The sequence below is a fragment of the Arvicanthis niloticus genome, chromosome 17 (genome assembly GCF_011762505.2).
Source record: "Arvicanthis niloticus isolate mArvNil1 chromosome 17, mArvNil1.pat.X, whole genome shotgun sequence".
NCBI classification, from domain to species: domain Eukaryota; kingdom Metazoa; phylum Chordata; class Mammalia; order Rodentia; family Muridae; genus Arvicanthis; species Arvicanthis niloticus.
Window position 1 is genome coordinate 56158558 of NC_047674.1, and position 71620 is coordinate 56230177.

The following is a 71620-nucleotide window of genomic DNA, read 5'->3' on the forward strand; positions in this document are numbered from 1 at the left end:
GAAGTGCTTTCTACCTTGAAGAGTCCCCAGATTTACTTCCTTGTTTCCCCAAGCACAGGGCAGTGCCACCAGGCTATCCTGGGCTTTCCACCATGAAGACTCTTGGAAGCAGCTCTAGACCAAGAGTCTGGCTGGGAGCTAACCTGGGCTCCCCAGGAAAAGTCTCTGGATTGCAGATCACCTGGACCCTGTTCTGGAGGATTCCCTCCATATCTGGTGGTACTCTCAGCATACACTGCAGACAGAAAAGGAAGAAAGACAGTGGCAAAGCTGGGATGGAAAAGGGGATAAGGAATCAAAACACAAAGGGGAGAGGGAGCGAGAGATGGAGAGAAGGAATGAAGGCTTGGATTCAGGGTGCCAAAATACACTGAATCGCAAGAGGGACAGGAAGCAATTAAGGGAGTTGGGACCTTGGGGACTTACTACCTGTTGGTGACTGCATAGGATAATCACTGGCATCAGAAAAGCCAAGGTGGTTGACACCTCCCCCCCCATATAATCCCAAAAACTAGGGCTGACACAGCTCTATCTTCAGATGGACACCAGCCCAGGCAATATAGTGAGCCTCCATTGAAAGAGAGAGGAGCTAAGGTGAGGTGCTTAGTGTCCCGATCTTGATTTTGGTGGCGAGGAGGGCTGGTGCCCTCTATGGTACATACATACATACATACATACATACATACATACATACACACACACACACACACACACACACACACACACACACACACACACACTTAATGTCATTATAAAAGGTAGGCTTGAGGTAGGACAGAGAGTTCCAGGCCAGCTTGGATGATACAAAAATGCTATCTTTGTACAAAGAAAAAAACCAAACCAAAGCAACCATCAGCCACTGTGTGCTGAGAGAAGCCACCAGCAGCCAGAGCTAGAGTGAAGCTGGCATGGGGTAGGGTAAGGTGGTACTGCCTAGTCTGTTCTACCAAGAGGACATCTTCATTAGATTATGTCGACTGTTCCTAGAGGTCAGGAATGCTGAGTTCTGCCGAGTTCAGTTTCTACTTTGACCTGTGAGCTAGCCAGATACCCTTAGGTGGAGAACTGTCTCTGTGTCTCAATCTCTCTAATATGCTGAGAATCTGAGCAGGGTGCTTCTGACGTCCTGTTAAGAGACTGTGACCTCTGTTAAGCACTAGCCCTGAGGTTGCATCTTGGTCACTCTGAGAGTTTTCTTTACCCTGGTATAATTAGACTCAACAACACCAGAAAGGACAGTTTGGGGGAGGAGTGATGGGGTGGGCTTGTCTACAGCTGGATAGTCTCATGGCTCCTGGGTGAAGGAAGTCTGGTAGGCAGGCAGAGATTTGGACAGGGGTGGCCTCTGAGGCAGTCTGTACCCAGCATGCTCTTTCCAGGCCAATAAGGTATCTAATGTATTAGATATCTCAAAGGGGCCATTTTTAACAGTCCACCATGGTAAAATGAAAATATATAACAGCTTATTAATACTGGTAGCCAGGAAGAAAATGCTAGTTGTCTCTACAGTTGTATTAGTAAGCATTTAAGAAAGCATTAAAGGATACAATAAACAAGGGAGATGTGGGCCAGGAGTGGTGGTGCACACTCTTAATCTCAGCACTTGGGAGGCGGAGGCTGCAGGGTCTCTGTGAGTTCAAGGCCAGCCAACTTTACATAGGGAGTTCCAGGACACCATGGGCTACATAGTGAGACCCTGTCTCAAAACAAACAAACAAACAAACAAACAAGGAAAAAAAGAGAGTAATTGGTGTCAGAATATCATTATATTGTTATATCAGTATATCATTCTGGAGGTGGGGTAGGGCAGAGACCCCCGGAAGGAACTCTAAACAGTAATTTTAGAGGTTGAAAAGTGCAGAGACTGGCTTAGAGACTTGATCTGTTACTTTGACTCTGCTGATGTATCATTGTATATTTTTGAGTCTGCTGTTTGCAGCCTCTGCAGTCACAGAAGTTGACACAAGCTAACTAAGGCAGCTCCAAGCGCTGTGATCAGTTTTCTCCAAAAGCCTGGCTGGAGTCTGTCTGTTCTGGGATGAGGCATACAGGAGAATCTTTCAAATGGATTGGGGGAGTCATGCAGGGTACAGTCTTTAACATGGATATGTAGCTCACGTGTGCATACTGCTTCTTGGAACCCAATTGCAACTGCAGTAATGGCTTAGAACATAGCATAAAAGAAGTTTTTTTGTTTGTTTTTTTTTTTTGTTTTTTTTTTTTTTTGTTTGTTTTTTGTAAAGCTGTGGCTGGAAAGATGGCTCAGCAGTCCTAGGTCCAGTTTCTAGCATCCACAGGGTGACTCACAACTGTCCATAACTCCACACATACATAAATTACATATATCTGAGTGAAACACTTATAGAATAAAAATAAAAAAATAAAAAAATTTAAAATGTAAAGTTGTTATTTATTTTTCAGGGATCAAATTTTGTCACTGATCTAAAACTGCTGGTGGATGATATTAATAAAAAAAGCAGCATTTATTTATTTTATTATTTATGACAAATTCTCACTTTGTAGCATTGTACTTGCTATGTAGACCAGGCTGGCCTCAAACTCACAGAGATTAACCTGCCTCTATCTCCCCAGTGCTGAGATTAAAGGTGTAAACCACTAAGCACAGCTGGCTGACTTATTTTTTTTTATTAAAAATATATTAATATATTAAAAATATATTAAAATATATTTTAAATGAGGGGCATGCGTGTCTTTGTATGGGTATGTGAATGTGAGCCCAGAGGGCACTGGGCATCCTAAAACCTGAGTTACAGGAGGTTGTGAGCTGCCTTGTGTTGGATGCTGGGAACTATGGTCATTCACAGGAACAGCAAGCACTCTTGGTTGCTGAGCCATCCCTCCAGCCCTCACATTTCTTATTTTTGCTTGGAGCATCTGTGCTGCCAGGCTCAGTGGCTCTTACAGGAGTCCCTTTGAGCCAGTAGCTCTCAGCTGTGTGCTTGAGGACATTTGGCAGTTCCTGGAGGCACTTCCGAATTTGCACCCGGGAAAGGGATGAATGCAGGGCACATTAGCAGCTGCTAGGTAAAAGTCAGGGTGCTATTAAATGTCCCCTGAGTCACAGGACCACCCTGTAGCAAAGACTCTGCCAGCCCTGCTCTAGACACCTGGAGTCACTGCTCTGTCTCTAAAGCTTTATGACCTGATGGCATGCGTGGCTATCCCCAAACGACCCACCTCCAAGGTGGTGGTTAGTCCATTAGACGACCAACTCCCACCTGCTGCAGGCTCAAGGGAACCAGGTTGTAGCTTTCCTATCTGGCTGTCTCTCACCAGATACTAGATAGAATTGCACTCCACCCCCAAACTCATTTTTTTTTTAAAAAAAATATTATCTGTAAAAGAAGGATTTAATAATACGGACTTTACCGGCTGCAGCGAAGATCAGCTGTGATAAGGCCCGAGAAGGTAATTGCGACCGTGAGTCTAATTATGGGGGAGATACGCGGGACATGAGTGAAGCCCACAAGCCGGAGCCTGCCAGGTTTTTTCCCAAGATGGGGGAAGGGCCTTCTGAGTCTTCAGATCCTCCCTTTTTTAGAGGGAAAGGAATGGAGGAGCAGGGAGTCTATGGCTTAGAAGGCCCCCAAGGAAGACCTACAGGATCCATTTTACCAGGCCTGGATGCCACTTCCCAAGACACTAGCAATTACAGTATTCAAATGGTTGACACCAATTAGTCTTGAGAGACCTACTGTGGCTGTGCTGGTGTTTTGCATGTCTTAAGGGACTGACAGCTGACCCTCAGGGCCACTGGCTTTGCTGGTTCTCAGCTCTTCATGTGGCACCAATTTCTAGAGCCAAATTACTGCCATGGCCCAGCTGGTTTGCACGACAGAACTGTGTTCACTAGATAGAGCTACTTGCGGCTTTTGGGCCCTGCACAGTTCTGCAGGGCAGAACGCACAGAGGGTAAGGCTGCACTTCACAGTGTGTGTGTATGTGTGTGTGCTCTATCTAGGCTCTCCTATCTGCTGCAGGCAACCTCTGTGCACTGCAGACCGATCAGTTCATTCTATCTGACTGAAGTGGGATGGTGTCACCAGTCACTTCCCACACCTCCCCACGGGAGACGTGATTAACAATGGATCTTTCTCGAGTGTGTTGGCATGCTGGCCACAGCAATGATCCTGGCCAGAGAAAGCTCCTGGAGATATGGAGCCTGCATAGTGTATGTCTACACAGTTGTCAAGGGACCCAGTAGGTTGGGGACACATGGAACCTTGTTTTCCTGTCCTGTTTAGTTTCCTTCCTTCCTTCCTTCCTTCCTTCCTTCCTTCCTTCCTTCCTTCCTTCCTTCCTTCCTTTTTTTCTAGGCAGGGTTTCTCTGTGTAGCCCTGGCTGTCCTGGAACTTGTTTTGTAGACCAGGCTGGCTTCAAACTCAGAGATCCAACAGCCTCTGCCTCCCAAGTGCTGGAGTTAAAGGCGTCGCCGCCACCACCCGGCTAGCTCTTCCACAAGTTAGCTATTGGTCCTGTAAGGCCAGTTTGTTTGTTCTCCTGCCCAGAGCTTTCTAGCAGCTGGCTTTCATGTCTTCTCTTTGCCTCTGCTCCTTCTCTGATCCTTGTACCATCCTGCCTATGAGCTGTGGAGGACTGGGATGGGTGCCATAAGCAGCATAAGCACGGTAGCCCTGCTGTCCCCATCCCGGCCAGGGAAAGCAAACAGTCACTTTGAAAGAAGCTTTCTCAGACTCTGTTTTCTTTTCTCACTTTCTTTTTAATTCATGTAGTTAATTAATTACTGAGACGGAGTCTTACTATGTAGATCAGGATAGCCTTAAATCCACAAGAGTTTCACCTGCCTCTGCCTCCCAAGCACTAGAGGTAAAGGCATTTGGCCAGCAGATCATACTTTCTTAAAGTGACTCTGTCCTTCTCACCCAGAGCACGTCTTCTGAGAGCCATCCATCCCCTCCAGCCTGTCAACCTGACATCACTTCTTAGTTGCTTCTCCATCCTATTTTCCAATATTGTGGTAAATAACTGGGAAGCTGCATGCTCCTTCCCCCCGCCCCATATGTGTAGCCCTCCTTGCTGTACAAACAGACTGAGTAGGCACAGGGCTTCACAGAAAAGCTGGGACTGCAGCTGGGACTGGGTGGGTGAAGTCCTCTTGGCATCACCCCAAACTCACATTTTCTGGACACCCACTGCTTCTCGGGGATGCCCATCCTCTGACTACAAGAAGTGCAAAGACAACTGTCCTACTTTTTAGACTTGGCCCATTTAAGTCCAGGCCTGGGTGTCTCCTCGGAAAGCCTAGCTTCTGCTGGGATTCCCAGCAGCCACTCTGACTGTGCCTCTTGTTAGCACTGATGCAGACATCATGCCTCGAGAACCCGGATTCCCAGCTTCCTCCTTCAAGACTCCAGATGTTGCTGCTGTGTGGTCAGGGGCTTAGTCTTGACAGGATCAGCAGTGCAGGCACCAAGTGCTCCAGGCAGAGGCATGGCAGGAACCCCTTGGCCTGTAGCCTCTTCTCTGTATCCCCTGGGGCCCAGGTTGGTCAAATTAGTCACTGTCTGTGCCTATGCAGACACTCAACTTGGGTGTGAGGTATAAGTGCTTGAGATTGTGCTGTCATGGTTGTGCAGTGAGTGTGGACACAGGGCGTGGGACCCTGCACAGGCCCGCCAGCCCCTGTCCTGTGCACCCTCCTCCCTCAAGGCAGGAGTACTGAGTTCCCTATTGGCTCCCTGGACATTTCCAAAGCAGACAGTACAGAATGTCAGCAAGTGCACCAGCCCTAAAAGGTCAGAGTCGGGTTTCTTGGAACTAAGCACCAGGCACTGGGAGCCCTGCCCTCTCCTCTGCAGTCTCCCCCAGCCCAGGAACAAGAAGTAAGGGAATCTGTTGTAAATGCATCTCCCTGCCGCCCACCCCTCCCCTTCTGCTGCTTTTACTGACTTAAAAGAAAAATAAAATACGTTCCAGGAACCAGAACGGCTGCAGAACAAACTCAAACCAGAAATGCTTAAAGATGTTTTAATGACTTAAACACAGGGGCTGGCTTGTGTCTAAAACTTTCCACATTAAGAGAGAGAGAGAGAGAGAGAGAGAGAGAGAGAGAGAGAGAGAGAGAGAGAGAGAGAGGTTGATTCAATATTAAATATCCTCCTGGCCCCCCTTCCTGAGTGCCCCCATCCCTGGAACTGCAGCCTTCTGGGCCCCATTGCTTTCCGTTTTTCTTGGTACCTCTGCTTTCAGCTGTGGGTTATTAGCACCCGGTGTGAACAGAGACCAGGCCCCTCTATAAAGTTTATATTCACATTCCAAAAACAGAAAAAACAAGGAAGAGGGAGAAAGACAACACCCTGGGTACAGGCCCAACAGCTTCTGCAGAGCGGAGGTCCCTCTCCCCAGCCCCCAAACTCAGGCTGCAGGAACTGTTAACTGGCAGCTGACAGATGGTTACAGCAGGAATTAGGCCCTCATTTGGGTCAGGATTAGTCCAAATCTTCCATCTCATTATTGCCTAGCCTTGTGGGACACGCCTCCCCCTTCTAGGAACTGGAGAACTGTGTAGGTGTTTGGGGGGTAAGCATCCTTCACTCTCACTGGGAATGAGTCGAGCAAAGACAGAACAGCCACGGGGAGCTGCTGACACAGGGGTCTTGGACAGGATTAGGAGAGGCTGGTGGGAGCCCAGCAGGGATTTCTCTTACTTTTGACTTTGGGATGGACTCTCAGGTAGCCGAGGATGTCCTTGGCTTCTGTTGCCTTCACAGCTCCATTCTCCTGGCTCCACCTCCTAGGGGAATGCACGCTTGCAGCAGCACACTTGGTTGTGTGCAGCTCTTGGGGATGGAACCCAGCCCTTCACGTGTTCTAGAAAAATGATCGACAAAATGAGCTACATTCTCCATGTTATGTCCAAAGACCACTGAGGAGCCAGTTCTGATGTGAACACATCTTTATTCTGAGCTTGGAAGGTCTCTCACTGTCCCAGTCACAGTGGGTCAGAGTGAGAGTCTAGGGGGTGCAGGGTTTTTATTGTGGTTACAGCAAGCTTGGGGAATTTCCATATGGGTCAGCAAGTTAATATTTTAAAAACTCCATTTCTGGAGTAATCTGCAGGAACAGACATGGGTGCAAAACCACCTGACACACAGGCTGGCTAAGTTATTTAGTCTCTGCAGGGTGTCTTAGGCTATCTCTATGTACCTTGACCCTGCCGTTGGGATGTTTGGTCAAGTGGACTTTGTGGTTTTCTCTCTGGAATTGGAGTTTAGACCCATGTCTCACACAAAATGGAGTTTCTTCAAAAAGGCAGTTCATTGGGGCTTACACCGGTATCAGAGTGAACTGGTGACACGTCTCAGTGATGCTGGTGATCACATGCTGAGTGGGAAGCATGGGCTCAGAGACTGGTCCAAGGAAGTCCTCATTCTGGAATCTTGGAACTACCGTCCCCATGACGTTTGCCAAGCACTTAGTCTGTGCATCCCCTGTTTCGTGTCCTTGTGGAAACAAGGAGTGGAACCCTAGAGTTCTCCTCACACCGTTTTACAGACAGGATTCTAAGGCTGAGAGAAGACAGGTAACTTACCTAAGGACATAGCTGGCAGGTAGGAAAAGCAGGGTTTGAACACTAGACGGAAGCTGGGTGTGTGGTGAAGCTCACCTGGAACTCTAGTACTTGGGAGGTAGAGACAGATGGATTTCTGTGAGTCTGAGGCTAGCTTGCTTTCACAGCAAGTTCCAGGCCAGCCAGGACTACATACTATCTCTTAAAAAAAAAGTAGAAAAAACAAATAGAAGATTAAGATAACCTAGGACTTTGTGCCTATACACAATACTGTCTCTTTAAAAAAATCATTCATTCATTCATACATACATACATTCATTCATTATTTCTTCCTCTTCTTCTTTTCCTCCTCCTCCTTCTTCTCTTCTTCTCTTCTTCTTCTTCTTTTCTTCTTCTTCTTCTTCTTCTTCTTCTTCTTCTTCTTCTTCTTCTTCTTCTTCTTCTTCTTCTTCTTCTTCTCTCTCTCTCTCTCTCTCTCTCTCTCTCTCTCTCTCTCTCTCTCTTTCTCTCTTTCTCTCTCTGTTCAGTATGCCCATGCCATGGTAAGATTGTGGAGGTCAGAGAACCATTTTCTAGAGTTGTGTTCTACTTTCTACCCCACTGAGGCAGGGTCTCTGTTGTTTCTGCCATTGTGCTGGATACTGCAGGCTAGCTGGCCTGTGAGCTTCCAGATGCTTCTGCCTCTGCCTCCCACCTCTCCATCATAGCTGTACAACCTTCATCTGGGTTTTGTTGTTTGTTTTGAGACAAAGTCTCACTTGGTAGCCCTGGCTGTCCTGGAACTTACTAAGAAGACCAGGCCAGTTTCAAACTCAGAGAGATCCTCTTGCCTCTGCCTCCTGAGTTCTGGGATTAAAGGTAAATGCCACCATGCCAGGCTCACATGTGGCTTTCTAGATGGCTTCCTGAGATCCAATTTGAGCCTTGCATCTGAGCCACCTCCCCAGACTGCAGTGGGTTCCCACGCTATAAATGTCTATCCCTGGGCTCATGGGACTTAGCTCATCAGATGCTGTGGTCTAAAATCAGCCAGCATCTTGTCGTCCCCTATCAACTCTGTGTAAGACCCCAATCCTCCAAGTGATTGACTTTAGGAGATGATTAGATCCTGGGCATAGAGCTCTCGGGGGGAACTTTGTGCTTCCAAGGAATTCCAGGGGGCCCTTCGGCTCCTCCAGCCATGTGAGGATCCAGAAGCAAGGATCCATCTTTGAAGCAGGAAGGAGCTCTCCCCAGGTTCTGACTCTGTTGTCAACCTTGACCCTGGACTTTCTATAGAATCGCAAGCAATGAACCATTTATAAGTTGTCAACCAAAAGCTTTCTGTTGTATCAGTATGAATGGATTAAGACTCCTAGTAGGTGGCTGACAGGAATCTTAAACCCAGATTGCTGATTCTAACCAGTCCCCAGGATCTATTCTAAAATGAAGACCAGCGCTTTGCTCTCTCATGAGTTTGGTACGGCTCTGGATTCAAGGGTGCTCCAGTGGACCCCTGTGGGATTCTTTCTTCACTTCTTTCTGTGCATTCTTGAGCCACTGACACCGTCTCCAGGTGGTGATCCCCTGAGAAGTCGAATGAGGATTTGCTAAGAGGTATTTAGAGATTGAATCCCATTCTAGAGTGGAGAAAGCTGGACCCTGAAGCTGCCCAGACAGTTGTTTCCTAGAAACTTGATTCTGCAGAGATGTTTCCAGCTGCTTTTGCCCCTTCCCCCAATCCATGTACACACGAATGTGCACTTGTGTCTCTATGTGAATTCCAAAAAAGACAGAGGACAGTCTTAGGTGTTTTGTCCCAGGAGACATCTACTTTGATTTTTGAGATGGTATCTTACTAGCCTGGAGTTCACCAATTTGGTTAGGCTGGCTGGCCAGTGAGTGAGCTTCAGGGAACTTTCTGTCCCTGCCTCCCTCATGTACAGTGTGTGTGTGTGTGTGTGTGTGTGTGTGTGTGTGTGTGCGCGCGCACACATATATGTGCAAATACCCAGAGAGACCAGAAGGGTCAGAGCTACCTCAAGCTGGTGTTACAGGAGCTTTTGGGCCCCACAATGTGGGTTCTGGGGACCAAATTCAGGCCCTCTGAAAGAGTAGTTTGCATTCTTAACAGCTAAGCCACCTCTCACCCCTTATGCTCAGCTTTTACCTGCGTTCTGGTAAAGGAAAACAGGCTTACCACATCAGTGCCTTCCCAATTGACCTATCTCTTTATGTCCTGGGCCTCTTGTCTCTTTAAGGTCAGCAGAGGTGAGTGTGTTGGAGGTCACGGTGGTTCGACACAAGGACACACAACTTCCTTTTCAGTTCCAAGGCTCTGTTCATGGACAGCATCATCCTGTGGACATGACTAAACTTTTGAAGGTCAACCTAGGGCAGGAAAGCATTAGCGAATTCTGGAGTGCTTCAAAATTCTTTTTTCTTTAAGTAGATATTTGAAGACATTTTTGAAGCACTCAGAATACTCAGGCTTTAAGTGCCCATTGCAAAGTTAAATCCCATTGTCAGTTTAAGGGTGTAAGTGGGTTTTTTTTTTTTTTTTTTTTTTCCGGTACAACTTGCTTTTCTGGGATAAGCTTCATTTGTACATATTCAGGAATCTGAGGCCAGGGATGGGGAGCAGGTATTTGAGAGAGAAGCCCCAACCACCGTGGTTGGCAGCAAGAAGCCATAGTGCTTAATTAGCTAGTTTCGTTTTCTGTGCTTTCTTTCCCCTGTGGTTACATTTGTGTGTGGCTCTGGAAGGAGTGTGTCAGACGCTGCCCCATCTCAGAAAGGAGTACCTTGGGGACGAAGCAAAGGGAAGAGACACCAAGACAGGCAGAGCCAGGGAGGGCTGAGGTGAGGTTTCCTAGGGGTTTGGAGGGAGGAGGGGCATGGCTTTGTGCAGAGGTCAGCCATGATCCATGGCTGCCACCCCTCAGCAGGGAGACTCTAGTAGCAGCATCTCCGTGTTCCATCATTCCAAACTCCCGCTCTGGCTCCTCCCACTCCCGGGAGCACAGTCTCTCTGAAAGTCTCCAAGCTTTCCTAAGCTCAGATCATTTCAGCCACCACTGCTTAGAGCCTTCAGGAAGATGAGCGTATTAGACCCAGGCTTTGCCTCTAGGGAGCCTGATGTAGGCCACATTAGGAGATGCCAACTCCTGCTTGTTAGGTATTTTCTCTCAGGCGGCCTTTATGCTATCTTGTATTATAGTGTGATAGTTGAATTTTTTTAGAAGTCATTTTAGTGTGTGTGTGTGTGCATGTGTTTGAATGTGTGTCTGTGTGAGTGTGTGTGTGGTAGGTAGGTGGTATGTATATATGTGTGTACACATGTGCGCGTTCATGTGTGTGTGTGTATTGTGGTGCGTGTGTGCACATTTGTTTTTGTATGTGTGTGCATGTGTGTATGTAGTGTGTGTGTGGTGTGTGGAGGTGGTGTGTATGCATGTGTTCATGCGTGTGTGCCTGTGTGTGTGTGCATGTGCATGTGTGTGGTGTGTGTGCATGTGCATGGTGTGTGTATGCATGACTGTGTGTATGTGAATGTATGCACATGTTTGTGCATGTGTGAGTGTGACTGTGTGTATGTGTGTGCGTGTGATGTGGTGTGTACTTGAATGCAGGTGCCCACAGACCCAGAAGAGAGCATTTAACACTATGAAGCTGAAGTTGCAGGCACCATCCAAACTCAGGCCTCCTGCAGGAGCAGTATATGCTCTTAACTCCCCAGCTATCTCTTCAGCCCCTCAATGTGCATTCTTGTTAGAACTGCATAGAGGAGGCTATCACTGGGTGATAGCTTGGTTACTAACTTACTTTCCCAGTAAGCATGAGGGCCTGAGTGTGTTTCCCAGAATTCACATTAAAAAAGCATACTTATAAACTTAGCAGTACTCACAGACTTATAATTGCAGCACCAGGAATGCAGAGACATGAAGATCCCTGGGGCTCGTGGTCAGCCAGCCTAGCCTAACCAGTGAGTTCCACACCGGTGAGAGCCCTGACTCAAACATAAGTGGATGGCTACTGATGAATGATGCCCGAGGCTGTCCTCTGACTTCTACATGCATGTACATACATACGCATTTGTACACAGACACACAGACTCAGACATACACAAAGACACAGACACACAGACACACAAACACATACAGAGACACACAAGCACAGACAGACACATGCATACACAGATGCCACATGCACATGCACACAGACACACACATACACAGACACACATATACACAGACACACAGATGCAAAAATACACACACAACTATATACATACACACATACATGCACACATACAGACACACACAGATACCACATACACATGTATACACACACATATATGCATACACACATGCACACACACAGACATACAGATACCACATGCACATAGACAAAACACATACAAAGACACACAGATACCACATACACACAGACAAAACACACATACAAACACACATAGACACACACAGACACATAAGACACAAACACATGCACATATAACCACATACAAGCATGCACACATGCACACACACAGACACAGACATACACCACACAGACATACATACACACACAGACACACACAGACACATACAGACACATGCATATATGCCACATATGCACACACACACACACACAGATAACACATGCACATAGACACACAGACTCAGACACAACACACATACATACACAGACATATACACAACCACATACAGACATGCACACACACAGGCACACTCACACATGCACAACACATATACATACACAGACACACAACCACATAAGATATGCACACATGCACACACACAGGCACACTCACACATGCACCCATAGAGACACACACAGACAGAACACACACAGAGGCAGACAGGAGAGACAGACAGACAGACAGACAGACAGACAGACACACACACACATACACACACACACACACACACACACACACACACACACTTCTTGTGAGAAGAGACAGTGGTGGTAGTATGACCAGCTGGAGGTGAGGGTGGAGGCCTGTGTCCTGGCTGGGGTTAGTGTGAGAACTGACAAAGCTGTTAGACAGTGGGGATGAGTAATGATCTGAGCTGGGAGGGGCACACACCCTTTATCCCATCTCTCAGGGAGACCAGGCTGGTCTACATAGTCGCATCCAGGGCACCCAGAGTTACATAGTGAGACCCTGTCTAAGAAAGAGAAAGAGAAAGAAATTAACAAAGGAAAGAAAGAAAGAAAAAGGAAGGAAGGAAAGAAGGAAAAATTCGAGCTAGAAGAGGAAAATATTTTTCCTTTCTTTCTTATTTTATAGGTCTGCTTGTAGTCTACCTTGTTCCACTGCAGACTTTCTTCTAGATCACTGACTTGCCAAATTCTTCCCAGAGTGTTTATCTGCCCCCTAACACTGGACTGTGTGATCCAGTTTACACAAGCTGGTTCCTTCTCTGAAAATTGGCATAATTTCTATGTTCCACCCCCTGCCCAAGTCAGGGTTTCTCTATGTTCCCTTGAGTGTCCTAGAACTTGCTTTATGGGCCCTGCTGGCCTCCAGCTCACAGATTCTCCTGCCTCTGCCTCCCGAATGTTGGGATTAAAAGCATGTGTCAAGAGGCCCAGCTGCATAATTTCTATCTTAACTGGCCATGCCAGCTGGATTTGAGGCTCAGCCCTGATGTCACCTGATGTATCACCTATAATAGCACAGGCTTCTCCTCTTCCAAGTCCTGGCCTGAATTATGATTGGAATGAACACAGGAGTCAGAGCTCTCACATCAAAAACCCTGGTCAAGGCTGCTGAGGTGGCCAAGTGGAGAGAGGTGCTTGCTGTCAACCCAGCTTAGTGATCTGAGTTCAGTCCCCAGAACCCGTGATAGAAGCAGCGAACTGATTCCCACAAGCTGTATAGTCTGATCTCCAAATGCATGTGATACCCACACACTTCCAAAATAAAGTGATAGGAGTCCCAGGCTCCAGAAAAGAACTCTGCTCACACAATGTGAATCTAGATGCTGTTGACTTATGAGAAGTTCTGCAGGGCTCTACCTAGAGCCGTGTACGTGCGCCATGCTTTACTGACACCAGAAGCTTCTGTGACCCCACAGACTCCTTTCCCGCTTTGTGACCACAGATGCTCTGTTTCCCCTCCCACTCGCAGGTGGACACCAATGTCTTCCCTTGAGCCTGGATTGGTCCTGATGAGAGTGTGTGCCCAGAAGTTCCGAGACTAAGATACACCAAGCCGAGGAGCTTCCATCTTTGTCTTGATTGACACATCATAACGCGGCAGCTTAATGAAGCACATTAGGGTACTTCCGTATATGCATTGTGTACTGATCAAATAGGGGAAATTATTTATGGGGTAATGTGTGTGTGTGTGCGTGTGTGTTGGTAATTGTGCATTGACATGCACGTGGAGGCCAGTGGGCAACCTTGGATGTCACTTCCTAGGATGCCTTTCCTTTTTGAGACACTGTCTCTTACTGATCATAATTCTCCAAACTCAGCTATCTGCTCAGAAAGTCTCAGGGATCCATCCATCTCTACCCATGCTGGGAATAAAAGCCCACAGCACTACACCTGGCTGCCTTAGTTAGGGTTTTACTGCTATGAACAGACACCATGACCAAGGCAACTCTTGTAAGGATAACATTTAATTGAGGCTGGTGTACAGGTTCACAGATTCAGTCCATTATCATCAAGGCGGGAACGCGACAGCATCCAGGCAGTCATGGTACAGAGGAGCTGAGAGTTCTACATCTTCGTCTGAAGGCTGCTAGGAGAAGACTGGCTCCCAGGGATCTAGGATGAGGGTCTTAAAGCTCATGCCCACAGTGACACACCTACTCCAACAAGGCCACACCTCCTAATAGCGCCTCTCCCTGGGCCAAGCATCTCAAAGCATTACACCACCCGACTCCCTAAGTGGGGTTTGAACTCATGCCTGCACAGCAGGCACTGTACCAAACAAACTCCTTTTCCAGTTTGAAATACTGCTGTATAGGACACTACTCTCTGCTTCCATCACTTTTGGAGGTCACCAGAACTTACTTTTCTATTTAACTGTGACCTTAGACCCATCAGCCCATCTCTCCCTCCTGCTCCCCTCAGCCTCTGATAACCAACAGTTGCTCTGAACTCATAATAGGTCAGCCTTTAAAAGCATGTTTAAAAATTAAAATCATCTGTGTGTGCCTGTGCGTATGCATGTGCACATGTGTGCCAGAAGAGGGTGCTAGATCTCCTAGAGCTGGAGTCATATGTGGTTGTGAGACACCCAAAGGACATGCTGGGAACGGAACACTGGTCCTCTGGAAGAGCAACTGCTCTTAACTGCTGAACCATCTCCTCGATCTGCAAACACCAAATACAAGTCAATAGCAGTGGCTCAATCTGGAAGAAACTGTGAAGCTCCCGTGGAAGTGGAAAGAAGCAGCTGGAATACCCTAAGAAGTTCTTTAGCTTGACTCTCTATGAGTTCACGACAACCACAGATCAGTGAAGAGCAGCAAGGCATTGCAAGGCGAACCGATGCCAGTCATTTACTGTCTGTTGGGTTCTACTTACACTCTTTCCAAACACCACACATCCTCTCAAGGGTCTGCCTCAGCAAAACATCCTCTCATGAGGCAGCTTCCAGAAAAACATCATATGTCAAACTGAGTCTCCAAAGATACCAGAAATTTCCACTTCCATTGTGAGCTGCCATGTTGGATCTGTGGATGGAACCTGGGTCCTCTGCAAGAGCAGCAGGTGCCCTTAACTGATAAGCCACCTCCCTGGCCTCATCTATGGGTCTTTTTAATTTATAGGCTTTTATACAGACAAAGGTCTCACTCAGAGGCAGGAAAGGATCCCAAGCAAGCTGACAATAAGCCCTGCCCTACTCCTAGGTCTGTCTCTCTGCCCTCGAGGCTCCTGAGTATTGGGTTAATGATCAGGTATGATCTGGTAGAGTGATATTCCAAAAGGGAAGATAGTTCAAAAAGTCAGTGCAAAGCAACAGAACGAAAGGTGTGTGTGTGTGTGTGTGTGTGTGTCCCTGTTGTGGCCCTGTCCTCCAAACCTTATTTTGGTAGTGTAGACTGTCAAAAACCAGACTTATAGCTCTGCCATTGGCTTTCATCTGAGACTCTGGGACAGGGTAACTAATGCCTTACTTTGTAAAACAAAAGAAAGTGCTGGGGCCAGCAAGCAGTCTCAGTGGGTAAAGGTGCTTGCTGCCAAGTCTGATGACTGAGTTCACTCCCCAAGACACACAAGGCAGAAGGAGAGAACCAACTCTATAAGTTGTTCTCTGATGTCTACATGTGCACTGTGACACCCATGCACCACCCTCGTTCATGATAAAGAAACAAAAATGGAATAAAAAAATTAAGGGGGCAGCAGAGATTGCTCAGCGGTTAAGAACAGTGGCTGCTCTTCCAGGTCTGATTCCAAGCATCCACATCTTGGCTCCCTGAAACTCCACCTCCAGGGGATCAGACACCCTCTTCTGACCTCTGAGGGCACCAGGAATGTACATGGTACACAGACCTACACGCAGGCGACACATCCATGCACGTAAAATAAAATAAATAAAAGTGTTTCAATTGAGGAAGGATGAAAAGACAGGTAAAGTTTCGGGAACACAAGATGGGGGAACACAAGATCGGGGTGGGGGTGGGGGGTGAGGGTGGGGGGGTCCTCACTCCAGATTCCACTTCCACCTTCTCACTGGAGAAGCAAGGATTCCAGCACAGTTAGCACTTCCTCGTGGCCTTCCTCCCTCCCCAGCTCCCAACCTGGCAAACAGTAGGGTAAGATCACATCTTAAAACTCTTCTCAGCCCCAGTGGCTTCCGGTTTCACCTTATCAGATCATAATTCCTTTCCCAGTAGCTCTACAGCCACCTTATAATCTCGCTTATCAAAGAGAGAGAGGGGAGAGAGAGAGAGAGAGAGAGAGAGAGAGAGAGAGAGAGAGAGAGAGAGAGAATGGGGGGGACGGCGTTGCTTAGCAACCCTTTGAGTTGTAACTTGAGCCACTAACATGGTATACATGCCTAATGTTGAGATAATTATGAATCTCCCCTGGGAAGTCCCCACACACACGCTCTTGGAACGTTTTTTTGTTTTATTTTATTTTCTCGAGTCTTTCTAACTGCAATGAAATCTCAGCTCTGCTTCAGGCTGTCCTGAGATCCTTGAGTCCTGAGTAAGTTTGGAGTCTAAGTTCCTAAAGATATATGTCAGGTATCTTCCTCTGGTCACTCTCCACCTTAGTGAGACGGGGTCTGTATGGGTTGGAATGAGAATGCCACCCCCCCCCCCCATCCCCAGGATCACATAACTGTTCCCTGTTGCTGGAACTGTTAGGGAGAGAGTGGGAGGTGTGGCCTGTGGAGGGGGTGTGTCACTGGGTGAGGGCTTTCAGGTTTCAAAAGCCCAAACCATTCCCAGTTAGCTCCCTCTGCCTTGGATTGTGGATCAAGATGTAAAGTTCTCAGCTACCGTTCCAGCACCTTGGCTGCCTGCCTGCTGCTGTGCTGCCCACCATGATGGTCATGGATGCTATCTCTCTGAAATTATGAAGTTTTGTTAAGTTGTTAGGTACAGTCTTTGTTTCCTGAAGAGAACCAAATTGATCTTGGTCTTGGGAGTGCGGGTGGGATGGGGCATAGCTCATAGTCTTGGACTGTGAGGATTCTTGTGCATTCAGAGAGACACCACCCCCTAAAAGTCCTAGACTTGGAGCTGAGAATAGAGGTTAAAAAATGGCTTTGCTTTGACTCTGAAGAGTGACACTGGCCACAATCTACTCACTGTGGAAGCGACATCTTGTTGGGCACTGTGTCTGTTCCTTCCCCACAGGCAACGGACAAGCTGATAACTGTTACTCTCCCCTTTCCTAAGAGTGTAGCCACGAGGCTAGCCTCCTCGGTGAAGTCCAAGTGGAACTGAGGTGCTGAGCTGGCATGTGTGAAGCCAGCCAGGAAAAGGGGTGCCGTGTGGTGCTGTGGGGTGAAGTCAGGCAGGGCTAAAGCACAAGGACTTTCTGCCCTTCTCAAACCTTGTTGAGATGTAGTCTCTTGGGAAGGGAAACATTTCATCCTGGAGGGATCTGATAAGACTCAAGGAATAAAGCAACGTACAGACTTAATAAGTAAATAAGTCGAAAATCTCAAAAAAAAAAAAAATCCTGAAAATTAGAAGATTCTCGAAGCTTCTCACCAAGGTTATATGAGCTTGAGAAACTGATGGGGAGAAGAGATCCAGCCTGACCAGCCATGCCTGACCGGCCTCACTGCCTCAGGGGGCTACAGGGACCCAGCTTTCATGAGTAGTGCGTTTGCCCTTGCCCTTGTCTGTGCTCCTGGGAGTAAATTCAGTTAACCCACTGCTGTGCTAAAGCAGACTGGAGTAGACTTACCTCTCTGATCTGGCAGTACCGTACCCTGGGCAAACAGGTATGTGTTCACGTCTCATCAGGAAATGTCATACTACGCAGGTCTCCTGGTTGGTTCCACACGCACCAAGGCTTTGGAACAAATGTCCCAAACTGAGTTGACACACTCTCAGCTGGAGAGACTATGGAATTGACTGGCAGAAATATAGCCTTGTTTTCCTGGGCCTGGACCGGGAATCCAACATTTCTTTCTGCGTGGAATGTGGACAACCAGCTGCAGAGACATTAGCGGGGTGGGAGACATTGTTGGCGGTGGAAATCCTGTGTATTTCCGTATCACGTTCCGTTGTCGCAGATATCTCAAAATATCATTACATTCATCACGACTTGGAAATTACAGCAGTTATTAGACCTGCCACTAGATCGCACATAATTGTAGTCTTCCTGTTGACAGACAGCCACGGCATGCAACTGGCCCAGGCTGAGCCCAGGAGGCATACAGCTAGGAGAGTGGAGTCACACGGGCTGACATGAGTGAGCCAGACATCCACGTTGCTCTCCTGTAGGCCTGGCCTTGATTACTGACCAATGAGTACGATTGACTTTTGACTTCCACATCATGTCCAGGCTTCCAGTGGGTGACTCCTTTCCATTAGGACTGGCAGAATTTCTTTGAAACACTATGAACTGGAACCTTAATGTGCGCACATGTATGTATGCGTGCGCGTGTGCGCGCGCACACACACACACACACACACACACACACACACACACACACACACGTCTACCCACCATGCAAGACAGCCATGCAGATTGTCAGACAGAGGCAATCCCTGGACCATTGCTATTCAGGGGCACTACTGGGTAAGTGTCGGGAAGACCCTTTATCTTGCCAATGGAGGTTCCTTCATTAGGCCCAGGGTTTTTGACTAGGAAAGCCCCACTCATCTTCCGTGGCCCCTGCTTGGCCTTCTGGGAAATGTTCTCAGTTAGGTTTCTTCTCTGTTAAAAGTTTATTTTGTAGCACACTCATTCTGTAGCACACTCATTTTGTAGCACACTCATTCTGTAGCACACTCATTTTGTAGCACACTCATTCTGTAGCACACTCATTAGCACACTGCACTTTTAAAGCTTTGCAAAATTGTGATTCCAAGATATTTTTTTTTGGATTCGTTACTTCGTGTAGCCCAGGCTGGCCTCCAGTTTGATATGCAGTCAACGATGGCCTTGAACTACTGATGCTTCTGCCTCTACTTCTCAAGTGCTAAGATTATAGGTGCTACCCACTATACCCAGCAAGAATTCTTAATTTTCCTTAATATCAAGAGGTACACAGGCCCAAAGTACAGTAGTGTACTCAGTCTTGACACTGGTATGTCTTCAAAATTTAATGTAACTTTAATTCACTTTTATTTATTTATTTTAATTTATTTTGTGGGTATGGGTACCCACATGGCCCAGAAGAGGTGTTGAATCCCTTGAAATAAAGTTACAGGTAGTTGTGGGCCAACATATGGGCCTAGGAATTGAACCCAGGTCCTTTGTAAGAGCAGCCAGTGCTCTTAACTGCTGAGGAATCACCCCAGGCCCTTGTTTGTGTGTTTATTGGTTTTTTGAAATAAAGTTGCACTGTAGAAATCTTGACTATCCTGGAACTCACTCTGTAGACCAGGCTGGGCTCAAACTCAAGAGATCCACCTGCCTTTGCCTCCCAAGTGCTGGGATTAAAGGCGTGTGTGCCACCACTGCCTGACCCTTAATTTATTTTTGAAAAACATTTATTGACTGACTGACTGACTGACTGACTGTGTTCATGTATGCATGCATGTGCGTGCGTTTGTGCGTGCGTGCGTGCGTGTGTGTGTGTGTGCGTGTGTGTGATGGATAGATATTAAGGGACAAACTTGTGAGAGATGGTTCTCTCTGTCCACTTTAAGGATCCCAGGGATTGAACTCAGATCATCAAGCTTACCAGCAATACCTTTTACCACCCCACTGGCCCTGCCTTCTCCCATCAAATGCTGTGAACACAACCATAGAAACCTTCGAAGATTCAAGATAAGAGAAATAGACGCCATCTCTTTTGCTTGTTTACTTGGTTTTGTTTGTCGTTTGTTTTTGAAGCAGGGTTTCTCTGTGTCATCTTGGCTATCCTAGAACTTACTCTGTACACCCGGCTGGCCTTGAACACACAGAGATCTGCTTGCCTTTGCTTCCTGAGTGCTGGGATTAAAGGCCTGTGCCACCACCACCTGGCTTAAGTTATTTATTTTGTGGTGGGCAGGGCACACTGCCACAGCACACTTGTGGAGATCAGGAGGGCAGCTTATGGGAGTTGGTTCTCTTCTTATCATATGGATCCAGGAGACTGAACTCAGGTCATCAGGTTTAGTGGCATGTACTTTTACCTGTGGGTCACCTCACTGCAGATGCTACCTCTTAATGAGGAAATGACTGAATTCTAGATCAGTAGGTGTCTTAGGACACCGTGTGTTTCTCTGGTCCCTGCAGAAGCAAGAAGAGGGTGCTGGAATCCTGTGGGTGCTGGGAATTGAACTCAGGACCTCTGGAACAGCAGCCAGTTCTCTTAATTACTGAGCCATCTCTCGAGCCCATTATGCTTCTTCTGAAGAATGGGAAGGACCATAAGACTGAGAGTCTGCAGAACACAGACACTCTGAGCATGAGTTGAGGTGTGGAGAAGCAGGACAGAGGAGGACTTTAGAGTCAGGGATGTCTAGATGGGTTTTGAAGCCACAAGGCCCAATGACATCACTGTTTTGGATTGAGAAGTGATGTCTCCTCCAGAACTCCGGCTTGCCAGGAACCTGTGAATGTGAGTTGATTGGGAAGTAGGGGTTGTCTCAGATGTAATCAAGTTGAAATCATAGATTAGAAAGTGCCCTAATCCCATAGTTGACATCTTTATAAGAAGAAAGAAAGAAGGCTCAAACGATGGCTCAGTGCTTGAGTCATTGTTGCTCTTTCAGAGGACCAGAAAATGACTAACAGTTCTCACACGGAGAAGCTCAGAACCCCTGTGCTGCCAGCTTGAGGGGATCTGGCACCTTCTTCTGACCTCTGTATGGGCCTGTGCCCAAGTGCCTATACTCATACACAGACACACAGACACACAGACATACAGGCACACACACACACACACACACACACAAACATAAGATAAAGCTTATTATATTATAATAACCTAAATATTATGTATTGTTTATTTATAAATAAAGATATGGTGGCCCAGCACTTGGGAAGCAGACATAGGCATATCTCTGAGTTCCTGGCCAGCTTGGTCTAGTCTACATAAGGAATTTCAGGACAGCCAGGGTTAATAGATTTTGTTTCAAAGCAAAACAAAAATAGAGGAGATGGGAAGGAAGAGAAATGAACGAATGAATGAATGAATGAATGGATGTGGACACAGAGGAAAGAGAGCCATGTAGACAGAGGCAGGAGGAGGACCAAGCTGACACAGACTACAGAGCAGCAAGTGCAGTTGGCAGCTACCAGCAGCTAGAAGAGTAAGTCAGGAAGCCTCCCTAAGGTCCCTCAAGGGATGTGGAACTATGATGTTCTGACTCCTGGCCTCCAGATGTGTGAGGGAAGAAGTAAATAAATCATTATAAATAAAATAAATCTCTTCTTTTCAGCCGCTGGATCTGTAGCTGCAGAAAACAAACAGGCTCACTGAAGGTGTCCTGTGAAGAGGCAGCAGAGGGACACCAAGGACACAGCCCTGGGGGAGGCCATCCTTCAGAGATCAGGAAGGAGAGGAAGCTTTACAGGCTGGAAGGTCCCGCTGAGGAGGCAGGATGAGGCTGGAGGAGCTGGATGCTCAGCAGCCAGGGGGAACCAAGGGTGTCAAGGAAAAAACAACCTTTGATGCTTGGGAGGTTGGAATGGGCTTCTGGCCCTGGCCCTGTGCAGGGGCTGGCCTTGATTAGGCCAGCTTTGGAGGAACAACTGGCAGAAGTTAGAGTGAGTGGCTGAGAGGCGACTCAGAGGTTAGGAACACTGGCTACTACTGGCTGCTCTTGCAGAGGATTGAAAGGCTGGTCCCAACACCCACCTGGCAACACACAGACATCAGTAACTCCAGATCCTGGTAATCTGGATACATGCAAGGAAAAAAATATATATATGTATATTAAATATTAGGGGCTAGAGAGATGGTTTAGTGGTTAAGAGCACTGGCTTCTCTTCCAGAGGTCCTGAGTTCAATTCCCAGAAACCACATGTTGGCTCACAACCATCTGTAATGGGATCTGATGCCCTCTTCTGGTGTCTCTGAAGACAGCTATGGTGTACTCATACAAATAAAATAAATAAATAAATAATTTGTTAAAAATAAAAAATATTAAAAGTTAAAGAGTGAGAAAAACTGGACATGAGAGTATATAATCTGGTTGGTAATTTAGCACTCAGGACTTGGAGTCAGGAGAATCATGAGTTCAAGTTCAGCCCTGACCATGAAGTGAGCTATAGACCAGTCTGCACTATATGACACCCTGTCTCGATAAAAATAAATAAAAGTGGAAAAGGAGCCGGGCAGTGGTGGCACACACCTTTATTCCCAGCATTTGGGAGGCTGAGGCAGGTGGATCTCTGTGAGTTTGAGGCCAGCCTGGTCTACAGAGCTAGTTTTAGGACATCCAGAGCTATACAGTAAAATACTGTCTTGAAAAAAACAGTCAAACAAAAAAGTAAGAAGAAGGAAAGAGATGAGAGTGTTCGACAAACGCCATGATCAGTGTTGATATTTACGTGTAATCCTAGAGCTTGGGAAGTGGAGACAGGAGGATCCAGAATTCAGGTCATCCTGGGCTACATAGGAAGTTCCAGGCTATCCCAGGCTACATGAGATCCTGTTACAAAAAGAAACAAAACCAAAACATGAAATCTGTGTTCTCTCCAGGATTCCAAATGGCAAATAATTTGAATAAATGTTTGGTTTTAAATAAAGTTACTCTTGCCAGGATGTCCAGGCAAGTCTACTTAATAAAGCCTTTTCCTAGGCCTGGTTCATTGATTCATGGCTGCTCCAGTCTCCTGGAAACTGCTAGTGTCGGCAGGCTGTCAGTGTCAGGGTGGGGTGGGGAAAGGATAGTGGATTATGTGAGAATTTATTGTACTTTTGATCAACATTGTAAAACCCAAAACAACTCTTCACAAAAAAGTTGACTAGGAGTGGGGGGGGGATGGCTCGTGGGTAAAGGGCTTGCCGTGCAAGCTGAGGACTAGAGTTTGGATCGGAAGCATCCGTGTACAGTCAGATGCAGCATCTACCTTCCTTTGGGAATGTGGGAGGGGGAGACAGGAGGATCCCCAGAAGCTTAGGGGTTAGCCAGCCTGGGGTACATAGTGGCAACTAATAAAAGACTCCGTCTCAAACACAGAGGAAGGGGAAGGGGCACATCTGAGTCTCTGTGACCTCCACATGTGCACTGTGGCATGTGTGCACCCATATTCACACACACAAACGTGTGTAGCATGCACATGCATGCAGGCATGCATAAAACCACCTCAGGCACAGATGAAAAAAAGATAAGCTGATGAAATTAAAAAAAAAAACCTTCAAAGTTGGTTATCTGACAGCAAACATGACTATGGCGCTGTATGGTTGGGGTCAGTGTGTGGACTTAAATGTGTTTGGACCCCATCATGCCTCCTTTCCCAGGAGATGGGTCCATTGTTCTGAAAGGCCAAATCTTTTAAGTTCAGACTCCATTTTAGAGAACCTGACCTAAGTTTGAACTCAGGTAAACTAACAGCCTGGTACCTAGCATTAGTCTCCAAGTTGCCTCTGCAACAAAACCTGAGCCTAGCTCCAGTCTCTAGGCAAATCTCCAACAAGACTAGTGTCTCCAGGTAATTCCACCAACAAACCTGCACCCCCAGGTTACAAGGCCACCCCCTGCCTAATGCCCACCAATGCAGAGGGGAGCAGACGTTAAGTTTGTGATGTGACTCCCAGCACCAGCCAATTATGTTAAAGGCCACAGTAGCTTTCCAATTAGATGCTTGCACATTCACCCCCTGCTTGCTGTTTACAATAAAGTCTTGCCCTGATATTTGGGGCTCCCCCACCACCAAAACTGTCTTGCATGATGGTGGTGCTCTGGGGGTGCCCCAGCTAGCTCCAATAGAATAAAGACCCTGCTGTGAGTTGCATCAGATAGGTTCCTGTCTGATTATTGGGAATCACTAACATTTCCCTGGTACTACAGTTTACCTACGGGGTCCCAACACAGAGAGATGTCTGGAGTTACCCCACATATAGGAAGCCACTCATCCTTTTCATGGTCTTTGCTTGTGTCCTACCCATTTCAGTCTGCTCTCAGGACATATAGCTGCCAGTATTCTGATGACATTTTCACTGTATTGTGTTTCTGTCACCTTGGGAGGTGGCCTACAAGAACCACATTCAATGGCTTCTATGGCCTTGGCCAAAGATCTGAGGAGGCGGGGGATGGTGGCATGGCTCACTTTTTTTTTTCCTCTACGTGGTTGATCACAGCTCTCTCCATATAAACAACTTTACGTAGTTATCCTTCCTGTTTCTGTGGTGGATTCTTCTCCGTGCTGTGAAGGTCTGGGACTGTGTTCAGCTCCCTAGGTCTGCAATCTCTCCAGGTTTGCCTGTTCATATCTTCGGAAATAATTCCCTTCCCCTAAATTTATGTCACTCAGAATCTCAGAGTGAAAACTTGGGGGAGAGTCTTGACAGATGTCATTACCCGAGTACAGACAAGGCCGTATTGCTTTACGCTAGTCCTAATTCAAATGGCGGGGCATAAAGCCTGGTGGAAGAGCATCCAAGCACCACGTGGTTGTGGGGGCAGAGGCTCTCTTAGATTCTTTTCCCATTGCTGTGATAAAATATCCTGACCACACTCAAGGGAGAAGGGGTTTACTTGGCTCACAGTCCTGAATTTCCATTCATCATGGTGGGGACGTCAAAAACGTGGGTACCTGAAGCAGCTGGTACGTTACATCCGGAGTTAAGAGCGGAGTGCAGTGAATTAATGCATACATCATAGGACTAAGTTGGCTTTTCCTGTCTTATATACTTCAGAAATCCCTTCCTAAGGAATGGCGCCACCCACAGTAGGTGGGTCTTCCCATCCCAATAAACAGAGTTCAGAAAACGCTCACTGACACGGCCTGCCTCCAAGGCAGTTCTGGATTGTGTCACATTAGTAATGAAAATTAACAGCCACCTCCGTGTTTAAGTGTGCTTGATGAAAACCATCATGAGCGAGAGAGACGGCTCAGTGGTTAAGTGTGCTCGTTACGTCAGACAGGCCTATAACTCCAGCTCCGGGACCCAATGCCCTCTTCTAGCCGGTGCCCTGGGCACCTACACATATGTGGGATACATTCGCACAAGCACACACGTGTGAGATAAAATAAAAACAAAATTAATCATTACATAGCACCAGCCAGAGAGTCCAGGGTCCCTGGTCACCACCAGCAACTGGAGTACAGAGGTAGAAAAGGCTTCTCTCAGAGACTCGGGAGGCAGCCAGTCCTGCCGATAACCTCCACCATCGGCCTCTGGCTTCCTGAGCTGTGAGAGGAACAGACTATTTAGGGTTAAAGCCATCTGTTTGTGGTGATTCTGGGGTTACTTCAGCCCTGTGCAATGAATGCAACCCTTACCAATCTACATTCTGTACTTCCTGCCAAATGTTGTTACTATACTACCAGGAGAAGCAGGACCTGTGGACTCCAGAGAGAAGTTAGGGAATTCAGCCATGTAAGGCAGAGGCCCTATGAACACACCCATCTGTGACATCACCCGTGACATCACAGCAGGGGGAGGAGCCCTTCATAACATGTCCTCCTGCGTGGACTTCCAAGGACTCAGAAAGCTAATGCTAGAGGTAGGGAACTTAAAATGTTCAGTCTGTTTCTCATGCCACCTCTCCTCACTTGCCCTCAGTCACATGTCAGTTCCCATCAGAGACTCTATGTACCGGTGAGTCTGACCAGCCCTCCCACGTGAGGTGTTTGGAAGACACGCTGGAGGTACTCTGTCCTCTAGCTGAGGGAATAGGATGTCCCTGTCCCAGCATCCTTCCTTCCTTCTCAGGAAACCCATTAGGACCGCTTGCTGTTGTAAATCACCCACTCTCTTCTCCAAGTCTCCAACTTCTCTCGGTAGAGGAAACCAAGCCGTATACCTTGTTGTAGAATCCACCCCTCTGTTTTCATTGCAGAAAGAAGAGCATGTCCTTGGGAAAGATGGACAATGAGTTCGAAGTCAGGTTGGAATGTTCCATTTGGGGGAATATTTTTGTCTTTCTTTTAGACCTTTTTAAAAAAAAACTATTCTGGATTATCTATCTATCTATCTATCTATCTATCATTAATCTATTCATTCCTTTGTTCATTCATTTTAAAAGGAAAGCCCGGCTCTACAAGGGATTGAGGTGGAAGACCCAGACCCAGGGCGTCCAGCACTCCCACTCACCTGGGAATGAGCTCTGCCCCTCCACGGAACACGCTTCAAAGGTCTGCCTGTGTGGGTGCAGCTTGCGGACAAAAGCTGTCCTCCATCCCAGGCCGGATCCAGTCCCACTTCTGACCTCTCGGGTGATGCCCAGCTTGCCATCAGAGAGGAAGACACTGGTTTCCAAGGAGACAGTCTTTCCAGCTCAGCTCTCCCACCACTCTCCGAAGGAAAAAGCTGAGGTCAAGTCCCAGCTGTTATCTTGGCGTGATCCGGTACCTCTGCGCCAGCTGGTGCCCATGAGCGTGTGGCCCAAGGGCTTTATTGATCCGATCCCCAAACCTTTGCCAGAGCAAGCTTTGACTGCCTTTATCCACATTGAGGGGGTTCACATCCCCAGGGCAGTATCTCCAGTGATATCACTGGGGGAAGATACCAAGTCCTCTTTGCCACCTTCACTGAAGTGAATCTGTCTACTCAATTAATTACTATTTTTCTATGTCTACTGTAAACACATAAAGCTGTCTATTTTAACTGAGAATATATTTATATCCTCATTGTGAGCCCAGTTGGGACTTTCAGAATACTGTATCCCAGTGTATCTTTCAAAATACATTTTTTGTTTTGTGTGTGTGTGTGTGTGTGTGTGTGTGTACCTGATTGTAAGTGTACTCCAAGGGTGATGGTACCAGTGGAGGCCGGAGAGGGTTCCAGTTCCCCTTGCACTGGAGTTCAAGGCCACTGTGAGGTGTCAGGAATTGAACCGGACTCCTTTGTAAGAGCATCAAGCACTCCTAATCACAGAGTTACCTTTCCAGCCCCTGTGTCCTTGAGTTAGGGCCTCGTGTAGCCCAGGCTGACCTGGCATTTGCTATGTAGCTGAGGCTGGACATGATCTTTTGGACCTTCTGCTCTCACCTCATAATTGCTGGGATCACAGGCATGGCTCAGTGCTCCTGGGAGTGACCTTCAGCCTGATTCTTCACGTGGCTGCCCAGTCTGTACACAGTGGGTGATTTTTCTGGTGTTTCAATAGGACATCGACTCAGGGGCACTCCAGGTCACTTTTCACAAACTTAGTGGGATTTTGCTGGGAATTGTATTGAGTCTGTGGCTGCATACAGAGAATTGACATTACAGTATGAGTTGTCCTATCTCTAGCTTAGTGTGACGACTGCCTTTACCGAGGATGCCTACCTGAGAGGATGCCACGGGTAACAACTAACAGAAATTGCAATTGATGTAGGTGGATCCTTCAATTTTCTTCCTGTTTTTACCATTTAAGCGTGAACGTTTTAAGTGTTCATTTCCCCATCTTCCTTTCCCCTCTCTTCCTTCCTCCTCCCTTCCTTCCCTCTTTCCTTTCCTCCCCCTCTTACTCTTCCTTCGTTTTGAGGCAGGGCTTAATGTAGCCCAGGCAGGCCTTAAACTTGCTATGTAGCTGGGGATGACCCAATACTCTTCACACACACACACACACACACACACACACACACACACACACACACACACAGAGAGAGAGAGAGAGAGAGAGAGAGAGAGAGAGAGAGAGAGAGAGAGAGAATTGATTCTGCATATAAGAGACAACACAGCATATTTGTCTTGTGAGTTTGTTTTTTCCAGTACAATTGTAAAAGTGCAGTTTCATTGGCTACATTCAATGATTTCTACTTAGGCCTTTGATGAATTCTGATGCTATTGTACAACTATTCTGTACAGGCACTACGGTGTTTCACTTTCATGTGTATTGAGGTCAGACAATCTTGGGTGTCTGTTTTCCCCTTCCATGTTGAGACAAGGTCTCTTGTTCACCACCATGAAACCCAGGCTGGCCCCCGAGCTTCTAGAGATTACGTCTGGCTTTGCATGGGTTCTGGGATCCGAACTCAAGTTCTCATATTTGCAATGAGTCATACCCCAGTACTGAACATTGCATTTTGTGCAGAATTTTCAAAACACTGGTTATAAGTATAGGGAAAAACCCCAGCACCAGCTGCCCTTCACTTATCCTTTAAATTTTGAATTATTAGTATTTGTGTGTGTGTGTGTGTTTAGCCAGCATGTATGACTGTGCACCATATGTACTCAGTACCCACAGAGAGCGTAAGAGGACAGAGGATGCCCTAGACTGGAGGTAAAGTTGTGAGCTTCTGTGTAGACGCTGGGATTCAAACCCTGGTTCTTTGGGACCGCGGCCAGTGCTCTGACCTACTGAGCCATCTCTCTCACCCACACGTTTCCACTTTGAATCAAACAGCTGTCACTAAGCTGAAATTTAAATGCTGTACTTTTTCCTTAAAGTATACAGTTTGGTGACTTTTAGAGTAGTCACAGATATTTGTAACCATGATCACAATGCTATAACTTTCCCCCCTCATCTTAAATACCCTTTTATGGGGGCACTGGAGAGATGACTCAATGGTTAAGAACACTTTCTGCTTTTGCAAGAGGATCCTGGTTCAGTTCCCAGCACCCACATGGTTGTTCCCAACTCTCTGGAACTCCAGGTCCAGGGGATCCACTGCCTTCTTCTGGCCTCTGCAGGCACCAGGAATGCACATGTCACACAGACATTTGTAAACATAAACCTTAAAAAAAGTCATTTACTTGTTTCCACCTAATTCATTTGCTACCATTTGAATGTTTGTGCCCCCCCCCCATATTCACAGTTGAAATCTTTGGTTTTGGAGACAGGGTCTCAATATGTAGCCCAGCCTGGCCTTGAGCTTGGAACCTCTCTATCATTACTACACACGTGCTAGAATTGCAGGCATGTCACAGTGGCTGGCCTACATTTTGAAATATTTTTTAAAGGTTCTGTTTCAAATTATGTGTATGTGTGTGGGCATGTGTGTGTATGGGTGGGGTATATCTGGAGGTCTGTATGTGTATAGTATGTGTCCAGTTCTCTGTGTGTGTAGTATGTGGGAGGGGGGTATGTGTGGTATGCATGTATGTATGCATGTATGTGTATGTGTGTGTGTGGTATGTATGTGTTTGTGTGGTATGTATGTGTGTGTGGTATGTATGTGTGTGTGTGGTATGTATGTGTGTGTGGTATGTATGTGTGTGGTATGTATATGTGTGTGTGTATGGTGTATATGTGTGTGTGTAGTATGTATGTGTTTGTGTGTGTGGTATGTATGTGTGTGTGTGGTATGTATGTGTGGTATGTATGTGTGTGTGTGGTATGTATGTGTGTGTGTGGTATGTATGTGTGTGTGGTATGTATGTGTGTGGTATGTATATGTGTGTGTGTGTATGGTATATATGTGTGTGTGTAGTATGTATGTGTTTGTGTGTGTGGTATGTATGTGTTTGTGTGTGGTATGTATGTGTGTGGTATGTGTGTGTGGTATGTATGTGTTTGTGTGTGGTATGTATGTGTGGGGGGAAGGTATATTCTAGGTCCAGAAGAGGATTGGATTCTATAGAACTGGAGATACAGGTAATTGTGAGCCACCCAGACAAAGATGCTTGGAAGTAAACTCAGATTCTCTGGAGGAACAGCAAGCAGTCTTAACTGCTGAGCCTTCTCTCAGGCCAAACTAGAAGTCTCTCTTATCTTAAAACTTCTTGTGAAAGGGAGACTGTAAAAAGCGCCAGGCACATAGCCGGTGCTCAGTAAGTATCTGGTACTATTGTGTATTGTTTTAAATTTGTAAATGGTTTTAAATTTTATTATGTGCATGTGTGTGTACATGCTTCTGTATATGTGTAACACACTCGTGCAGGTGCCAACAAAGGTCAGAAGAGGGCAGCAGATCCCCTGAACTGGAGTTAAAGGCAGTGCCTGGATGCTGGGAACTGGGCATGAGTCCTTTGCCAGAGCAGCAGTAGGTGTTAACTGTGGAGTTAGTTCTAGAGGCTTAGTTCCATGTTGTGTCTTCTATATGAAGTGTCTGTGTGTACATGCATGTGTGTGCATGTGTGTACATGCATGTGTGTGCATGTGTGTGTATGTGAGGGCCACAGTGAGCATGTGGAGGTCAGAGGACAACTTGTGGGAGTCGGTTTTCTCCTTTCATTACTAGGTCTGGGCATGAGCAACCACACCAAATGAGGCATCTCATTTGGTCCCATCATTGGTGGCCCCATTATTTTATCATCTTCCCTGGGGTGTAGGGCGTCTCTAGCATTTGTTTGCCTCAGCACCCCCTTTGCACTTACAGCAGTTACCTGGGGAAAGGAACGGGTTGACTAATGCAGCATCCCCCCCCCCTTTTGAAAACACAGTGGCTGTGAACCTTGTCTTAATGATGGAGATTTTGTGCCTTACAGAATGACCTTGTCAAGTTTTGGTATGTTTTAAAACTTTCCCACAGAACCCTGTTTCCCCTGCTTAGGTGATTTAACTCCATAGCCACAGTCCCTTCACCCCTACCCTCTGAACACCAAGAGTAAAGCTCCCAGGCAAGGCCAGATCTGGTCAGTCCAGGCTGGAAGAGGGTCAGACTCCACCACCATAGGAGTTGCTTCTTGTTCTATGTAGATCCATAGTTAAGAGTGCTGGCTTCTCTTCCTGAAGAGCTTGGTTCAATTCCCAGTACCCACATGGCAGCTCACAACTACCTGTAACACACACACACACACACACACACACACACACACACACACACACACCTGTGAGCGTGTGTGTCTGGAAGCTTTTAAAGCTACATTTGGTGACGGCTTCCCCTCCTTCTGAAGAGACAGGAAGAGAGTCTTCCAGATGATCATGCCTGACCTATGAACTTTCATTACAGGAAAATGCTGTCAGAGACTAAGAAACGCATCTAGAGCCTTTCATCTGCACAAGAGAGACCCGGAGGTTCAGAGATCAGGGAGGCTGCTCAAAGGCAGTAAGGGCTCTTCACCTGGCCCAGAAGCCAAATTTGGTCCTAAGCTCTCTTTATTAAAGAGAGCTGGTGTTGCTAGAGAAAGTGGACTTGCGCCATTTGGAGCTGGTCTGGAATGCCAGCCCCGAAAAAGAACGTGAAGCAGTTACTGGGTATGGAGTGGAGACGGAGGTAAGGCTGGAGGCTGTCTTGCCCACCAAGTTTTTCCTCGAGTCTGGGTTGCAGCCAAGGAAAACATGAGCCCTGTTCCCCCTCGACCCAGCAGAAGACAAACCCGGGGCTTTACAATGGCCGTCTGGAAAAATCTTCCACTTTACATCCTCCTGCAGGCCCCCAGTCCAAGGAGGGGAGAGCAGCTCTGTTGGCAGTAGGGACAGGGGTTCCAGGGTCTGGAAACAAGATGGGCTTCTTCCCTCAAGGGGCTCACAATCTTCGGTAAAACCAGACAGACCTTGGGCGTAGTGGGGGAAAACTCCTTTATTGCACACTGAAATTCCATCCACCGGGAAACTGGCTGGAGCTGTGCGTAGAGCCAGGCTCCAGAGGAAACAGCCAAGCCCAGGCGAAGCCCACTCCAGCCTTAGCCCTCACCTGGTGCCCTAAACCCCACACCTATCTGGCCAGCCATCAGATTTCCCGTGGCGGATCTGTGTCCTGCCCTCTAGGTCCGGCCCTACCGAAAATTCCAATCCGTGTGCGAAGAAATGATTGGAGTCGACGTTGTGTGAGATGGAAGACATTCCCTGTCTGCGCAGTTTCTCTTATCTCTCTGCTCACTGTCCTCTCCCTGGGCCCAGATGTCCCCGCCCGGGAGACTAGATCTAGGAAGAAATGTATAACGGGCTGCTCTTCTCTGCGACCCCCTCGTCCCTCCCCACTCAGCTGCTTGCCTGCTCTGGCTCCCGCACCGGGCTGGGGCGCCAACTAAATCTGATGAAAATGCAATTGCCAAGTCGTTAAGGTATTTGAATTTAAAAAAAAAAAAAAAAAAAACTCCTGAGAAAGAAAGTATTTGATGGCTAATAATCTCATTTCAATATAATGGGACCTTCTTCTACAGAGAGCAAGACAGGTTAAGAGATATAATTATGACTTCGCAAACTCTCTCCCAAGCGCGGGAGACACGCTGACAGGTCTGTGCTAGGCTGCGCCCGGCTTCTCTTGCTCGGAGGATAGACGCTTTGTCTGCACGGCCCCGTTAAAGACACGCGGTCCCTTTTCAACCCCCAGCCCGGCCTACATTGCAATTTAACTGTCAGCCGGGTCCTCGCTCGGAGATTGAGCGCGAGGGCAGGGGGTTGGGTGACAGAAGGGGAAGCCGGACTGAGAGGAAAGGCTTCGAGGGTCTGACCGGTCAAACGCTGCTGGACCCAGAACCCTAAGGTGGAGTTTCAAATCTGATCCCACCAGGAGCTCTTTTAAGGGCGTCTACACCGCAGGGTCCAGGAGGAGCAGCGGCCGGCGGGACTTGAGGGGCACAGATTTATTGCCCGCGTCCAAAGTGGTGCTTTTGATCCCAAATGAATGGATTCTTTCTGATGGGACTGCTTAGCGTCGGGAGAGGGAAGGAGCCGACTTAGAAAGCTAGAGAGATCCCAGACTCTGAAAGAGATGTTTACAGACACACACACACACACACACACACACACACACACACACACACACACACACACCTCTTTTATTACACCAGTAGAAGAACTCTCATTTGAAGCCTAGGTAAAGAGAATTCTCCCGGGCTCACATCTGTCACCTTAACCAAAGTGCAAGAAAGGGAACCCCTAAAGCTCCGGGCACGCATGTGCGGGAAAGGTGCACGCCCGTAAACGAGTGGTCCGCGTGCTTGACGACTTCTGGTTGTACTGTACAGTTCAGGAGACTACGGAAAAGTCAAGGCTTGGGACTGCCAAGGAGTCTCGGCAGCCAGCGAGATGCGCCCCTTAACCTAACGCAGGTGCACGAACCACCAGGGAGCGACCCTAGAAACGTGCAGGGATGCGTGTGCGTGTCTCTGTGTGCAACATCTCGGGAAAGCACTTGGCTCTCAACTTAGACAAGGAGCTGGGGAAGTGAGAAAGGCGCCCGCTGGGAGACAGTACTTAGGGCAGGTGGCACAGAATCTGGGGAGTGAACGTGACCCGAAGACGGCGGGAGCCTCACACCCAAACTTTTCTCGAAGCGATCAGCTCGGACCACCTTCTCCGAGAAGGAATTCGAACGACGCGGGAGCACCGCCAGCCCTCCCTCATCCTCTAGGCCTTGAGGTTCCGCAGAACTCCAACGGTAGCCCTTAGGGGAGCGAGGGCGTAAGGGATCCCATGGTGCCTCTGCGACAGACAGGCGAGGTCGCTAGGTCCACGCAGCGCATCATCTGGAGTAGGTGACTCCATCCTGCCAAGATTCCAGGTTCTCAACTCTTTCCCCGCAGCGCTCACGCTCCCGCAGCCGCTGGCCTCTCTAGGACCATTCCAACTGCAATGCAAGCGAGGGTGGCGCTGTCGCGAGCATGGTGACTTACGTTTCCTTCCTCCCAGCGGAGTTCAGAGCGGCCAGGGGACATCCTCCCTCTGGTGGCCCGAGCCGCTTGTGTTTGAAGATCTTGAATAAGCTACCCTCAACGCGAGCCTGGCTGCGAGCCTCATACTCCCGGTTATATGCTAACCCTTTGCCCTGGTCAGACCCATGGTGGCCAAGCTGTGCCAGGCCCAGCCTTTTTCCGTGCCTCCCCCGACCCTCGGTGTCCCTCTCCATTGCGGGGGCACATGTAGAAGAGGTCCCCAACCTTGTTAGGCTTCCTGTCACCTCTCCTTCTCTCTTTGGCATTTAATGACCCTAGCACTGAGAACTGGTGCGGCCACAGCAGAAGAGTGTTGCTGATGGGAGCCAGGTGGCCGCAAGAATGGGGGGGAACCTCTGGGGTGACCCATAGTGATGGGGTTCTCCCATGCTGAACGCACTGGGGGAAGAGGGCAACTCTGGGCCCCTGACTGTGCTGGCCAGGGTCCCGTCCGGGTTGGGGGGGGGGGGCGCCGCGGAGGGCGGGCGCGTCGCCGGCGGGGTCAGGGGCGAAGGGGCAGGCAGAGGGCAGCGCGCGGGGAGCCGGCGCGGAGGCTCAGGTTACCCGGCCCAGCCCTCCCACCCGCAGCTCGCTCGCGGGGGCCAGGGCAAGCTCCGGCCGCCCCCTATCCCCGCTGTTTGCATTTCTCTGGCAGGCGGCGGGGCTCGGCTTGAAAGAAATGGCCTTAGTTTGGAACGGTGTTTATTTTTCTTAACTAGCCAGTGCACACAGACGACCCCGTGAGCAAGGCGACCGGACCAGGCCGATCCTGCGCTTGGGAAAGGGGTCAGGACAAGGGGCCAGCCGGGCGACAAGGGGGGAGCTGGAAATGGACTCTGGTCCCCCCCCCCCACAGCGGCCGGGCTGGGGGAGGGGTTGTGGCTGGCAGGAGGATGACTTTGTTCCTTGAAGGCAAACAGACCTTCTGCCACGGTTGCCTTAGGTTTGACCTTGCACGAGGCTGAGCAGCCAAGTGGCGAAGCCTTTTGGTTTCGACGTCCTGTTTTCTTGGATTTAAGTTCATCGTTCCTGATTTTTTAGTTCTAACACCTGGCGGACAAAGCACCTTTGTAACTCAGTTTCCTCCTCGTTCAAAGGGCTCTCACATAATACTTTGCCCAGTGAACGCTGTAAGGGTTTAGAACGGCATTCTTAGGCCAGAGCCTGGAACTTGCCGAGATGTCTGGAGATCAGTCCTTTTGGTGGGGACTGTGGCCACGCGAGGGTGGCAGGTATGGAGGTACGATGGGGCCCCCCATGAAACCTGCTTGAGATGGGAGGCTAGGATTCTCTAGCTGAAGGAAAAAAACTGAGGGCTGAGGAAGTGTTCTGAGCGTTTTGACAGGAGATGAATAACATGCAAATGATATTCAAAGCAAGACGCTAATGAGATTCTATTCTTTGAGCGGCCACAGCCCTTGCAGGGTCCATAACGACATTAGAGTTGGAGTGAACTCGAGGCCTGGGCAGGGTCCAGCAGTCCGAGTCTCCGGTGTGCAACACGGCTCAGAGTGTGGGCGTGTGAGTGTGGCTCGCGCTTCTCCGGAATGTGCGGTGCGGGCTCCGGGTGTGCTCGCACCGACTTGAAAATGAGGTCAGGGAAGGTCATTCCACTCTGCAGCATAAATCAAAGAGGAAAGGAGAGTGAATGTGAGAGACAGTCCCTGGAGACGAGAGAGAGAGAGAGAGAGAGAGAGAGAGATAGAGAGAGAGAGAGAGAGAGAGCGCGAGAGAGAGAGAGAGAGAGAAAGGGAGGGGGAGGTAGGTAGGGAGAGGAGCAGAGCGAGTAAAGAGAGAAGGAGGAGACAAAACAAAAGTTCGGTGTAGACTCTGCAAGAAGCAGGGTTAACACAGGATCCTCGGCATCCCGCCCCCATTCTCTCTCTCTCTCTCTCTCTCTCTCTCTCTCTCTCTCTCTCTCTCTCTCTCTCTCTCTCTCTCTCTCTCAACCCGCCTCTTCCGTCCAGGGTCTTACTGTGTACCCCTGGGTGTCCTGGAACATACTATGTAGATCAGGCTAGCTTCCAACTCACAGAGATCCGCCCGCCTCTGCCTCCCCTCCCCCAAGTGCTGGTGCGTGGACCGCTTCTTCCCAACTTAAATCTTTCAGTCTAAACACTCTGTAAATCGTGAAACTCCTGCCCCCAGTCTCCTTCCCCGGAGTATGTAAACGCCCTTGCGAGCTCTCCGCTCTGGTAGCACCATTATTGCTCACTTGTTACTCAGGGGGCACAAAGCTGGGCTAGGAGTGTGTGTGTGTGTGGGGGGGGCAGCTCCCTGAGTGTCTCTCAATGAATCCTTTGGGAGGCGGCTGCCCTCTGCCATCCTTCTGCCTCAGGACCCTGTTACCCTGTGCAAACCAGCCTCCTCATCTTCCCCAGTAACTTGGGTACTGTGTCCTCAGGTCCCCTCCACCTCCGCTCTCTGTGGGCCATCACAGAACGCGTCATTCCTCGGGAGCCCAGGCTGGTGATCCCTGTGGGCGATCTCCTGAACCCCAGGCTGCTCCGGAGCTGGGGCAGATGGGAAATTTCCTAGCTACTCCTGCTCTCTGGAAGCTAGAGGAACACGGGTGTGAACGTAGCTCTCACCTTCCCACATCTGGGAGATGTACATGCAGAAAAATGAATGGGTGGATGGGTCACCCCTTTGGGGCAGCACCTCCATGGTGACCCGGCTGGCATGATGTCCACTAGCCACCAGAGAAGGGGAGAAGACTGTATGGGGCTGGATGGCGCCTTTTGCTTCCATCTGTGCCTGGGTCTGGCCATCTATGCTGATCTCTCCTCTTCTGATAATAAATCACAATACTGAAACCCCACCTGGTGGGTACAGCCAAGTTCACTACAACACATATTGAATTAAATGGTCAAAGGACAGACACTAGTAGAACTTTTCCTCTGTGTCCACATTTGCTAGGTCATGCATTCATTCAACAGACATTTAGAGATCGTCTTTCAACCGGCTCACAATGAAAAGATAAAGTCCTGGGCCTTGGGGTGCTTACACCTTCTCCGGGGTAGAAAGACAACACGAGAACAATAACCTGTATGTGGTATCAGCTATAAGTTCTTGCTGTAAGGAGATAAAGCCTGGAGAATGTGGGGGAGGAGGATGAACCCGCTGGGAAATAAGGGGTGGGCCATGCAGACTTCTGGAGGGACATCATTGTAGATGGCAGAGAGGATGTCAAATGCAGTGTCACACGGGGAGTTGTGTGACCTGGAGCCTAAGGACAGTTGGGACAGAGGTTAAGTGAAGGTCAGGTGGAGCCAGATGTTGGTGTGGGGTTTTGCAGTCTCTGCCGGGAGGTCTTGGGAATCTGATTTATACTCTATAAAAATGATAGACAAAGACGAAGGGGATTTAACTAAGTTATCTTGGGTTTTCAGGCTTATGAGTTTCAAATTGTCCTGGCTCAGTGTGTAGAATATTGAACGCTTAGGCTGGGAGCTGTCTTGCTCTTCACAGAATACATTTTGAAAAATAGTCTGGAACTGGACATCGGGTAGGATCTCGAAAGAGGCCAGCCTCAGAATCTGGACTCCTATTGTGAGGGTGTCTGATTTTATACCCTGTAACTCCTGCTTGCCCTACTCTGGGTCTGTTCCCAACTGAGGAGACCTCTCCCTGGCCCCCTCTGCACGTGTGTGATGCTTGCAACACACACACACACACACACACCCCACAAGCCACACACATACACACATACCACACACAAACCACACACACCACACCACACACACACACCACAAATATCACACACATATCACACACACACACACACACACACACACACACACACACACACACACACACACACACACACACACAGTGTAAGGAGATGACATCCAGGCTGTTTGTGCAACTCCAGTTCCGAGGTTTTCAGAGGACTGGATGCTCCTGGCAGGTGGTCCCACACCGCCCCCTAACGGCCACGAGGAACGCTGCACCAGGAGTTCGTACCAGATGCAGAGCTGTGCCAGGGCGGCAGGGGGCGCAGAGACAGACTTATGCTTTCCCGCCAGGTGCCAGGTGTTTGGCATCAGAGTAACTCAAGGAGATCAGGCTCCAGAGGTAACCTCATCTCTGAAGTTCTGACAAGCAAGATGCTTGATGAAAGGATGGGCAGGGGCGGATTCTGCAGCCCCGAAGGCGGTGAGCAGACGAAACAATCTCCCTAAAGTTTTCTTTTATTGCAGGGTCCAGAGATCCCTGCTTGGTGTCACCTCCAGAGAGAGCTGGGAACCATTCTCCGTCCTCTGCTGCCTCCCAGTGGGCACTAATGACATGACCACTGTCAGGCTTTTCCCCAGCTGCCCAAACACGTGTCCCAGGAAAGAGATGCAAAAATTCTGCCAAGATCTGGGTACAGATCCCCCTAGAACTATGTCTTCCTAACACCAAGCATTTTTTTTTTTAAAAGATAGGTCTCACTGTGTAGGCCTGGCTGACCTGGAAATCCATATGTAGACCAAGCTAGCCTGGATTTCTGGAGAGTCCGCCTGTTTCTGCCTCAGGAATGCCTGGCTTATAGGGGACTGTCCCATGTCCTACCCCAACAAGTATTTACTGACCCACCTAACCATGGGCTAGCAGAGGGGTCAAAAGCTCTGCCATCTGATACAGAGCACCAAAGTCATGTTTTAGTAGTGGAGAACACAGAAGTTTCTCTAGGTTGTTCACAAGTTTTCCAGAAAATAAGAATTAGTGTCCACGATAAAAACCCATAATTAATGGTTCATAGTAGCTGTCTTTCCAATAGTTCAAAAGAAACAACCCAGATGCCTCCACTTCTACCTATAAACTCTATTTTTTAACTGTAACATTTGTGTATTGATACACACACACACACACACACCTCACAACATGCATGTGGAGGTCAGAGGGCAATTTGTGGGACTCAGTTGTCTTTTTCCACTAGGTGGGTGCTGGAGATTGAACTCAGGTTGTCAGCTTGGTGGCAAGCACCATTTCTTACTGAGCCATCTTGCCAGCCGTCTCCTTTAAATAATCATAAGTTCAGAGAGAGGTGCCAGGTCTTCTTCACCCATGTGTCGACACACAGATATTTTCACCATCATAGAGGTGATCTTACTGCTTCAGTTTGTTTTGATTTTGTTTTGGTTTGGTTTTTTTTGAGACAGAGTTTCACTACATAGCTCTAGCTGTTCTGGAAATTGATACATAGATCAGGCTGGCCTTGAACCCACAAAGTTCTGCCTTCCTCTGCCTCCCCAGTGCTGAGATTAAAGGTGTGCACCACCACTTCTACAGGTGCTCTTTACAGCTGTACTCACTCCCCTCTTTCTAGACATTGGTGCCCAGGCTTTTGTGAGACTCAAGGCATAGCTGCTGGGATGGCATGGTGAGGGGCACGTCATGGGTGAGACCCAGAGTGGCCCTTCAGTGGGTTAGGTTAAGCTTGGGTCTGAGATCAGGATGCACATGAGATTAGAACAGTAAGGAACCAATGAAGACTCAGCACACAGAAGCTACTCCTCCTTGGTCAGGATAGCACACACCCTCTTCTGTGCTGCCCCATGCTGCCCAGGGGCATGGTCGCTGCCTCTTCTGACATCCAAGTTTCCTGTGGTTTAAACTACGTTAAAACCATGTCTGCCTTTCTCTTTGTCTGTTTTTGGTATTTGGAGATGGCTCACCATGCAACTCAGGCTGGCTTCAAATTCGTCATCCTCCTGCTTCAGCCTGCCACATCCTGAGATGCTAGATGCACACTGCAACAGCTCGCTTGCCTCTTCTTTTTGTAAACCTATGTTAACTTTCTATCACTATGGCAAACTATCTCAGCTATGTAACTTTAAAAAGAGGAGTGGTTTATTTTGGATTGTGGTTCAGAGATTACAGTCCATGGTAACTTGATCCTGTGGCTCTGGGCCTGTCTTTCCAACAGTATATATGGAGGAAGAACATAGTGGAGGAGGAGGCCTGGATACCTGGAGACAGCTGGAAAATGCACACACAGACACACACGTGCACACACACGTGCACACAGAGAGAGAGAGAGAGAGAGAGAGAGAGAGAGAGAGGGAGAGGGAGAGGGAGAGGGAGAGCGAGAGCGAGAGGGAGAGGGCGAGTGGGAGAGAGAGAGAGAGAGAGAGAGAGAGAGAGAGAGAGAGAGAAACAGATAGGGGTGTGAGGGAGAGGCAGAGAGAAAGGAGGGGCCTGGACTGAGCTTATGGAATGAGACCATTACACTCACTGTATGTGTGGGTGGATGGATTTTCCCATCTCAGCTAAACCCCTTTAGAAACATCTCACAGTAGACTCGCAAAACCTAGGTGACTCCAAACCCAGCCATATTAGTAATGAAGACAAGTCTCAGAAAAGCCTGCCTCCCATGATCTAATGTCTTCCTACCAACCTCCACATCTTAATATTTTAAAAATTCTTTTGATATACACGTTTATTTGCATGTGTGCATGAGGCAGTTGGAGAATATCTGGCTGGAGTCTGTTCTCTTTTTCCACCATGTGTGTGTGTGCTGGGACTTGAACTCAGGTCATCAGGCTTGCTAGGCAAGCCTTCTCAAAGTTGCCACCTCTTAAGGATTCTTCTACTTCCTAATGGCCCGAAGTCTTCGGACAATGTCTCTGAGAGCTGTTTTAGAGCCAAAGTATAGAATTATAAAACTTTTACAGAATGTATAAAATGAGAACTAAACTGCAAAGGCCCCCTTTGCAACTCTTGTCTTAACATGTGCACACACGTGACACACACAGAGTCCTCCCCCACCCCTCCACTCTTGGTGGCCTCCTTAGGTGATTCTTAGGCACATTTGTGATGATCAGTCTTCGCTGTCAGCTTTACTGGATTTAGAATCATTTAAAAGTCTGCATGAACATGCAGAACATTTACAGGAAAGCTGAACTGGGGAGGGAAGACCCATCGTCAATGTGGGTGGTGCTATCCAATGACCTGGAGCTCTGGCTTGCAATAAAGGAGACGGAAAGGAACCAGATGGAAACCAGATTCACCTCTTCCCATCCCAACCATGATGTGATCGGCAGCTGATGTGATGATGCGATTGAAAACCACCTCACAGTGATGTGATTGGCCCATGGTGATGGCAAGAGTTGCCTCACATCCTTGGGGTCATGCTTTCCCCAGCATGATGGACCAGACCGTTCAAATGTGAATCAAAACAAACCCTCTTTGCTCCCCCCCCCCCCAAAGTTACTTTTGTCAGGTATTTTGTTACAGCAATGAGAAAGGCAACCAATACAATGTTGCCTCTTCACACACACCCACAGTGTGTGCAGACACAGCATGTATCTTTTTCTTATGAGTCAGGGTATCACTGTGTAACCCTGGTTATCCTAGAACTCCATATATAGACCAGGTTGGCCTAGAACTCAGAGACCTACCTGTCTCTGCCTCCTGAATTCTGGGATTAAAGGCCAGGGCCATCTTGCCTGGCTTATTTTAACAGGCGTACATTATGTGTTACTTAACAGTTTTGTTTTTCTGAAAATCAAGTATGCCTTGGTGACTAAGCACAGACTCACATGGCACCTTCTGATGGAGAGGAGGGACTCAGTTATTGGCTCCACCTCCATTTTGTGGCTATTTGACTAGTTTCTCAGCAAGGCCACACAAACTGCTTTTAACGTCTGTCTCTTTGTGCACACATCATTGCTCCTTTTCCATCACCACAAGAAGTGTACCTGTCTGCAGGATGTGGATGGACATATAATAGATTGATAAATCTGGCTAAATTGATTTCATAAGGATGTGTGAATTTATTCCCAGCAACAGCTTTCAGGACTGTGAATTTTCTCACAAACCCCATCCCCACTGGGAATAGCTAATCTTTCGAACTGGTATTAATTTGATGGGTGCAGAATGATCCACACATTGTTGTTTTTAATTTGCATTTCCCACTTTCCGATAAAGTTGATCCTGTCTCTCATCTGTTAACTTTCTGCGTACATTTCTTTAGATGGCAGCTTCTAACTGCTTCTACTACCCAGTCGTTGCTTCTTATCTACTGACTCCACAGCTCCCTTTGTGTTTCCAATAGCATCATAAGTATTATTATTTTAAAAAAAATATCTTCTATAGTATTTTTTGACATATGTCTGAATTGTTTTTCAGGGGACAGAGAAGATGACACAGGTAAACATGAAAACCCCAGTTCAATCCCCAGCAGCCACATAAAAAGCTAGACATGGTGGAGTATGCTTATAATCCTGTTCTGAGGCGTTGGAGACAGGGGCTCTCTAGGGCAAGCTGTGTAGTTAGACGCTGGAATTGGTGAGGACTACGTTTAATCAAGAGACCCCTCCCCTACTCACCCCTTGGAGTTCAGCAGAGCAGTAGAGCCAGATCCAAGTCTGCATTCCCTGGGGAAGGCATGAACTCCTGCTGTGTGCTTGGGACTGGTTACTCTCTGGTTGTGGGACATGTCCATCTTTCTGTATGCCTAGAACCCTGACCATGGCAACTCACTCTTATTCTTAGGCTCAGCTGTGTCTCCTCAGGCCTCAGGTTAGAGGTCTGTAGGGCTGCTGCCCACAGCAGAATCACCTGCTGGGTCTTTGCTATATAGCCCCTCTCTCCTGCTTTGGCCTCCTCTGTCCTGCCTGTCTTTCTCTTCAGCCTGCATCTGTTCTCCAGTGCCCTCACAGGCCAGAAGAAGCAATAGGAGAGAGGTTTTCCCACCAGGCAGCTCCTCTCCTTGAGTTTTTCAGTGAGGGACTAAGAAAGTGATGTCATCCCTGGGAGTTGGGCCTGGTTCCTCAGGGCTCCTGAGCATCTCTGAGGCAGAGGAATTGAGACAGGCTCAAGGCCTTGTTGGAGAAAGTGGGCAGCCCAGGAATGTCTGAAGAAACATGTAAAGGTGAGGTAAAGTTAGGAGGCCTTTCCCTCCAACTTCGTGGAGCACCCTTGGGCCCTGAGATGTCTCAGTTCTGCCTCTCCTCAGCAGCCTCAGGAAATGCCTAGGTTTTCTGTCACCTCTTCACTTAGCTTCCTCTCTCTGCCCTCAAGCAAGTTTGTGGAAGGGAATCTGTGGTCCACTCAACTTCCCCTGCCCTTTCCTGGGCCCTGGTTTTGTCCATCTGCCCTAGAAAGACACACAGGCTGACAGGAGGACAGACATGTGAACACTGTCACAAATTCTACAGCACACTTCCTAATACCTAACTGGCATGAGGCTGCAAAGGAAGGGTGGGGAGGAGAAAGAAGGAGAAGGTTGGAATCTAACTATACCCAGGATCATGTTCAGGCAAGGGCTGGGCATGGGTGGCAGAAAGAAACTCAGGAGTAAAGAGCAAAGATGGGTCTGGGCCAAGGGGCCTAGGGTGGAAGCGATGGAGTTGGTTCAGTGGGGAAACTTTACCCAGGAAGCCCGGCTGGACCACTAGCTCCCTTGGTCTCCCTTGTCAATGCATCAGAATTACCTGCTGAAAAGGAGGAGGAAGAAGAAGAAGAGGAGGAAGAGGAGGAGGCAAGAGAATCAGATGTATCTTTCCTTTATTAATATGCATGCATAATTTGCTAATATAAGAGATTGAGAAACCCCTAGGAAATTTTGTGGGAGATTAAAAAAAAAAAAACCATTTCTGAGGTCTGCTGAGCACTGGTACGTTCAGGGCAGCACTGAGTGAGACATGGTTGCATCACTAGGCTTGGGAAGGGAAACATTAGCTGTGTAGGAAGGAGCCCAGGAGCTCCTCAGCTGTGGTGTTCCTCAGGGCTACCCAGGAGGCAGACGTGGAGCTGGACCACTCATGTCAGGAGGCAGACGTGGAGCTGGACCACTCATGTCCAGAGGCTGCACAGCCTTTTAATCCTAGCACTAGGGTAGCAGAGGCAGACAGCCATCTCTGGGGAGTCAGCCTGGTCTACCTAGAGCCAGCTGGGGCTACTAGTGAGGGGAGGAGAGCGAGAGCGAGCGAGAGGGAGAGGGAGAGAGAGAGAGAGAGAGAGAGAGAGAGAGAGAGAGAGAGAGAGAGAGAGAGAGAGAGGTGTTGTGAGGTGTCGGGGGAGGCAGTGTGTTCTTCTAATCTGTATCGGACTCAGTGGGGCCCTTTTCTGTAATATCCACTGGAGCAGGTCATCTGTCTAATTAGCATAGAGGAGCAGGTTGCCCAGGCTTTGTCTCCTGAGCTCAGGGACCAGGTGCTCCTCTCACTTCTGTATTTTTAACTTGCATTTTTTTTTTTTAATTGCAGAAGTACTTTAAAATAAATCGCAGCAGATACCCTGACATTTTGTCCTTAAATAATTCATTAGGCATCTCTAAAGAAAGAGCTCCTTGCTACAAATTAAGTGTGACCAAATTATGTGTAACACACACACACACACACACACACACACACACACACACGCACGCACGTCTCAAGTCTCGTTCCTCAGCCTGGGCTCACACTAATGCTGCATGAATGCACAGGGTCACATGCAGGCGACAGAGGCCTGTCCCAGCCACTGAGCCATGGTGTACCTGTACCTGGACATGGTCTCCTGTTACTGTCCATTCGGGTTGTTGATGTGACAGAGTGAGTGAGGAGACACCACGCCCAAATATGCAGGCTGGAAGCTGGGACTTCAGATAGAGGGTGCCTGGGAGTAGAGGTGTGGAGAAGGCTAGCTCTGTAATAACAGCCTCCAGGGGCGGCCCTGGCATCGGGTCCTCTCCCCAGGATGTCATGACTAAAGAGATCATCTGTGCCTCAGAAGATGCCACAAGAGGTGCAGATCCTGCAGAGACGTACCTTTCCACAGGTTCTCACCTGCTTTAAGCCCAGCCACCTTTCCCGGAATTTCTACGGATTGTTACCCCTGCCCAGCCAGGAAGAATATAATCTCACCCTGTTAAAGTCATTTGATTTTCTTTCCTGTCATGTGCATAATAAATTTGTGACATTAAACATCTTTTCTCATGCTAACTTCTCCTCCTTCTTGGGGACTGAATCCAGGTGGTTGTGAAAGTCAGGCAAGCAGTCTTCTATGGAACCTCGGTTCCAATTGTTACCAGAAACTTCAACAAAAGGGGACAGGGGCCCAGGAATTGAGGCTACATACTGTAGAGTGTCTCTGAGGTTAGAACATAGACTTCAAGGGAAAGGACAGATGTGTGAGGTCGCAGGATCACAGGGTTCAAGAGTCACTTGCATGTAGTAAAGGGGATCCAATCAGAAAGGCAGGTGGCAGCTGGGCTGGGCTGGGCTTGAAGTGGGCTGTCCCTCATTCTGACCTTCTAAATGGGGCATGGGGCAGGCAGATGACTGAGGAAAGAGATAAGGAACGGAGAGGCCGGAGAGGCCGGGGCTGGGGAGGATGGTGCATGAGTCTACACAGACCCACCGTCCTTGAGGATTATGGGAAGGAGCAGCAAGAGGCCAGAGCCAGGTTCAAAGTCTACAAGAATGAACAAGGAGTGCCTAGAAGGCACGGGGGCGGCAATGACATTGTTGCCAGAGTCTGATTACAGAAGTCACCTTAGGTACACAGTGCAGATAAGGAGGGGCAGCAAGGTGGCCCGACACTCTGGTGGCCCAAGGTGAGAGAGAGAGAGCTCAGATGGCAAGGGCTGGCTTGGAGGGGGTTCCCAGAACTCTAAGGACTTGTCAGACCACTTTACAGGATGAGATGGAAGCCTAGTGCAGTCATGGAGGGCGAGGCTGCTTCCATGTGTTCTTTAGTCTATTTAGGACCTGAGACAGACAGGGGGGTTGTCATGGACCTCAGAGAGAGACTGGGGGTTGTCATGGATCTCAGAGACAGACAGGGGGGTTGTCATGGATCTCGTTGTCCATCTTCCTAGAACAGCCAGCCACATGAAATAAATCTGTTTCTGCTTTTCACTATTAGTCTGTCTGTCTTTCTTTCTTTCTTTCCTTCTTTCTTTTTTTCTTTCCTTTTTATTTTCTTTCTTTCTTATTGAGGATGGATGGCTGAACTTGACTTGGGCACAGGCTGTGTCTCCCCCAAGTTTAATAACAATAGGTTAACAGGAAGGACTCAGTTTTGTATTGAGCAGTGTAGCCCTGGACTTTGGATCAAATTCTGGCCTTTTCTTGAAGATGTATAATTCAGAGGTAGGGAGGAACCCCTGGGAGCTACAGTTTGAGGGAGACAGGCCACCATCTTGGAACTTGTGGCCTCTGCTGGGTCAGATGCCTTCAAGAAACTCTTGTGCAACCCACATGGCTTTCTTAAGGCCCTGGGATGAACTATTGAAGTGAGTCACACCTGTTCTTGGTGCAAACAGGTGTGCCCTTTCTCCCCACAGGTGTGTCCTTTCTCCCCACAGGTGTGTCCTTTCTCCCCACAGGTGTACACTTTCTCCCCACAGGTGTGTCCTTTCTCCCCACAGGTGTGTCCTTTCTTCCCACAGGTGTGCCCTTTCTCCCCACAGGTGTGTCCTTTCTCCCCACAGGTGTGCCCTTTCTCCCCACAGGTGTGCCTTTTCTCCCCACAGGTGTGTCCTTTCTCCCCACAGGTGTGCCCTTTCTCCCCACAGGTGTGTTCTTTCTCCCCACAGGTGTGCCCTTTCTCCCCACAGGTGTGCCCTTTCTCCCCACAAGTGTGCCCTTTCTCCCCACAGGTGTGCCCTCAGTAAGGCTGCTTCTGGCCTGCCATGATCTTCACTCCTTTCCTGAGCTGATTTGTACCTTTTACCCAACCCCATGTACATTTTTCTACATGTCCCCGCTTCTCAAGCTCATGACCTATTTCCTCCTGTGGCTACCACCCCCTCACTCAGAACTTAGGATGTAGTTACAGGTACTTTCTGGACTTGCATGTTCCTGAAGAGGCGGGCAGTGTGTGTGTGTGTGTGTGTGTGTGTGTGTGTGTAGCAATTTCTGGTTGTGGTGTTGGGTGGGCACAGGGGACAGAAATATGGGGGAAACAACTGCCTACAGGTCTGTTCTCAAAGACTGAGGTGGACATGTGGTCTGCAGGAGGGTGCTTCAGACTTGAAATGTTATCTATCCATCTGTCTGTCTGTCTGTCTGTCTACTTTTATATCTTTTATTTATTTATTTTTACTTGTTTTTTTTTCCAAGGCAGTGTTTTTCTTTGTAGCCCTGGCTGTACTGAAACTCACTAGACTAGGTTAGCCTCAAACACAGAGATCTGTCTACCTCTGCCACCCAAGTGCTGAAATTGAAGGCCTGAGCCACTGGCTAAAACTTTTTAGAAAATGTATTTATTCATTTTTAAAATATAGGAGTTCCCTGTCTGCATGTACACCTGCATTCCAGAAGAGGGCATCAGATCCCTTTATGGATGCTTGTGAGCCACCATGTGGTTGCTAGGAATTGAACTCAGGACCTCTGGAAGAGTGGACAGTGTAAGATGCTGAGACATCTTACCAGGCCATGGCTATCAAGGTTTTTTTCTCACCTCTGTTCTTTAGCAGATCCCTGCTCTGAGCCTCTGTGACAGAAGCTGCTCTCTGCACCGTTTGATTCCAACCCAACCCCTGCCACACACCTGGGGAACAAAGCTAACAGCACCAGGATCTTGGTGACCAGGAGTCCACAGAACACAGGGACCAGGCTGCATGTTCAGAGACCAGGGTAGAGTTCTGCAGCCTGGGGGTGACAAAGGTCAAGACAGGGAAGAGTGGTAGTCTTGTCTGCCAGCCCACATGACAGGCTTGGGTGGGTCGGGTACTGTGCAGAACTCACTCTGTAGAGGTGGTGACAGTAGCCAGAGCCACAGGGACTACACTGGTTCCTCCATTCTGGGGCATAAAGCTCTAGGTCTATGAGAAGACAAGATTGATGGGGGTGTGAAGAGGCTGTCAGGGAAGAGAAAGGACCTGGTTTGTGGGTGGTGGGATGGTCACATGCTCACATCGGTAGGAGAATGGGAAGAGAGCCAGACTGAGTGTTGAACCCACTGATTCAGAGTCGGAAAACAGGGTTGGAACTGGGGATTGGGCTTGTGAAGCTGCTATGTGTAGGAGGAGCTAGGGTGGGAGGAGTAAGGAGAGGAAGAGGAAGAGGAAGAGGAAGAGGAGGAGCTAGGGAGAGCAGAGCTGTAGGAGCGATGGAGAGCCACACAGGTATGGAGAGCAGTTGTGGGTAACAACTTTTATTTAGAGTTAGCTAATTGGGAAACACCTCTCCTTGTATGGGCATATTGTTATTGAGCATTACCAAACATATAAAACCTTTGATCAATCTTTAAGCATTAGAGTCTCATTTTCTTACTGGGCTCGCATGGATGGTGGGATGGTCTGGGCAATGCTCAGCCTTGTGGAGGCAGCATGGAAGATTGGCAGAGCCATCTCCCATGCTGGCCTCTCATGGGTGGTAGGGATGGTGTTTCTGGGTAGCCGTTTCTAGCTGCGGCATGCACGTGGCCTCTGGCCACACAACATGGCAGCTGAGTTAGGCAGAGCCGCTGCAGCTTAGGTAGTCGGTCTGGCCAGCGGCCATTTTAAATAATTACTACAACAGCTATGCCCATGAGGTCACACAGAACATTTTTGTGGGCTAGGAACATTGACTATACAGACTTCTTGTTTCCCACCCAGAATTCCTTTATACCTTAGGTTGTTAGATGTTCATCTCTGACTTCTGTCCCATCCACATACCCCTGAACTATCTGAGGAAGTCAGTCCATGGTGGAAAACTGAAGGTGGTGTGGTTTGAATAAGAATGGCCCCCATAAGCTCATATATTTGAACATTTGGTCCCCAGTTGGCAGAACTATTTGGGAAGGAATAGGAGGTGTGGCCTTGTTGGAAGAGGTATGCCATTGGGGGCAGGCCTGAGGTAGTCCGTCCACCCATTCCCAGCTAGCTCTCTCTGTGACTCATCAGATGGAAGCTCTCAGCTACACTGCTCCGGCACCACAGCTGTCTGCCTTGCTGCTATGACCCTGGCCATAGTGGCTATGGACTCACCCTCTGAAACTATGAGCCCCAATAAACTATTTCTTCCATATACTGCCTTGGTCATGGTGTCTACACACACACACACACACACACACACACACACACACACACACACACAAGTGACTAAGACCTCACACTCTGCTCCTTCTGGTTCTGCATAGCCCTGGGGGCTCTGGAAGCTACATAGGTCACAGGCTCTCCTGATGCTGGGATTGTGAGCAGCCTGCCCATCATCCTATGGAGGCCCTGTAGGGCCCACACCCACTTGTGTTCAGAGCCCTGGGTGGAGAGTTGGGGGGTGGGGTGGGAACAGACTGGAGATAGGTCAGTTGGCAATGGGGAAGCACTTGCCATCTAAGCACGAAGACCTGTGTTTGATTCCCAGAACCCTTGCGTCTTAGTGTTCTATTGCTATGAAGAGGCACCATGACGGCAGCAACTCTTATGAAGGAAAACATTTAACTGGAGGTGGTTTACAGTTCAAAGGTTTAGTCCATTGTCATTGTGGTGAGAAGCATGGTGGCACTGAGGCAGAGATGGTTCTGGGGAAGGAGCTGAGAGTCTTACATCTGGATTGGCAGGCAGCAGGAAGAGAGAGAGAGAGACATTGGACCTGGCTTGAGCATTTGAGACCTCAAAGATCACCACCAGTGACACATTCCTCAAATGAGGCCACACCCGCTCCAACAAGGCCACGCCCGTGCCAACATCTATATTTGTAGCTTTGCCATTTTTTTTTTTTTAAAGACAGGGTCTCACTATGTAGCTCTGGATGTCCCAGGACTCACTATGTAGATCAGGTTGGCCTTGTACACACAGAGATCTGCCTGTCTTTGCCTGCTGAATGCCGGGCAGGGCTCCATTCATGTTTTAATGCAAGGAAGGACAGACGCATGCTTTCCATGCTGAATCAAAGTAAAGTCATAAATGTAGAAAGCTCAGAACGGTTTCAGAGGATTGTTGTGACATGGTCTTGATGATTGACGACTCTCAATCAATCAATCCAGACATGTTGGTCTGGATGCTGTGTCTGGGCAGAAGAGACTCACATAATCATTCATACTTTGATAGGACATTTTGAAATATGTTTCATCAAAATATGATAAATCAGAATCTATTTTTCTATAAAAGTAAATTAAATTTAACTATCGCTTTATAATTTTAAAAGATGTGTTTATTTCTGTTGTGTGTGAATGAGAATTATGTGCATATATGCATCACATGTGTGCAGTACCCACGGAGCCAGAAAATGGAGTCAATTCCTCTGGAACTGAAGTTACAGATGGTTGTGAGTGGCAAGAAGAGGTGGTGGTGTGACTCTGGGTCCTCTGCGGGAGTGGTGAGGGCTTGGAACTGCTGACCCATCTTTTTAGCCTCTGATTTTTTTTTCTTATGGGGATAAAAGTAAGATACACAAATACTCTTCTATTTTTTGGTCAAAATTATATTAAGCTTTTGAAAAAAATTTTAAAGTTTCTATCAATATATCTATATGGTGCCTTTATTTCCTGAGTGTTGGGATTACAGGCATGTGTTAGCACTTCTGGTCTCTGCTATTTCTCCGTGTGTGTGTGTGTGTGTGTGTGTGTGTGTGTGTGTGTGTAGCTGTGTGTATGCATTTGTGTATATATTTACATATATATGTATACATATATATGTAATATATACATCACTCTTTGTGTAACTATGTGTCTAACCGTATGTGTGTGTAACTATGTGTGTATGTAACTGCGCATCTGTGCTGACTTCCCCTAGGGGAGGAGCTTCTAGGTCAGAGGAAACCGTGCGGAGCCCCTGGCTTTCTCTCTCATTGTCCTCTCTCCCTTGTGCACGTTGCCTCTTTTTTTTTCCAGGCCCCAGTCTGCTGGCATCTACAGCCAAGGAAAACTACTTGAAATTGAGCTGCAGGTTCAGGCATTTTGAGGTCTAATTCATTGGCTCTAGGGGTGGTCAAAAGCTCTGTGTCCAGGCTATCTAGTTGATCACTGATTCCAGGGATGGGCAGAGACTTTATGACCAGGTTGTGTAGTTGATCACCGATTCCAGGGATGGTCAGAGACTTCATAGCCAGAATGTCTAGTCGATCACTTACTCCAGGGTTGATCAGAGACTTCATAGCCAGGTCATTTGGTGGGCCAATGTAATATTTCCATCCTGGGAAGGTTTGTTGGTATTGGGGAATCCAAGAGAGACGCGTAGGCAGGGCTTTTGGAAAAGGTGATGGCATATGAAGAGAGCCCTGTGGTGGTTTCTCAGAGGAGACGCAGAGGATGGAGTAGAGGAGCAGAGAGGACCCCGGAACCCGGGGTACACATTCAACTCTACCGCCTGTGCACACTAGAGACATAAACATAAACAGAAGAAAGACTTGAGTCTTTTTCATTATTGATCCAATTTCTAAAAGGAATGTAATTTACAGAGGTGGGGAGGTACAATGGGTAGCGTTGCTGCCTAGCATGCCCAAAGCCAAGGATTTACCTATCACGGTGGTGCAGGTTTATAATCTTAGGACTTTGGAGGTAGAGACAGAAAGAGCATCCTTGGCTACATAACTAGTTGGAGACCAGCCTGGGCTATGTGATAATGTGTCGCAGAGCAACAACAAAACAAAACAAAACAACTATGAAGAAACAACAGCTGAGTGACGAGGCTGGATGTAATTTCCTGTTGAGCCACAAGGGGCGCTGCCACTCTATCTGTTAGTGGGTGGAGACCCGAGTTATTAATTGGACATTGTCAGAAACTTGCCTCTAAGTTCATTGCAGTGTCCTGCTCCTTGAAGCGTGGGTGACAGAGAAAGGGCAAAGGAATGGACAAAAGGAGGTCATAGCAGGGATGTCGGGGAATCCAGCTGGGAAAGCGGGACTAGGCTTTTAGAATGAGGAGTCTACTTGAGACACTCAGATTGAGAAATAATGCCGACCATTACCGGTTGGTTAGGATTTTTTTTTTTTGAAGTTTATTTTTACTATTTGTTTATGTGTATGTATGTGTGTGTGACCATTTGAGTATGTGCATGTGACTGTAGGTGCCCATGGAGGCCGCCAAAATGGTGTCAGATCCCCAGAGCTAGGGTTACAGGTGGTAGTGAGCCACCCAACTGTACCCATCTGTCTAAATGAAACGGTACCTTTCGATCAACACTTGAAGTGTTTGTTTGAAGTACTGCTATGTACACATTTAGAAATTACTTGTATAATAAATATAATACTTTGGATATATTAACCCTTTAAATGGTCAGGGAGGTGAAGTGAGGGGGAGGGTTAAAAACCAGTGAGTGACTTTGGGGCCTGGGGGATGTGTGGGTATGGCAGCCACAGGGCAGGGTGTGGTCTTCCTCTGCTCTGAAGAGGTGAGAGGCTTCCCTGAGAGCTGGTGAGGGTGAAAGCCTGTGATAGCAACCATACAGGAGAGATGACTGCAGGAGAGATTTGAACACACTTGGCCCAGGACATGACATTAGGATAAAGGCTGTGGGTGCCTAGTAGGGAATCTGGAAAAGGGGCACACCCAGTTTTTCATTTAAAATGCATGTCTCTCTTCTCCATATAGGCCCATTAAGGGAAGTACTACATCTTTAGTTTAGTTCTGTTTTTTCCAAGACAGAGTTTCTCTGTTTAGCCATGGCTGTCCTGAAACTCACTCTGTAGACAAGGCTAGCCTCCAACTTATAGACTTACCTGCTTTTGCCTCCTGAGTACTTGGATTAAAGGCCCGAACCACCATGGCTTGGCTAGAAGCTTCAAATGTGGTTTTGTTTGTTTATTCTAAAAAGGGGGCTCACCAATTGTCTTAGTTAGGGTTTTACTGCTGTGAAGAGACACCATGACCAAGGCAAGTCTTATAAAGGATAACACTTTATTGGGGCTGCCTTACAGGTTCAGAGGTTTAGCTCATAATCATCAAGGTGGGAACATGGTGACATCCGGGCAGGCATGGTGCAGCAGGAGCTGAGAGTTTTTACATCTTCATGTGAAGGCTGCTAGCAGAATACTGACTTCCAGGCAGCTAGGGTGAGGGTCTTAAAGCCCATGCCCACAGTGACACACCTACTCCAACCAGGTCACACCTTCTAATAGTGCCACTCCCTGGGCCAAGCATATACAATCCATCATACCAACTTAAGAATAAAAGCTAGGTTCCAGGGGAGGGAGGACACCAGCTATGATGGCATAATCCCTACACTGTGTAGGCTGAGGCAGCAGGATTGGCAGTTTAAGGTCAGCTCCGGGCACACAGTGAGATCCTGTCTCAACAAAACGAAACACACCCTAAACTGAAAAAAAAATTAAATCCAACAAAACAAAACAAACAACCCTCCCCCTAAAACCCCCCAAACCAAAACCAAAACAAAGAACCAACCAACAAAACAAACAAACAAAAAACCAGAAAACAAAAGCAAACCAAACCAAAATAAGGACTGAGTCCTGGAGAAATGGCTCAATGGTTAGCGAGCCAGAAAACCCAAGTTCAGCTCCAAAACCCGTGTCTACAACCCTGGCTCACACGGCCCTCTTCTGGATTCTTCAGGCTCTTGCACTCACATGCACACTGACATGTGCACACACACCTGCCTTCTGTGTACACATAATTAAAAGTAAAACAAACAACAACAGAAAAATAAACAAGGGCAGGGTGCCCCTCAGTGGTAGCATTTGCCTAGTGCACACAACAGCTGAGCTTGTCTGCCACCCAACAACATGAGGGGAAGGGGATCATTTTACCAGGCTAGAGAGTTGGCTCAGTGGTTAGGAGCACTTGTTGCTCTGGCAGAGGACCTGAGTTTGGTTCCCAGCACCCACATGGTAACTGGTGACTGTCTAACTCCAGTTACAAGGGGTCCAAAGCCCTTGTGGCACCATCTTTAAAGGCACTGGGCATGCACATAGTGTGACACACACTCATATTCATAATAAAATAAATAAATCTACAAAAAGTTTTAAGGAAAGGAGGGGAGGGGAGAGAGCAATTACATTTTCTTGATCCCTGTGCTGGTTGGTTTTTGTCAATTTGACATAAACCTGGACATATCTTGGAGTGGGGAAACTCAATTGAATTGCCTACATTAGCTTGACCTGTGGGCAAATCTGTGGTGCGTTTTCTTGATTAATAATTGTTGTGGGACAGCCCAGCCCATTGTGGGAAGTGTCATTCCTGGACAGATTAAGCTGATGGTCTACTAGATAGTTATAACCCTAGCTTTAGAACCTCTAATTATTAGGGCCAACAACCAAGCAGGTAGAAATGGCAGCTCATACTTTATATAAATGAAAAGTTAGCCATTACTCAAAAATACGGTGCGTACAATTTAAAACCGTCACAATTATGATTAACACTTTCTTTCCTATTTGGAAGATTAGAGGTTATTAGACCTCATGTAAAAAATAAGTTTTTAAAGAAGTACAATATTATGAACATTTCAGTAGAAATAGAATGGCTAGGGGAAAGCAATTCCCTCCCCCCCGAAGGAATTTATGTTAGCAACATTAATAAGATGTATTCAAGATGAAAATTATTGAAATAAATGCAAAAATTATTCTCCTCTTTAGCATGATGGAAAATGGAAGGATAATAATGGAGGCAGGGAAGGTTTTAGGTCAGAGATAATTGCATGTGCTACTGGGTAAAACTAATTGATTCCACCCTTCCAGAAAGAGGGCATAGTGAGACGAATCATAGTCCATTTTGAAGAGCAGAAGGTGGCCTGCCTACTGCGGGGAATGATTAGCTTGTGCGTGGGCTCGGGCATAGATTCCTGTTGGGCGGTTGAGGTTCCCACGTGTCTTCTGCCCCAGTCGGCTGGGACCGCGACTCTGGGCAGCAGAAGTGCGTGGGACTTTTGACTGAGTTCCCTCCATGCTGCGCCAGGCGTGAGAGAATCTCAGTCTGAAGCTCCACCGGGGCGCAGGGCTCTTGAGTTGGGGATTCCCGGGCCAGGAGGCAGCTGGAACCAACTGGTCTCAAGCTCCTGAGCTCCCAGGAGCCGCTGGAAGCCGCAGAAGAGTTGAGACTGGGGACATGAAGGCTAGTCAGGCCTGCAGCTGAGAGGGGCGAGAGGGAGAGCTCTGGCGGTGTCCCGTGGGGTGAGACTCTTGGTTTGTCACTCGCTTGGCAGGGTCAGCTAGCTTGCTTGAGTCAGTGGTCCCGGTGGCTGGAACGCAGAAAGGTCCTCCAGTCGGGAGATTAAGTGACAGCAGCAGGCAACTCATTAGTTAGAGGCCTTCTCTGTGGTTCCCCACGGTAGGTCCCAAAAGACACAAGAAGTCTAGGGTTCCAAAAGGGTTTATTTTTATAGCAGATGGTAGTTGAATCTGGATGCATCCCCGTGAAACTCAGAACATACCTGAGTTAAATAGGGAGGGAGGAGAGGAGAGGGAGGAAGGTCTTGGGAAGAATGCTTAATTGGCTATGACCTCTGGCCTTCAGGTATCTCATTAGTATGTAAATCTCTTGAGGCTGAGGCCTGTAGTCATGCCCTCTACCTGTGCTGGGTGATGCAAACCTCTCTCAGGGAGGGGCTGTATTGCCCTATGTGACTGAACATAGTGGATCAATGGCGTGTCAGGAGCCTGCAGTATGGGGGTGTGGCTGAACACCTGCTGTTGTTATACTAGGGTCTGGGGTTCAAGGCCTGTGCCCAGCCAGGAACCAAGTTATCCTTTCACAGCCCCACAACCTACCATGCATACACAGTCCTGGATTTAACCCACAGAACTCTTTAAATTGACTATGGTGGTCCACCTTTAAGATTTCAGCACTCAGGAGGTAGAAGCAAGAGATCAGAAGTTCAAGGTCAGGCTAGGAAGGTAGCTGAGAAGGTAAAGGTGCTTGCCACCAAGACTGGCAACCTTAATTCAATCCCTAGGAGTTGTAAGGCTCCCAGGAAGGGAGGACCTCACTCAAGCCTCAGGAATTTGCAGCCACCCATTAACTCACAAGACACCGAACTTGATGCAATCAGCAAGAGGTATATTTTGATCAACATGTTGAGGTCAAGACTTGTAGCACATGCAGGGGCAATGGGATTTGACCCTGGGGCTTTGGGGATAGAGAGAATTTAAAGCCAAAAACCACAACTCAGGGGGGAAACCATAACCCAGGGGGAGTGAAGGAGGGTTATTGGAAAGCACCTGTGGAAAGTACCAGCCCATTATTCAGTTTGTGACAGGGTCCAAGGAACAGTCATGGGGAACATTTTATATAGGCTATTCTCAAAGAGCCTATTCATAACCAACCATCTATCTTGTGGTCAGCCAAGTTCCTGAAACACAGAGCTCACGACCAAGCTGACCTGCACTCTTGGTTCTGCTTGTCTGTTAGGAGTTTTTGAAATTTTTTAATCCTTTCATTTCTCCATTTCTTCTGATGTACAAGTTTTAATTATAAAACTTGGTGTAACATCAAAATCTGAACAGCACTTTTTTTTTAAAATAAAGGTAACTAATCTATTTAGAGATGTCTTCGATTTTCACCACTGAGGGGGTGGTCAGGAGCACCAGGTATGGTCCTTTTTTAGTGAGGCTCAAGGTTCTGGACCCGGTGGTGGCAGATGAGAACAGCATCTCTAACCTGGAACTGATGAGGCACACTCAGGTCTCCAGTCTCATAAGCTTCTTTTAACTGATCCCAGACCTCATGTCGGACTACCTCAAGTGTTTTCATGTGGGCAAACAGGGATTTAGAAAGAACAACATCAGAATCATATATTTTATCTATCTCAGTAAGTGGCGGAGACACCCCCCCCCCCCATAAAATCTTTGTTTAAATCATAACCCGGAACAAGGCAAAAGGAAGGAGGGCTGTCCAGTCATCCCCCGCCAGTCTGTAAGGCTAATTTAGTTCAGGTCTCTTTAATAGTTTTATTCAACAGTTAGGATTATAATTTTTAATTAACCTCCTGACTTACCTGGGCAACAAAGGCAGGTCTATTGTCAGACTCAATTATCTTGGGTATTTTAAACCTGGGGAAGTTCTCTTCTAGGATCTTCTTAGCCACCATGTTGGCAGTCTCAGTCTTTGTAGGAAAGGCTTTTATCCAGTCTGAAAAAGTATCTATAAAGACTAACAAGTATTTGTTACCATATTTAGCAGGTTTGACTTCCATGAAGTCCACTTCTCAGTAGGCCCCAGGTCTGTCTCTTCGAAGTCTTCTTCCTGGGGGACATCTTGAATACCCAGCGTTAGTCAGGGCACAGGCCTCACAGGTTTTTTAAAATAAGTTCAACACATAAAATTATCAAGTTCTTCAGGTGTTTAGCTCTCAGGTAAGCTAAACAATGTAAATTTGTCACATTTCTTTATCCTTTTCTCTGTGGAAGGATTATTTTTAACATGGACATCAGAATATTTTTTAGGACTTTCAACAGTCAGGATCATAGTTCTTTGAGCAGCCTTTTTAGCAGTCAAATCTGCCATCTGATTTCTTTTAGCAACAGCATCTTGAGTTTTCTGATGTCCAGGACAATGAATTATGGCCACTTTTTTAGGCGAATGGATGGCCTCCAGGAGGCTTAGTATTTTTCTTTGTTTTTAATGTCTTTTCCTGCAGAAGTCAGCAGTCCCTCTGTCTGTAAATTGTCCCGTGAATATGGACAGTGGTGTCAAAAGCATACCTGCTATCAGTGTTCTTTCTGGCAAGCTGCTGGCCCAAATCACTTGTTTTTTAGTCTATCACTGCTGCTCCCGCCATCAGCTTACCTTCAGCAACAAAGCTGTTCCCGTCAGTATACCAGTTCGGACTCCCTGGCCAAGGTTGGTCTTCTGCCAGAATGTCAATGGACAGGGGAGGAATCATCAGTCTCAGGCAACAAGGTGGCAGGGTTCAGGATGGCTGGGGTGGCAAAGGTCACCCTTTCATGTGAGCATTTGTATCAGTCAGGGGGCTGTCAGATAATGTTCTCAAGGGAGTGGGGTGTCACAACAGTTATCTGCTGTCCCAGAGTCAATTTCCATGGCGACTGGCAAGGATCCAGAATGTCCTGTTGTAACAGTCTGTGAATATGAGGTCTAATTTTTTTCTCTGGCTTCACGACTCATTGGGTACTGACATACTCCAATAGAGGAGGCGCTGGTTTTAGTCCAAGCTTTTGGAAATTCTGTTAACTATTTACTAATGTCGGGGCTTCTTGCTGTTCTTGAAGCTCATGAAGCCGTTACTCATCTTCTAGTTTTAAGGCCAATATCATAGAGGTGGGGGTTCTCTCAAGTCACCCCTGGTCTTGTCTGAGTAAACTTCAACTTTGTCTCTCCCCAATGAAAGCATAGGGCACTCAGGAATCACCGGAATGAGACTCTTGTCTTTTCCCCAGATCAACAGTTTGTGAAGTAGTCTAAGACTATTGTTCTTCCCAGTTGTCCCTATGGCTATGGTCTTTTTGTTTTGTTTTGTTTTGTTTTTTAATTTTTTCAATGATTGTTTCAGAACTGAATATTCTGTTCCAGTATCCACCAGAAAGTCCATACGGGTCCCCTCCACTCTCAGGATCTCCTCTAGTCATCTTCTTTGAGAGCTAGGACCTTAGGGGTCCTTATTTTCTTCTTTGGGCAGTCTTGAGTCCAGTGTCTTTTGTTGCCCAGGTTTCCTGTTTGTCTAGACCCTGCCCTTTCTCTTTCTCTATCTCTTATAACTGCAGCCAGTATTCTAGTCTTCAGTCTCTCTTTTGTGATTTATTTTTTCTGTCTCTTTAACTAAATCCTGCAGGGTATAATCTTGTAATCTCTCTATACACTGTAATTTCTTACCTGTCACCAGAGCCCGGTAGGGTAAACTGTCAGCCTCTCCCTACCTGTAGCTGTGTTGAAGTCTCAGTCTGGTCGGTTAAGGGGAGCTTCTAACAGGATCCTTTCTCGTTCTTCTGTGGTAAAGAGAACCTGTAAAAGTTGCTGGCAATCATCCCAGGTAGGCTGGTGGAAAAACATTAAAGACTCCTCCAGTCTGGTCAGACTGGCAGGGTTATCTGAAAAGAAAGGTTTATTAATTTTCTAGTTTGATCTGTGCCTTGTTCCATGGAGGGCCAGGACTCAGGAACCTGGCTTCTTCCTTCTCATCCATGGTGGTGGATCTTGGACCAGGTCCTAACACAGAGTAATGAATGGCTGTTGATTGAGATATGACCCCGGTCCTTCCTGAAAAATAATAGTTTTAACTTCAAAAATAATAGTCAAGTCAAAAGTCTCTTCTGGCAGCCAGTCAACATCAAAAGTCGGCCACTCCGAGGCACAGAAAGTCTGTCACAGTCTTTTCTTGATCTCAACTGATAAGTTATGTGTTCTGGTTTTAACTTTAGTCTAATAGTCTAAGGTTAAACTTTAGTTACAGTCTGTCCCATCATCACAAATAACATAAAACCCAGACAAAACATATAGACAGAAAGACTAACAAAAAACCTGTCTCAATCACAAGTGCCAGCCAGGAGAGATTCCACTTCCTCTCCGGCCCCTGGTGCCAGCCAGGAGGGATTCCATATCCTCCCTGGCACCTAGTGTCAGCTGGGAGGGATTCCACTTCCTCTCCGGCCCCAGTGGGAACTTTCCAGACATCTCTGGGGTCCATGTCTTCCTGAGACGTCTCTCAGGGCGTAGCAGCTGGTGACCCTCACAGCACGTCTGCCGGTCACCCATTTGTCTCCTCCCGAGACAAAAAAAAAACGGTTTACTGTCTCTTCAGACAGAAACAACTGCAGACCAAAACCAAAGTGCACTTTTCAGAAACCAAACAATTTATACAGACAGCCACATGAGAAACCAAACAATTTAGACAGATGGCCACATGACAAACCAAATAATTTAGACAGAATAGCCACACAGCAACCAGACAGAAAACCATGGGTGAAATCTTACCTCCAAGTGGGTTCTTAGAGATTAGGGTGGTCACAGTTTCCTGGTCAGGGAACCAAAAATGTAAGGCCCTCACGAAGGGAGGACCTCACTCAAGCCTCAGGAATTTGCAGTCACCCATTAACTCACAAGACACCGAACTTGATGCAATCAGCAAGAGGTATATTTTGATCAACATTTGAGGTCAAGACCCATGACTCATGCAGGGGAAATGGGGTCTGGCCCCAGGGCTTTGGAGATAGAGAGAATTTAAAGCCAAAAACCATGACTCAGGGGGGAAACCACAACCCAGTGGGAGTGAAGGAGAGTTATTGGAAAGCACCTGTGGAAAGTACCAGCCCATTATTCAGTTTGTGACAGGGTCCAAGGAACAGTCATGGGGAACATTTTGTATAGGCTATTTTCTAAGAGCCTATTCCTATTTAATCATCTATCTTGTGGTCAGCCAAGTTCCTGAAACACAGAGCTCACAACCAAGCTGACCTGCACTCTTGATTCTGCTTGTCTGTTAGGAGTTTTTGAAAATTTTTAATCCTTTCAGAGTCACATGGTTGAGAGAATCAACTCCTGAAAGTTGTCTTCTGATCTCCACACATACAGTATGAAATGCTCAAGAACACACACACACACACACACACACACACACGAGATAAATAAACATAAAAAAGTTCAAGGTCATCCTCAGCTATGTAGAAGCTTGAGGCCAGCCCTAGGTATAGAAGACTGTCTAAAACCAAAACCAAAACAGGACCACTGGGATTGCTCTTTGGGTAAAGGCATCTCTTTTTAAGTATAATGTCTGGATTTCAATCCCATAGACTCATAGTGTAGGAAGAGGCATGACTCCTATTCATGACAGAATATCAACTGGCTTGATCTTATCCAAGTTTTGTTCAGGCAACCACAGCTTCTGAGTTTAGAGATGCAAAGGTCCTGTTCTACCTAAAAGACACTGCTTTGCTTCTCTTTTCAGTCTTTCTTCCATGATGTTTCCTAAGCTTTGGAGAAGGGTATATAATATACTATACGTGCCCACAGACATTTATTCCCTTCAAAGTTTTTCTGATGAGGACTGAAAGCTACCCTGGCCTATGGATACAGGGATGATTATTTAAAGGTAGTTTGACACTATATCCATTTACCAAAGTAATGGTAGTAGATTCACCTCTAGAACCTATAAGCTCTCCAGACATGAGGCTTTGACCATATTTACAGTACTAGGTATGACGTTCCTTCAGGGGAATGAGCCTTAAATCCAGTCAGAAAGTGCTTGGTTACCTCAGTAATATCCATTACACTATAGCACTTATGGGCTTGTCTTGCCAGGCCAGTTGTTTTCATAGCTTACAGGACTCACAGATGAGTAGGATTGTTGGTGAATGCTCCCTCCCACTAACCCCAGCACCTGAGAGTGCTTTCCAGGACAAAGGGAGCTAGTCTGCAAGGAGGAAGCTTCCAGTTACACACTACCTTGATCTCTCCAAGTCTTGAACCAAAGTATGTGATATTTTCAGCACCAGGGCATTACCTTCAAGTTCTGGTGTTCACTCCAGAGCAATGGCAACAGTCTGTGTTATTTTTGAGGTTCTATCATTGTACTGGGAACCCCCAACCCACAACTTGAGGAGGGTATCCCACACCTGGTACTGAGATACTGAGATTTTTATTTTGTATTCTATGGCTTGTGGGAGAAGCATTAGCCCCCATGTAGGGTAACTCCATCAAATTCTTGTGTGTGTGTGTGTGTGTGTGTGTGTGTACAATTTTATAAAATTATAGGCTTTGATTTTTCAGAACCTACTTTATTTAATAAGAGTTCTTAAATGCTTTAACCTCCCTTCTAGCCCACCACCCACCAGAGGTAGAAGGAGGTTTATAGGACAAGGGGATGGGGGTTTGTGGATCTGTTTAGAAGAAGTTCCTTGGGGGTGATTGCAACTTTTGTTGTTAGGATACTAGCAGCCCACTCTAATAGCAAATACCAAACATGAATTTTTAGCAGAGGCACCACCCAATAGTTTCTCTCTACAAAGTGAAGACCAGTGAAAGCCAGTGAAGACCAGAAAGCGTTGCACAGCAGAGCAGTGCAAGAGTGCCCTCGCATTGCCTGTGGGGCTCTATTATACTCTTTCTAAGCTTCACACACCCTCTCAAGTGTCTGCTCTCAGAAAAACATGGAATGCTATCTCACACGACAGCTGCCAGAAAAACATTGCACGGCACAACTGAGTTTTTAAAGAAACCAGAAACCTCCACTTCATAAAATAGCAGGTTTCAATATAGCTTTTTCAGATATCCTTAGTGTTGGTTATCCTTCCCCTTTGCTACCCTTCCATCCCCTCCTCACCTAGCCCTCCCATACTTCCCTTATGACCTGTGTCCCATTATCCCCTCTCCCATAACGTCTCTCCCTCTGAGGCTGCTTTCTTACCTCGTGTCTTCTATAGCCGCTCCAAGTTAGACACACAGTTCTAAAGATTTGACTCATGAACTCATACATGAGAGAGAACATGTTGTGTTTGTCTCCCTGGGCCCTGGCTACCTCGTGTGGTATATATAATTCTTTTTGGTTCTACCCATTTACCTGAAATTTTCATAATTGGATTTTTCTCCACAACTGAAGAGAATTCTATTGTATTTTTGTTATAATGCCTTGAGTTGATGGACATCTAGGCTGTTTCTCGGTCCTAGCTATTGTGAATAGAGCAGCAGTGGGTGTGAATGAACCCTTGTCCCTGCTCCCAAGGGAGAGGCTGACTAACATTCCTTTGTCAGCTCAGGAGCTTTAGAAAGGTCATAGGACATTTGCTGGATGGAGAGAGGGTGATTAACATTCCTCAGGACACAAGGAGGGAACCCATCTGCAGGTGGGGAAGGCCCAGAGCACATAGACACGTTCAGTAGAATGGACCATCCCTTGCCACCTACAGACAAAGGAGATCCTTGCTGCCTCATTCCCTAAAGACCAATCAGTTTAAAAAGTCACTGTTCTGTCAATCACATTGTGCCTACTGGTTGCTACCCCTAGAGACTATAAATGTCCGCTGAACAAGCTGTGTGGGGTTATCTCTCCTTTTGAGATGCAGGATGGCCCCAGCATGCTGAAACATTAAAAATTTCTCTTGCATTTTGCAGCGATCTCTCGTCTCCAGAAGGTTCACTCAGGGGCTCTCTGGTAAACTAAGGCTCTGCTCACTAGAGTCTTACAGAATCAAGAAAATGCCAGTGTATCCCACAGAAAGCACTGAAGCCATAGGGCACCTGGGAGGAGACTGAGAGGTGAAAGAAGGGTGGTAGAGGCACACAGGGGGACAGTTTGGGTTGGGACCCTTGCTGTACTGGCACCTGTCTCAGTCCAGGCAAAAAGGCACTCAGATAACAGAAGAGCCTGGGTTTCCATTTCCTGCCTTTGGAGCCCTGCATCAAGAGAACTCTCTAGATTTCATTCCTGCCAGGAGGTGATGGCCTGCTGCTCCTACGGCCTCACTCTGGTCACATACACCTTGACCCTCATGGGTTCCACTGAGGAGTCAACAATAAAACTCACACAGCATGTTGATGCCATGTACTGATCCAATCCTGCAGATGCCACCTCCTCCTCCAGGTGTTTCCCAGGCAACAGCATCCAGCTTAACTTGATTTCTCTCTCCCAGTTGCATTATTGTCAAGGTGGGATCTTGTCTTCTTGGTCCATGGTTGAGAGTGTTCAGAGGACCACAGATGAAGGCAGAGATCTGAATGTCTGACTCTCAGAGGGTAAGGCCCCAGAGGCTGGAGAACAGACTGCTTTATGAGCAGGGGCCCTGCCCAGATGACTAGAATTGTACCATTCAGGGAAAGGGAAGGACAAAGGGTGGAGATACCAATGGTGACCTGTAGTCTTCATGACTCCAACAAAAGGAGACAGGGAAATGCGCTGGGCTCTGTCTTTATTTCAGACATACCTACTTATTTAGTGGGAATAACTAGAGTGTGCTGGGAGTCGTTTCCTCTCTTCTGAGGGTGCAGAGCACATCCCCAAGGCAATGGATGAGATGAAGAGAGTGGTGATCAAGCCAGCTCAGTCAGTCAACAGGTTCTCCAGGGAGGGAGTGAGGATTGAAAAGGAAAAAAGACAATTAGCAAACATTGTAGCATGACCCCAGCCAGTTCTAAGGCTGAAGCAGATGTATTTTTCCCAGTCTGCTTTTATATCACTTTAAGTATATGCAAATAATAAGATCAGTTCTGGGTCAAGGAACAGACAAGGGAATAAACACAAATAGTCAGTGTTAGAAGTTATAGTCTAACAAATAGTCCACGTTAGATGTCCGACCGCAGCTCAGAACATACCACTCCAGACCACATGGTTCCAAAGGGGGCAAGTTTATTCAGGATATAAGGCAAAGGTGGGGGTGCAGAGTGAAAAATTATAAAGACCATTTTATAAAATATATACAGGCTTTTTCTTCACCCCTAGACCTGAGCAAAAGAATGCAGGTTCCAGAAAGTGGAACTGGATGTAAGATTTTAGGCCTTCACTGCCCTGGGATACATTCTGGGAGGAGGACATTATCCCTGAATCAGAGGACACTTGCTGGATTAACATTCCTCAAGCCTCAGGGAAGAGAACCCTCCTGTGTGTGGGGAAGGCCCAAAGCAGGAAGACACATTCCTGACCACAAAAAAAGATACAAGTCATCTAGGTGGGGCTGGGAAGCTAGTAGCCACGATGACAGGGAAAGTGACAGGGCAACAACTGAGAAATAGTTGAACCCAGGTTTGTGGTTTCCCCCCTTTAAAAACCCTTCTCAGACTGACTGTCTTTGTCAAACTCTACTCCTGCATGAGTGAGCAGTTTAACCGTTGGCTGCCAGCTCTCTCCCCTAATAAACCTCTGCTGATTGCATCCAGGTACGGTGTCTTGTGATTTTTGGGTGGCCGTGATTTCCCGAGACTTGAATAAGGGTCTCCTGAGTTTGGGGGTCTTCAAGGGGAATAAGACAGAAGAAGAGGAGAGGAAGAAGAGAAGTAGAGGTCGGCCATGACCATGGGGTGGGGGAAAGGAGAGGAAGAGACGGGGAGGGGGGAGGGGACAGAGAAGCTAGAGGCAAGAGAGCAAGAGAGTAAGAGAGTAAGAGAGAGAGGAGGGGGCAAGCAGCCCCTTTTACAGTGGGCCAGGCCTACCTGGCTGTTGCCAGGTAACTGTGGAGGTGGAGTTTAGACAGAACACTAACAGTCAGGAAACAAGCAAGGCAATAAACAAAATCCCTTAAACACCATTTCTAGGGGCCAATCAGGATGACCAAGACAAAGGGAAGGCCACACATTCCTCAGCTGAGTCTCTGGGCTCTGGGTTAGTTCAGATGTAAATGTTCTTAAGCTGAACCTATTTCCTGAATCCTAGCTCAGAGTCAGATCCCTGCCTGGGCTGATGTCAAGTTCCTGCCAAGTTTCTAGAAGCAACCACAAAAGCTCTCCGCTGAGAGGGCAGGGCCAGCTGGGGACATCCTGAGCTTTAGATGTCACCCACGATGACAGCTTCAATTCATGTCACAGTTCCTCCTTAACCCCCAGCTCAGCTCCTCCTGTGAAATAGACACAGCTGAAGGTCACTGTTGTACAGCTTCAAGATCTGTCATCCAAATGACCTCTGTGTGACAACGAATAAGACAGTGAAGACCAGGCTCTTGCTGAGGAGTCCACAGACCACGGGAACAGTAACAATGGATAGGGAGACTCTGTGGAGAGAAGGGATTGAAGGTCGGTGCAATGGCCACTCAAACCACTGAGTAGGAAATTCTTCCCACACAATCTCTACAACCTAGGTCCTTCCTGCAGCCTCTCCACAGTCTCTGGCCCTGCGCCATTCAGAGGGTCACTTCCTAGAATAACCAGTGAGAAATGTGTACAGTGGAGAGCATAGATCTCAGGTCCAGGAGACACATAAAGGAAGAAGGGCTAGCCCAGCATCTTGGCCTTCTCTGTGGAGTGAGTGAGGCCCACATCTAGGGAAGGTGATCTCTGTGGTCAGCATTCTGACCCTCTTCTGGGGACAGTCACGGCACCTTTAGCTTCATTTTCCATCCAGAAACCACGAAGAACCCAAGCTCACTGAAAATCCCACTTTGGATTTGTCATGAGTTTAGCAAAATGTTTCTTCAAGTTCCAGGTGGAGAGCAATAGACGCAGGAAATAGACCCCCAGAGGTGAGGGAGATGTGTCTGACTGTGGGCAGGTGAGGACACACGGACTCTGCATGGTAGGACACAGGGACAAAAGGAGCAGGTGACAATAAGACAAGGGCCACATGTACTATTAATGACATATAATTGTGTGTGTGTGTGGGGGGGTCTCTGCAAATTCCATGGACACCAGCGTGCCCATCTGCACGAGGCAAGAGGGAAATCTGGATCCACCAAATTTAGCAGCTGGTGTTAGTTGCAACTTCTAGAGTCTGACCCCGAGCAGTTTACTTTAGGCATACTTAACTATAGCATGATTTAGGAAAAAGCGTTTGCTGGTTGTAACGAACTCAAATCTGTGTGTACAACAAAGCTTAAATAACATGATAACATTGAGACTCTTTTCAAAATACAAATGACATCTTCCATTAAGATGGGTTCTATTGACTGAGGGATAATGTTCAAGATAAGAATCTCAGGAGAAAGACTGAGTAGACAAGCCTGGTCTACAGAATGAGTCTCAGGACAGCCAAGGCTACACAGAAAAGTTCTGTCTTAAAAACAACAACAAGAGAAGATTTTAAAATGAAAACAGCTAAGAGCAGGCAAATGTGGGCTGTATGACTCTTCTGATCAGTAGGTACGTGTATGTTTATTGAATTTTTGATTCTGAGTAGAGAGTAATGTTTAATGATGATTATGTATGTGTGTGTATGTGTGTATGTGTGTGTGTGTGTGTGTGTGTGTGTGTATGTGTGTGTGTGTGTGTGTGTGTGTGTGTGTGTGTGTGTGTATTTTAGATAGAGTCGCTCTATATAGCTGTCTATCCTGGAGCTCACACTAGGCTAGCCTCAAACTCATAGACATACTCCTAGATATCTTCATTCTGTTCCTGACCCCATCCCCAAGTACCGGGATTAAAGACAAGCATGCTCACGTGCCCTGCTGAAGGATGATCTTGGAGGGAAAATGATGTCATGTGTCTAATTAGAACTGGTACCAGGCTAAGGCGTGTGTGGATAAAAACACTCAAGGTGGCTTTGGGCGGGGCCAGATTGGATCAGTAGGAACAGTAAAGACATTTTTCACTCTTGACACGTTTAAATAAAAGCATATTCTAACATTAATAACATAAATAACTTTCATTATTGACTAGTAGTTGGTAACTACAAGAAGGGACGTGCATGCTAAGGTGGTGGCTCGTAACTTGGCCTGCCACTGCAGTTTGGATCTGAGTTGGTCTCAAGAGTGACACTGTTAGGAGGTGACAGAGAGGTTAAAGGCTGGGGTCAGTCAGAGGCTTAGGCCTTTTGGGCGTCCCTTAGTCCAGCCCTCTTCTTCTGTTCCTGCGTCTATCATCCATCCACCCACCCTTTTTGTCATCCTGCCATTTTTATTCATGCATGCATTCAACCATTCAGCCATTCACCGTCCACCATGTATCCATTCTCAAAGGAATAACGCAACCATAGCCTGCTCCCCTTCCTCTTCATTTTTCTCAATGTCATAACCATGGAGGGAACAGCTTTGTCATATGCTGCCACCAGGATACACTGTCTCACCACAGATTCAAACACTGAAACTTCTAGAACTCGGAGACAAAGAATGCCAATCCTCTTTTATACCTATTGTCTTGGTCATTTGATACAAAGATGGAAAGGTAGCAGACGTAAACATGGGTTAAGAATCTCCTGAAAAATCTTATTGTAACATGTACTAAAACCAGGGGCTCTGGCTAGTTTGATCCCTAGCATTGCAAACAGAAACATGCTGAGTCTAGCACCATTTCCATAAACTGACATTCCTTCAGTCTATGGGAGGGTGCTCCTTCAGTCTATGGGAGGGTGCTCCTTCAGTCTATGGGAGGGTGCTCCTTCAGTCTATGGGAGGGTGCTCCTTCAGTCTATGGGAGGATGCTCCTTCAGTCTATGGGAGGGTGCTCCTTCAGTCTATGGGAGGGTGCTCCTTCAGTCTATGGGAGGATGCTCCTTCAGTCTATGGGAGGGTGCTCCTTCAGTCTATGGAGGGTGCTCCTTCAGTCTATGGAGGGTGCTCCTTTAGTCTATGGGAGAGTGCTCCCACCAGTATTAAAATCAAATAAAACAGACAAGTTAGCTAGAATTAGACAGAATGAATGAGCAACACTAGAGATTGTCGCAGCACACACAATGCCTGGGGAGGCAGGTGAGAGCCTCCTCTAGCTCTGGTCTTCTAGCGTATCAACAGTTTCCCTGGGAACTGTTGGGTCCCAGGTCCCTGGCTCACCCACTGTTACAGACACAGCTAGTCTACCTGACATGAGAATCCACCCTACTTCCGGGTTGCAGGACTAATAGCCTTCATTGAAAATCCATTTCCATCTTCCTACTCTGATGTGCAAGAAAACATGGAAGGTGAGCTGGGGAGGACAGGAGCCACCTATGCAGCTGTCACCTCCTCCCTCTCTGCAGATTCCACACAGACTGAGCGGTGACTCGTATCTGATCCTGCTCCATCCACCCCACATCCTCATCCCCACAGCCTCTCAACAGAAGGAGGATGACATGAAGGGTGTCCAAACCAGGAGCCAAGAAAACATACCTGCCAGGAACTGTCCCGTTTATGTTGGTGACTCCAGGGTCAGGAGGGGAAACAACAGCAGGGAACTTGGGTACAGATCGGGTCGTAGTTGTGTCACTGGGTGAGTATTTTGTGGTACTAGGGATGGGAACCTTATTCAGCCTTGTAGTAGGAATGATGTCAGGAGTGGGCATATTTGAAAAACCTGCAAGAAGACACAGAAGGTAGATAGATGAATGGGTGGATAATTAATGGGTGGGTGGATGCATAGATGGAGGGACAGATGTATGTATGTGTGTGTGTGTATGTATATATATATATGTATGTGTGTGTATGTATGTATATATGTGTGTATGTATGTATGTGTGTATGTATGTATGTATGTATGTGTGTGTGTATGTATGTATGTGTGTATGTATGTATGTGTGTATGTATGTATATACTGATGGAGGGAAGAATGGATGGCTAGATTGATGGACAGATGGACAGGTGAGTAGGTGAAGAGAAATGGAGCAGTTGAAGGAAATAACAAGAAGCAAGGGTTTCTTTTGCTAAAATCCAGAGAAATAGCATAAAGTCATCCTGAGTCACAGGCAGTAAAAAAGGAACAGGAGGAGAAAAGGGAAGGGTGGGAAGAGGCACGAGGAAAGACTTCTCAGGTGTTTGAGTTGAGGGAATTCTCTTGCCTGCTGCTGCTCACTCTCCACCTGCCCCATCCTCTCCCTGACACTGGTCCAGCTGCCTCTGTAAGTCACACCACTCTCAAGTTGTCTTTTACTGGATATTGTGACTGAGCCCTGTCTTGGGCTTGGCACAGACTCTCCTGGTTCTAGGAAGGGAGGCCTGTTCCTTTGCTCTCTGCAGTCCCTGACACATCTTCTGTTACTTGCTGGGGATGCAGGGCCCAGCAGGAAACTGGCTCTTCCTCAGAGAATTCAGAAATTCGTACTGGGTCTTGTAAGTGTATAATTCCTAGGAAATAAGCCTAGAGACTTGTTCCTCATAAGCAAGTGTCGCTTCAGATCTACTGAGGCCGAGTCTGCATTTGAAACAAGGTCTTCATGTGGCTCATGCCCACAGCAAGGCCTGAGATGCACAGTTCAGAAGCCCATGGGAGGGCCACCATTGGCATCTTGGGAGGAGGAGGGCAGATTGCAAGAGAGTTCCTAAGAATGTAACTTCTAAGTAGAGATTTGGGAAATGGGACCCAACTATCTTCCAAGTCTGCTGGTCACCTTTTACTTACTGTGCTTCTCAAGGGGAATCCATGTATAGGAGTGTCCACTTACTACTGACCTCATATGAAGATTCTGGGAGAAAGCCAGGCTGCTAGAAACCCTGGCCTCCAATGCATCCTTACCTGACCTAGCTCTCTCTACACACCCACAGCTTATACTCTGTAAGCTGAAAGGATGACCGAGCTATGTAAGAATTGGTTTTCCTCAGAGCTCGCATAGAGTTGTCTTGTTCTGCTTTTTAATTGCAAGAGCCACATGGCATGTGGCCCATGGAATTCAAACTCTGTAAGTGATCCCTCTGTGCATGCACACACTGTCATGTGAGTAAGGATACACAGGTGTGAGTGTGTACATCCTCAGGTGTCATCCTTCAGGGTACCTTACTTTTTGAGGCAGTGTGTCTCACCTTTTTCTTGAAATTCACTGATTCAGCTAGGCTGGCGGGCCAGTGTGCCCCAAGGATCTTAGTGTAGGCCACCACTACAGGCTTTTTAACGTTAGTACTGAGGGCAGAACTCACATGTGCATGGCGGGCTCTGCACCAGCCATGCTGTCTCCCCAGCCCTACCCATACTGCATTTGAACATGTCGCACACTTTTGACACCTGTCTTAGGGTTTCCATTGCTGTGAAGAGACACCATGACCATGGCAACTCTTACAAAGGAAAACAATTAACTGGGGCTGGCTTACAGTTTGGAGGTTTAGACCAGGATCATCATGGAGGGAATACAGGGGCATGCGGGCAGACATGGTGCTGGAGAAAAAGCTGAGAGCTCTACATCTGGATCCGTAGGCAGCAGGAAGAGAGAGCCATCCTGGACCGGCTGAGCATCTGAAACCTCAAAGCCCACCCTCAGGGACTTCAGCTTCCTCCAACAAGGCCACACCCACTCCAACAAGGCCACACCTACTCCAACAAGGCCACACCTACTCCAACAAGCTCACACCTCCTACTAGTGCCATTCCACAGGAGCCCTTGGGGACCACTTTCATCCAAAACATCACAATACCTAATGTCTCTCCTACATGGAAGGTACCTGGGGTCAAAGCTTGGATGGGACTGACCTTCAGGTACCCACTTGACCAAATGGCTAGGCAGCATGGAGAGGGCTCTGTTGCATCTCTGAACATCATAGACAAATGCAAGGAGCCTGACATCTCTGCAGTTTTCAGAATGAGCTACACAGGGGTCTGGGGACCAGCGGAGGTCCCAGGCCACCACCCGAGAGCTCACAGGTTCTTAGTATTAATGGTGAATTCAGGATGAGGACTCACATCTCTCACCCCTGAGTCTTCCTCACTGTCTCTCTGACTCTTCTCTGTCACATTGCTCAGTGACCCTCTCCATCTGCTCTGAGGTCTCTGTGTGCCAGAGCCCACTGGCCCTGGAGAGGGTTCTGATAGAATTACAGGCAAGAGACAGTCAGGAATGGAAGGCTGTGACTGCTTGAGCGAACTTAAAGATTCTTCCAAATTAACGGTATGGTTGGGATTGCTCAGCAAGTGAAGGCTTTCGCTGCCAGGCCTGATGACCTAAATTCAGTCCACATGGTAGAAGGAGAGAACCGAGTCCCGAAAGAACATTTGCATGGCCACCATAGCATGAGCACACACACACACACACACACACACACACACACACACACACACATATAATTAAATAAATATTTAAAAAAAAAAAAAAACGAATGGAAGATTTCTGTTAGCAACAGCAGAAAAAGTGTTCAGATAAACTGGTTCTTACCAGTTTCTCCCCAGAGGCCAGCAAGCCTGGGTCCTGGGTTGGCCCCAAACCTAACAAACTGATGGCCTTGGGAGAGGGGTCTTTCTTTGTGCCTCAGTTTTCAGGTACTAGAGCAGGAAATCTCAAGCTTCCCAATGCTGTGAGCCTTTAATACAGTTCTTCACGTTGTGTAAACTCCAATCATAAAGATATCTCATTGCTACTTCACAATTGTAATTTTGCTACTATTATGAATCATAATGTAAATATCTGATATAGAAGATACATGATGTGTGTGACCCCTCTGGGGGTCACAGCCCACAGGGTGAGAACCCCTCTACTAGAGGAAACATGTTCTTGAGTCCTCTCAAATCTGCAGCCTTGTGACTCAGCAAGGCTTGAAAGCCACATAGAAGGGGGAAGCTCACCTTTTGACACC

General features: G+C 47.5%; 1 protein-coding gene and 3 long non-coding RNA genes across 4 annotated transcripts in view; 2 read left to right on the plus strand and 2 right to left on the minus strand.

The window, feature by feature from the left end:
• Positions 1-22556: 22556 nt before the first annotated feature.
• On the minus strand, positions 22557-26541 carry LOC143434877 (uncharacterized). The gene is made up of 3 exons (XR_013104723.1): positions 26409-26541; positions 26119-26169; positions 22557-25502 (listed from the first exon to the last, which is right to left on the minus strand). It is a non-coding gene; the product is annotated as an uncharacterized LOC143434877 (long non-coding RNA).
• Positions 25522-27020, plus strand: LOC117722783 (uncharacterized). The gene is made up of 3 exons (XR_013104722.1): positions 25522-25818; positions 26155-26202; positions 26341-27020. It is a non-coding gene; the product is annotated as an uncharacterized LOC117722783 (long non-coding RNA).
• Positions 27021-27110: 90 nt separating this feature from the next.
• Positions 27111-32170, plus strand: LOC143434794 (uncharacterized). The gene is made up of 3 exons (XR_013104554.1): positions 27111-27629; positions 31133-31396; positions 31891-32170. It is a non-coding gene; the product is annotated as an uncharacterized LOC143434794 (long non-coding RNA).
• Positions 32171-63875: 31705 nt separating this feature from the next.
• The window catches only part of LOC117722752 (triggering receptor expressed on myeloid cells 1-like), an 8231-nt gene continuing 486 nt past the window's right edge, over positions 63876-71620 (minus strand). Inside the window, exons 1-3 of the mRNA XM_034522027.2 lie at positions 71610-71620; positions 68241-68424; positions 63876-65216 (exon numbers count right to left, since the gene is read on the minus strand). The exon at positions 71610-71620 is cut by the window's right edge and continues 486 nt beyond it. Coding sequence (XP_034377918.2) covers positions 65114-65216; positions 68241-68424; positions 71610-71620 — 298 coding nt within the window. The 3' untranslated portion in view covers positions 63876-65113. The remainder of the gene's footprint in view (positions 65217-68240; positions 68425-71609) is intronic.